Source organism: Aegilops tauschii, chromosome 2, assembly GCF_002575655.3.
Source record: "Aegilops tauschii subsp. strangulata cultivar AL8/78 chromosome 2, Aet v6.0, whole genome shotgun sequence".
Taxonomy (NCBI): domain Eukaryota; kingdom Viridiplantae; phylum Streptophyta; class Magnoliopsida; order Poales; family Poaceae; genus Aegilops; species Aegilops tauschii.
The window spans coordinates 2078661-2150341 of NC_053036.3; the positions used below are offsets into that span (position 1 = coordinate 2078661).

The 71681-nt window shown below is 45.1% G+C and overlaps 4 protein-coding genes, 1 long non-coding RNA gene and 1 pseudogene across 7 annotated transcripts in view; 2 read left to right on the top strand and 4 right to left on the bottom strand.

The window, feature by feature from the left end:
- Positions 1 to 12560: 12560 nt before the first annotated feature.
- LOC120974335 (uncharacterized) lies at positions 12561 to 13242 on the bottom strand. The gene is made up of 2 exons (XR_005769718.2): positions 13125 to 13242; positions 12561 to 12983 (listed from the first exon to the last, which is right to left on the bottom strand). It is a non-coding gene; the product is annotated as an uncharacterized lncRNA (long non-coding RNA).
- Positions 13243 to 13961: 719 nt separating this feature from the next.
- On the bottom strand, positions 13962 to 17945 carry LOC109736041 (uncharacterized; annotated as a pseudogene).
- A 4080-nt stretch (positions 17946 to 22025) lies between these two features.
- On the bottom strand, positions 22026 to 23843 carry LOC109736040 (uncharacterized). Its single transcript, XM_020295256.3, has one exon. The coding sequence runs from the start codon at positions 23761 to 23763 to the stop codon at positions 22546 to 22548; it is 1218 nt and encodes a 405-aa protein (XP_020150845.1). The 5' UTR covers positions 23764 to 23843; the 3' UTR covers positions 22026 to 22545.
- A 3516-nt stretch (positions 23844 to 27359) lies between these two features.
- Positions 27360 to 34088, top strand: LOC109736052 (disease resistance protein RGA2). Of its 2 annotated transcripts, none has more exons than XM_020295270.4 (6): positions 27360 to 27666; positions 27766 to 28216; positions 28310 to 32191; positions 32306 to 32393; positions 33007 to 33235; positions 33325 to 34088. In XM_020295270.4, exons 2-3 carry the CDS (start codon positions 27782 to 27784, stop codon positions 32177 to 32179), a joined length of 4305 nt encoding a protein of 1434 aa, XP_020150859.1. In that variant the 5' UTR covers positions 27360 to 27666; positions 27766 to 27781; the 3' UTR covers positions 32180 to 32191; positions 32306 to 32393; positions 33007 to 33235; positions 33325 to 34088. The 2 variants fall into 2 exon arrangements, with proteins under 2 accessions (XP_020150859.1, XP_020150860.1); XM_020295271.4 differs by having other exon boundaries at positions 32306 to 32349.
- Positions 34089 to 63596: 29508 nt separating this feature from the next.
- On the top strand, positions 63597 to 68737 carry LOC109736051 (disease resistance protein Pik-2). Of its 2 annotated transcripts, XM_073507630.1 has the most exons (4): positions 63597 to 64894; positions 65003 to 65817; positions 66305 to 68410; positions 68514 to 68737. In XM_073507630.1, exons 1-3 carry the CDS (start codon positions 63791 to 63793, stop codon positions 68394 to 68396), a joined length of 4011 nt encoding a protein of 1336 aa, XP_073363731.1. In that variant the 5' UTR covers positions 63597 to 63790; the 3' UTR covers positions 68397 to 68410; positions 68514 to 68737. The 2 variants fall into 2 exon arrangements, with proteins under 2 accessions (XP_073363731.1, XP_020150858.1); XM_020295269.4 differs by having other exon boundaries at positions 63597 to 65817.
- Positions 68738 to 69966: 1229 nt separating this feature from the next.
- The window catches only part of LOC109736050 (disease resistance protein Pik-2), a 3742-nt gene continuing 2027 nt past the window's right edge, over positions 69967 to 71681 (bottom strand). The window contains exon 2 of the mRNA XM_020295268.4: positions 69967 to 71681. This exon is cut by the window's right edge and continues 424 nt beyond it. Coding sequence (XP_020150857.1) covers positions 70119 to 71681 — 1563 coding nt within the window. The 3' untranslated portion in view covers positions 69967 to 70118.

Sequence of the window (71681 nt, forward strand, 5' to 3'; positions counted from 1 at the left end):
CGAAGGCATGAATCCGAAGGTGGTGAACGGTCAAAGAATCAAACATTACATCTCAGGTAATCCTATAAATGTTGAAACTAATATTATTGAAACTGTAACCCCGGAGGAATACATAAGGGACACTTTCCAGAATGTTTCAGACTCCGAAAAGGAATAGGTATGTGGTACAGTAAGTAAACCGACTCCAAAACAATTCTAATGGCAATTTTTCTCCGTTTTGGAATATTTAATAATTTTAGGAAGCAAGAAGTAATCCGGGAAGGACACGAGGGTGGAGGGTGCCCCCCCTACTGGGTGCACCCCCTGGCTCGTGGGCACCTCGTGTGCCTCCCGGACTCCATTTTCTTGCACGTTACTTCTTTTGGTCGGTAAAAATTCATTATATAATCTCCCGAAGGTTTTGACCACCGTATCACGCAAAAATCTTCTATTTTCGTTTCGAGCTGTTTCTTCCGCATATTTAGAGCAAGATGTCTTCTCAAGAGTCGGTCGGGGAGAGTCGGGTGTCTCACCCGAAGCCAGGACCAGGAGCAAACAGCGATGATTATCACTTTGGGCCATCAATGGAGGATGAGATGGATGCTGACTTGAAAAGGATAGAAGCCATGGAGGAGGATCAAGAAGTTACCTCTCGCTTCCAAGCAGGATTCATGATGGGGGAACTACAGAGCTCAGCTATTCCAAACTCGGTCATCCCTTCCAATGTTAAATTCCTTTCTTATGAAAATATGAAAAAGAGTGTCACTTGTTCTCCAGAAGCTATGCAGCATCCTTGGGTAAAAGGAGCTTTAGCCGTCATGGGCAAGCTCCGCAAGGAGAATATGGACCTCAAGCAACAAGTCAATAAGCTCGAGGAGGAGAATCGTATCCTGAGGGGCATCATCGCTAAGAAGATCACAACACCAACTCTGAAGAAGGAGACATAATCACTTGGGTATGGGCACTCCCCTCGGCAACTGCCAAGCTTGGGGGAGGTGCCCCGGTATCGTATCATCATCACACTCCTATCTTTACCGTTTTACTTAGTTCTATCCTTTTAGTAATATCTTGATCTAGTAGAATAAAGTTTTGGTATGAAGTAGTTTTGAGTATTTGCCTTGTGATCTCTTTATGTAATCGAGTCCGTGAGCTATCTATAATAAAGATTAGTGTTGAGTCAAGGGCTTTGCTATCTTGCTATGATCTTGAGAAAATGGAAAGAATAAAAAGAATAAAAGAGTTCATATTGATCTTATGGATAGTAATGACTTCACACATAGAGAGTATGAGGCTTAAAAGTTGTTGAGAGTTGACAAACGTAGTTTTGGTCATCGTTGCAATTAATAGGAAGTAATAAAGAAAGAGAGGTTCTCACATATAAATATACTATCTTGGACATCTTTTATGATTGTGAGCACTCATTAAGTATGACATGCTAAAGAGTTGATGTTGGACAAGGAAGACAACGTAATGGGCTATGTTTTCTCACTTCTCAGTTAAAGTATATTTTCATGGACCTTTCAAACATGTTGAGCTTGCCTTTCCCCCCTCATGCTAGCCAAAATTCCTTGCACCAAGTAGAGATACTACTTGTGCTTCCAGATATCCTTAAACCCAATTTTGCCATGAAAGTCCAGCATACCTACCTATGGATTGAGTAAGATCCTTCAACTAAGTTGTCATGTTACAAGCAATAAAAATTTCTCTCTAAATATGTATGACTTATTAGTGCGGAGAAAATAAGCTTTATACGATCGTGTGATATGGAAGTAATAAAAGCGACGGACTGCACAAGAAAGGTTCATATCACAAGTGGCAATATAAAGTGATGTTCTTTTGCATTAAGATTTTGTGCATCCACCCTAAAAGCACATGACAACCTCTGCTTCCCTCTGCGAAGGGCCTATCTTTTACTTTATGTCTTTACTTTATGCAATAGTCAAGGTGATCTTCACCTTTCCCTTTTTCATTTTATCCTTTGGCAAGCACCTCGTGTTGGGAAGATCCTGATATATATATATATATATATATATATATATATATATATATATATATATATATATATATATCCAATTGATGTAAGTTAGCATGAACTATTTTTTTTTGACACCTGAAACAGTAGGAGAGGCTCCTACTGCAATTGAATTAAAGAATGAATAGTATGTTACATGAGATTAATTACAAGTCATCCCCTTTGGGAATGAGGGGTGGGGGGGAAGAATTTTACAGGGAGTTAAGGAAGGAAAAGAGGAAGGGTTTGTGTTTATCTCCTACTCTATGAGCAAGGAGGGAAAGATCTTCCTTGAGTCTTGCAAGCCAGGAGGCTTGGGAAGGGAGCACATCTCTGAAATGCTTATTCTTTCGTTCCTTCCAGATGCTCCAGGCTGCAAGCATAAAAATTTCCATGAACAGTGGTTTATTCCAAGAGGTTTTAGTTTGCTCCACCCAATCCAAACGTGCATGCGCTGAGTGGCCCATGATATGAAGTTTATCCCAGCAGTCAAGGCTAAAGGTGCATTCCAAGAAGAGGTGCTCCACAGTCTCGTTGTTGCAATTTGTGCAAAGAAGGCATCCAAAGTCATTGCCAATGTTATAATGTCTCCGTTTGAGCATGTCTCTGGTGTTGAGCCTATCCGAAAGAAGCAACCAGCCGAAGACTTTAATCTTCGTTGTTGCTTTAGATTTCCAGATCCATTTGTATGCTCGGTGTGCATGGACATCTTTGAAGTAGAAGGTGTAGAATCTGTTGGTTGAGTAATAGTTGGTCCCCCAAACACATGTCCATTCATCATTGATCGAGGGGTTTAGGAGTTGGACATGCATGGTTTTCTGTTGTAAGTCCCGTGCCTCCTCATGAGCTTGTATGGAGAGTGGCAGATGGAACGATTCACGGAGAGACGTACTGCCCAAGAAATCTCTCATAGATATATCCTCATTTTGCGAGAACGAGAAGGCTCGGGGGTGGGCCTCAGCCAAAACATCACCAATCCAGACGTCCTTCCGGAATAGAGCAGTAGATCCATTGCGAATGGTCGCATTGGTGATTCCTCTATATACTGGCATAAGTTTTGATACGTCACGCCACCAGAAAGAGCTGCACGGGTCCGTTGCATGTGGGATTTTGGTGGTATAGTATGTATTCCAAATTAGTTCCACCCAAGGTAAGTCCCAATGGTTATAGAATTTGTGAAGAAATTTGAGGAGCAACGCGTCGCTCTGCACTTGTAGATTAAGAATGCCAAGCCCTCCACACTCTTTAGGTTTGCAAATCATGTTCCATGACGCCAATGAGTTGCACTTGTCACCCTGGTCAGTTTTCTTTGTCCATAAGCATTTTCTTCGGATTTTGTCGATAAGTTCAATAATGCCAGTCGGAAGTTTGAGTGTGCAAAGGGCGAAAATTATGAGAGATGTTATGACTGAGTTCAGAAGAGTGAGCTTCCCTTCGTAAGAAATCATATTAAGGATGGCAGACAGTCTTCTTTCCACACGGCAAATAAGGGGCATGAGGTCCAAAATGGTAGGTTTAGTTGTGCCCATTGGCAGTCCAAGATAACTAAAAGGTAACTTGCCAACAACACAACCAAAGATATCAGCCAATGCAGTCGTAGTCTCTTGATCACAGTTCAGGGGTATGAGAGTAGATTTGTGGAAATTTATCTTCAAGCCCACTGAAGTAGCATAGTCAGAGAGTATATTTTTGATGGTTGTGGCTTGGGTAGGGCAAGCTGGCATAGCAAGAATAGTGTCCTTCGCGTATTTGATCATTGGGTAGTCTTTCTGGCTATTGCAAGGAAAGGGCAAGCTGATTTCCCCTCGTGAGAATGCATCATTGATTGCCGCTTGTAAAAGGTCAGCAGCAAGTACGAAAATTAGGGGAGACAGAGGGTCACCTTGTCGTACACCACAATTGCAGTGAAACTGCCTGCCAGGTACACCATTGAGCAGAACTGCAGACTTGCCAGAAGAGAAGATGCATTGGATCCAGCCTAGCCATTTGTCATTAAACCCCATATTCTTCATGATAATCAGCATTGCCTCATGATCTATTGTATCAAATGCCTTTGCAAAATCAAGTTTGAGCAGCACAATTTCTTTCTTGGAGCTTTGGCATTGATAAATGTATTCAAAAGCCCACGCGAGGCAGTCTTGAATGGTACGGCCTTTAAGGAAGCCGTACTGGTTACGGTGAATGATTTTGAGAATAACCTTCTGCAATCGGTTGGCCAAAATTTTTGTGATCACTTTTAGACAACAGTTTAATAGAGTAATTGGCCTGAAGTCGTTCATAGTGTTGGGAGCATTAGTTTTGGGATCAGGGTGATAAAACCATCATTAATGCTTTCAAGATTGAGATTGCCCTCAAAGAACTGGTTGCAAAGTTTATAGAAATCCTCTTTTATTATGGGCCAACAAGATTTAAGAAATGCTCCAGTGAATCCATCCGGGCCAGGTGCACGATCAGCGGGCATTGTTTTTATGACATGATCTATCTCAGCTTGAGTGAATGGAACTGATAGCTCATCAAGACCCTCAATCCTTTTAACAATTCTTTGGAGGTCAAATTTCATAGGATTATGGGAGGAAGTGCCAAGTCTCTGTTTAAAGGAGTGGAAAAGAAGAGCTTCTTTACCCGTGTGATCGTCCACAGAAATACCATCGTCAGTGGTCAATGTTGCAATATTATTCCTTCTGTATCTCTCAGAGGCCATTGCCTGAAAAACTTGGAGTTCTCATCTCCGAATTGCACCCATCGAATGGTGCACCTTTTTTTTCCAATACAGTTTTTGGTAGGTAAGCAGTCTGATGAGAAGGGCTTTGAGAATTTTTCTGAAGTTTACCTCAGGTATGGACAGTTGTCTTTTGTTTTCCAGCCCATCAATTTCCAATAAAGCCCTATTCGAATTGTCTATGGCAATGGAGAGCTTTGAAATGCGTTTGCTCCAATATTTGAGATCATGCCTAAGAGTTTTGAACTTTCTGCAGAGCACAGTCGCCATATTTTGAGAATGCACAGGTTTTGACCAAGCATTCTGAACAGTTTGCATGAAACCTGGATGTTGTAGACAGAATGATTCAAACCTCAAGAGCTTGGAGCGAGGGATGGAAGTTTCAATGTTAACTACACATGGGATGTGATCAGATACTGGTCTACCGAGGGGCTTAACCATTGTGTGAGGGTAAGAGCTTGTCCAATTATTGCTTGTGAAAAACCAATGAATTTGTTCAAGTAGCAGATCAAGTTGCATGTTACTCCAGGTGTATTCACGGCCTTTTATGGGAAGTTCAATTAAGGCTTGTGTTCGAATAAAGTCATTGAAAGTAATCATGTCACTATAACTCCCTCCAGGCTTGTTTCTATTATCAGGGTTGCGAATGAAATTAAAGTCTCCGACCAAAAGCCAATCTTCATGAGCGGGGATATTAAGTGCCATGAGCCAATTAATGAAATTAACTCGGTTGACCTTGACACGGGCCATATACATTAACCAGAGTCCAATAATGAGCAGATTGTGTTGATTGAAATCGTGTAACTAAGGCGCACTCTTCCCGGGCTACAGTAGTGGCTGTGAAGATGGCACTATACCAGATCATGGCTAGGCCCCCCGAAGCCCCCCGAGAGGGCACATAATCAAATTGATCAAAACGTTTAGGGCAGCAAGACTTAATGAAAGTGTGATCAAAAGATGGTTTTTTAGTCTCTTGCAAACATATGACAGCACAACCACACGAGTTGATTGCATTTGAAAGTGCTAATTGTTTTGCATCAGAGTTTAAACCCCGGACACTCTAGCATAGAATGTTCCAATTAACATGAAGTACCATAATAAAGATAGGATAATATGAAAGTGCGAATAGATAAGAGCCAAAAGGAAGAGCCCTGAACAGAAGGATTAAGTATGGGCCGAGGGCTGGCCATCCTCAGGATATGCCAGAAGCTGCTCATCAGTAAGTTCTTCTGCTGGGATTCCACACATGACAGTGCCAATGTGCTGAATAATTGGTATTGCAGTTGGCGGTGGTATCTCTGAAGCTGCAGTTGGTTCAGAAGCGACTGTGGCAGAAGCAGCAGAGGGAATTACCCTAGGTTTTACCTTTGAGGCTTTGGTCTTGGTGTCAGAGAGCGGTGGAACTTTGAATCCATCATATTTGTTGGATCAACTGCTACGACGAAGAGGAATGACAGACTCAGGTGCAGGTGCTTTTCCACGTCGACAGACTGAAGCAGTGACAACAGGCGCATTTGGAGCAGATGTGGGAATAGTGACCATGGCCATGTCCACAGCAGAGCCCTCCATGTCCGTAGCAGAGCCCTCCAGATGAGAAACTTCCATAGTAGTCACATCCGCCCCAGAATCAATACTAGTGATATCATGAGCAACAGTGTCAGAGTTCTCTAGAAGAAGAACATCATTAAGTGCTGACGGGTCAGACAGTGGCTCAGGTAGTTCAGTTAAGGCCAAGGTGGGTGTAGCAGACAGAGCATGAGGAGTATCACTATCAAATGCAGTCACAAGCTGAGTGAATTCAGACATTTGCAGGACACCATCTTGCTCAACAATGGTCAGCTTCAAATCAACTCTTTCATATCTGAATCCATAACCAGTGCTCCAAGGTCCATAGGTAGCAATGATAGGCATAATTGCAGCAGAAAGGAAGGTATTGAGGTTTCTGACAGGAATGGTCAGCTTCAAATCAACTCTTTCATATCTGAATCCATTACTAGTGCTCCAAGGTCCATAGGTAGCAATGATAGGCATAATTGCAGCAGAAAGGAAGGTATTGAGGTTTCTGACAGGAATACCTTGGTTGATCAGCATGGAAGACATGATGTCCCCATTAGTTGTCATCTCAAAATGTAACCCAGCAGCAGAAATTGAAATCTGAACATCCAAAGAACTAGTCGGAGTTGCCCTGGCAACTGAACTCTCCCCTTCTTCATAATGAGCTGCAATGTTGTTGAACATGTTGCAAGGCACTAGAACATAAGTATCAGATACTGTGACACTAGAGTATGAAGATCCAAAAGCAAAGATCGATTCATTCCAGGCCATGCCTGGGCTGTCTTGCAGGTTGTTGGCTGGTAAGATGCCATCTTGCACTTCTAAGCCCTCAGCAGCAAGCCAAGCCTGATAATTATAAACAGCAGGAGGTGGTGAAGGCGGCCAAACTCCCCAGTTGTGCTAGAAATGGATATCATTACCTTGCTGGACTTCCTCATTATTCTGGTTAGGGGGCTGCATTCTGAGCTAACCAATTATGCAGCTGCGCTTGATACATCTGTTCTGCTGTCAGACCTTCTCCAAACAGAGGATGTGGAATTCCGTCAGCAGGTGGAGCTTCAATACCCACAGGAGGGACATCCGGGATGTGCGCATTCCAGTCACTACTTATCAAGATCGTGACACATACAGTCCAGCAATGTCGTGCACCGCCAAGTTGGTGCATAACAAAACTTTTAGGCACCCTACTGAGACTGAGCACTCTGGCTTTGATCAACACAACCTTTCTATCCCCTCTAGGGTTATTCCAAGTGATCAGCTCGCCAAACTTATCAACTGATTTGTGAATATAATGCGAAGTTTGATAATCGTGGGGGAAACCAATGTATAATAGCCACACTTCAGGACCATAAGTGGTCAGCCTCATATTAATAGCAGCATCATGAGGAACAAAAGAAACAACAGTATTCAGGTTTTCCTCATCTTCATCAAGCTCAAAGGTAGTGCCAACCACAGCATCTCTAATAACTGAATCCGGAAATCCAAAGATCGCAATGCCTAGCGGGTAATCATCCACTTCGGTGGGAAAGAAATGGGACTCATGCAGCAAACCTTCGATTGGGTGACGCAACGCAGCTTTCTGATGGAACGGGACGAAGCGATTGACTTCCGCCACCGCCAGGAAGTCATGGCGCAGCGGCAGAGTGGGGCTGACGACCATCTCATCCCGCATGACGCGGTCCTCAGGGCCCAGCTCGATGGTCATCCCTTGCGGCAAGTAAGGAACGACATTGACAGGGTAGTTCGCCATGGGCGAGTGCGGGCGAGGAACCAGAGGAGCAGCAGAGGAGGAGGGAAGAGCAGAGGAGGAATGCGTATCGGCGGGGCTGATTCTGTGTTTTGGGACCCAAATGCCCTGTGCTAGCTGCCGAGTAGCCCAGCAGGAGGTCACCACGTGTCCCGGAGCACCACACGATTCACAGCGGACGGTCGCTCTTCCACGGGTATCAGTGCATCGACTAGCGGGAAGTGTGTCATTATTATCTGTCAAAAAGATTTCTTGCCATTGCAGAGGTGCCAAGGTAGGTGCTAGATGAGAAGGAGAATTATTATTGATACTCTGAGGATTTGTAGTAAGATTATCCGTGGTAGTATTTGGCAAAACATCCCTGGAGCCGCGGTCCTTCCCAGTATTAAACAAAGCCACAGTAGTTGGGCCAGCATGATTACCTGGTAAACAGGCGATCATAGGAGCAGTGGGTTTGGGCTTCCAAAACATAGCACGTTTATTGAGTAATCCACATTGGCGTTTACTGTGGCCCAGCCAACCACAACGAGGGCAGAGGATCAGAGCAGGGCAGTCATAAAAATAATGTTTATTGGATCCACAGGTGTGACATGAAAAAGGCCCATTCATCGTAGTTAAAGAAATATTAGCATGATCCGAGGAAACAGTATGGTCATTGTCTATGGAACCAGCAACATGTGTGGTCAAAGTACTTTGGTGTGGCTCGTGAGGATCACATTGGCAAGGTGCATGCGAGCAAGTGGTACAGTCAACACCCGGGCAGGACTCAGCAAGATGGCCCAAAAGTGTACACTTGGAACAGATGTTAAGCCGTGCTTAGATGTAATCCAGTGTCGGTATAGATGACAGTGACCATATCGTGGCAATGTGACTTCGTGAATAACCAAACTTCAATTGATCAAGTATATGGAACACCATAAAATTTGGTATAGTATCCCAATAATGCTTCTGAAAAGACTGACCTTCAAAAATATGTCGCGTATTTTCCGAGTTGGTGGATAATTCAAAATTCAAAGCACCGAGACATAAATCCTGAGGTAATGAATGCTGATTGTCCTGATTGCTATGATTGCTCAGGGGAGTATTGACATGCTGGAAACTCCTGAAATGAAGGCCGATCACCGAATTAATGTCATGAATGCCATTAAGAGAATTAATGCAATGAATCTGATTAAGCGTAGAGGTTTCTCCGGCGACTCTCCCCAGGGAGCACGTCGGCGGTGGAGCCTCAGAAGGAGGGATCATCAAGTTATCACCATCACCATTATCCCTTTGAGGTAAAAAGTTCAAATTTGCTCTGATGGCCATTGGAGAGCAAGTGGAAACTGCCTGAATAACCCCATCTGAATGCCAATGGTGATCCTTCTAAGGAGTAGGGGCCATGGAGGATCTAAAAAGTTGAAAGTGACAAACAAAGTCCGGCCAAATTCTATCCTTGAGACGATATATGAAATGTCCAACCTTGTTGGAGGCCAAAGAGAAACGAAATCTTCTTTCACCAATGGATTTTACATTTTGTCCCAATGGTAAACCTCCAATGCAACATTGCAAAGCAACACCCACATATTCTTCGGATAAAGGGAATGAAGCCGAGGAGAAGTAGACGACCAAGAAAAACTCCTTGGTACCCAAAGAAGGTGAAAAATGGACTGTAGAACCGAATCTTCGACGCACCTGATCAGCAATGGAGAGGCCAGGCTTGAAATCCCAGAGCAGGAGGCCCTCCATGATGGTCCAAAGCTAGAGATCGCCATTGTTAGGGTGGGAGGGTAGGTGGAGACATGGGGAGGGGAGAGGAGCCATCCCGCCGATTATTTATAATATCTGCATATATGTCTCAAGTTTTATGTTGACGATGTATGAACTATTATTGTTGACATTACCCTTGAGGTAAAACGTTGGGAGGCAACACTATAAGCTCCTATCTTTCTCTGTGTCCGATTAAAACTCCATAACCACAAGTATTGCGTGAGGGTTAGAAATTGTAGAAGACTATATGATAGTTGAGTATGTGGACTTGCTAAAAAGCTCTATTCTTGACTCTTTCTGATGTTATGATAAATTGCAATTGCTTCAATGATTGAGATTATAGTTTGTTAGTTCTCAATGAAGTTTCTGAACCATACTCGACATTGTGAATAGATTGTTACTTGAGCATGAGAAATCATATGACAAAATCTATATATGTTGCCGTTATAAGAATGATCATGATGCCCTCATGTCTGTATTTTATTTTTATCGACACCTCTATCTCTAAACATGTGGACATATTTTTTGATTTCGGCTTCCGCTTGAGGACAAGCGAGGTCTAAGCTTGGGGGAGTTGATACGTCCATTTTGCATCATGCTTTTATATCAATATTTATTGCATTATGGGCTGTTATTACACGTTATGTCACGATACTTATGGCTATTCTCTCTTATTTTACAAGGTTTACCATGAAGAGGGAGAATGCCGGCAGCCGGGATTCTGGGCTGGAAAAGGAGCAAATATTGGAAACCTATTCTGCACAGCTCCAAAAGTCCTGAAACTCCACGAAAGTCATTTTTTGAATTAATAAGAATTATTGAGCGAAGAAAATACCAGAGGGGGCCCACACCCTGGCCAGGAGGGTGGGGGGGCGCCCCCCCTACTAGGCGCGCCCCCCTGTCTCCTGGGGCCCCTGTTGGCCCTCCGGTGCCCATCTTCTGCTATATGAAGGCTTTTACCCTGGAAAAAATCATAAGCAAGCTCACGGGACGAAACTCCGCCGCCACGAGGCGGAACCTTGGCAGAACCAATCTAGGGCTCCGGGGGAGCTGTTCTGCCGGGGAAACTTCCCTCCGGGAGGGGGAAATCATCACCATCGTCATCACCAACGATCCTCTCATTGGGAGGGGGTCATTCTCCATCAACATCTTCACCAACACCATCTCCTCTCAAAACCCTAGTTCATCTCTTGTATCCAATCTTGTATCAAAACCACAAATTGGAACCTGTGGGTTGCTAGTAGTGTTGATTACTCCTTGTAGTTGATGCTAATTGGTTTACTTGGTGGAAGATCATATGTTCAGATCCTTAATGCATATTAATACTCCTCTGATCATGAACATGAATATGCTTTGTGAGTAGTTACGTTTGTTCCTGAGGACGTGGGTGAAGTCTTGCTATTAATAGTCATGTGAATTTGGTATTCGTTCGATATTTTGATGAGATGTATGTTGTCTCTCCTCTAGTGGTGTTATGTGAATGTCGACTACATGACACTTCACCATTATTTGGGCCTAGAGGAAGGCATTGGGAAGTAATAAGTAGATGATGGGTTGCTAGAGTGACAGAAGCTTAAACCCTAGTTTGTGCATTGCTTCGTAAGGGGCTGATTTGGATCCACTAGTTTCATGCTATGGTTAGGTTTACCTTAATACTTCTTTTGTAGTTGCGGATGCTTGCACTAGGGGTTAATCATAAGTGGGATGCTTGTTCAAGAAAGGGCAGTACCCAAGCACCGGTCCACCCACATATCAAATTATCAAAGTAACGAACGCGAATCATATGAGCGTGATGAAACTAGCTTGACGATAATTCCCATGTGTCATCGGGAGCGCTTTTCTCATTATAAAAATTTGTCCAGGCTTGTCCTTTGCTACAAAAAGGATTGGGCCACCTTGCTGCACTTTATTTACTTTCATTGCTTGTTACCCGTTACAAACTATGTTATCACAAAACTATCTGTTACCTACAATTTCAATGCTTGCAGAGAATACCTTACGGAAAACCGCTTGTCATTTCCTTTTGCTCCTTGTTGGGTTCGACACTCTTACTTATCGAAAGGACTACGATAGATTCCCTATACTTGTGGGTCATCATCTACTGCCTCACTCGGTGTGGAGATGTCCATGTGCTTTGCCTGTCGGAGCGTCCTCGTGGCCGGGGTGGACCAGACCCGAGCGCACTACAAGCCATGGTTGAGCCCTTGTTGTCCTCTTCCAGCCTTCCATTCTACTTTGCTAGTAGTTTTGCCAGACTATACGACATGGTGTCTGGTTACACTAGTGCCAGTCAGGTACTTGGGTTCAAACTTTTAGGTTGAGGAAGCACGTGCAGTTATACATGCAAGATTCATATACATGATCACAAGAAATGCGGTGTCTCGGCTCCGGCGAAAACCTGAAGATGTTGTTCATGTGTGAGCTCAAAAGGAAGCTTGTGGTGGTTGATTGAGGGGACACTTTAATGGTTGCAGATGGGAAAAATGCTAACGTGTTGCCGATGATCAGTCCCATTTGAATTAGAGCCCGTTCACATACGAGTCTGCTGACATTTTCCTTTGATATATATTGACGCTAATGATGCTACCATCTAATATTGATCCACCGGAGACGTTCTATGTCAGGCGGCGATGATTCTACCCGTCTGATCTAATCTTGATTCACCGGAAACATGTCACGGGATTGATTTAAACACAAAGAAAAATCTTAGAAGCGATAGATTGACCAAAATACAGTACCGATAATCAACATTCTTTATCATGAGCATGCCCACCAAACTGACAGTGTAAAATTAACAAAAATTGACCGGGCATCAATATTTGAGAAACTGAGTTATCGGCAATAATTGGTACAAAACATAAAGATTGATGCAACATGTCAAATCAAATTGCGACAACTAATGTATGAGATACTTCTATTCCAAATTATTTTTTCACACGATATCCATTAAGTCTCGGGCAAAATATAGGTAATTCAAATTGTACCTAATGAAGATGTGGGAAAGGGGGCGGGTAAAGGAGAGCGGGTCATTGTCATGGACACCATGTCAGCAGCAAAGGGTTTCAGACAATCTTTCTTGCACGCATCCATGGACGGATAGCACTCTTGATTGAGGAGACAACACAAGCAGACCCATCCAGCTTTGCACGGTCTATTGTTGACACAAAGCCCATACGGTAAATTGATCTTCTCATCATCCACGTCTTCTTCGCCGATGATCCGACCTATATATGGAACAACAAATGAATTAGGTGTGAAAGAATTAGCCATTGATATGGTAACTGATCATTTTGGACTGATAACCAAACAAGTAATAGGCAATGAAAGGTGAGAAAGAACTGGTAAATCTCTGTGGAACTGCATACATTGCACAGTAGGCGTGCAGCATAGGAGATGGAGAGATAGTAGCAAGCCTAGAGCGTAGATGTGAATCGTGTATTTGTCCATCATCTTCTGATGAAGTTTGAAAATGCTAGGAACAAGATATGCATGCTTGCTCTATCAACACACGGCCTGTATATAGAGAGAAGGGAGATCCGATGCAGAACCGATCAAGCAATAAAATAGTACCTATTAATTGGCCTGAAAAAACATATTGCAGCAATTAATAAGACATCTGAGCAATCAAAACATATTTCAGTTCTAAATAAGGCATGCCAACAATAAAGCAGATTTCAACACGTGATAAGCGATTTCATTATTAAAAACAGATTCCAACGTGACACTTAAGAAGACATTTCCGCAATAAAAAGTTCCAACACTTAATAGGACATTTATAGAAGAGATATTTCAACGATTAAAAACACTAAATGAGATATCAACACTTATTAGGATATTTCAACAATAAAAGCATATTTCAGCACTAAATAAGATATCCCAATTATAAAAATATATGTCAACATCTAATGAGAGGTTTCATCTTTTTAAAAGATTTCATCTTTTTAAAAGATTTCAGCAATTAATAAGACATTTCAACACTAACATAGATTTCAACATTAATGAGACAACACGAATAGATTTCGACACTTGAAAAACACATCCCGATAAATAATAACCATATGTCATCATTAAAATTGCCATCAAACAATTATTTGGTCAGAGGCATGAATACTGGATGGATAGACACCTGGTATTTAAGCTGACATAACACTAGAGTCAGTACTACTCGCTGTAAACAGGGAGCACAAGAAGAGAGCTACAGTTCAGCAAGTCAAAATGAGCTGCTGAATCGTTAATATTAGAGCACCCGCCTCGATCCTCTGTTGGTTGTTAAACATGTAACGATGAGATTTGTGCTTGATCATATGGAGGCCACGCATCATCCCTTTGCCTTTGCCGTGATTCTCGTTGCCAGAGCTGAGAGCTATTGTAGTTGCCATTGTCTTTGCCTTTGTCGTTGCTGCCATTCTCGTCATTGCCTTTGCCGGCGTTGCTGAACGTTACCTCCACACCGGTGAAGATGGCAAATTCCTTGCCGGGAAACATCTTGTTGGAGTCCTTGTCGAATTCCATGACATTCAAGAAGTCCACGACGATGAACCTGCCGGAACCGAGGACGACGACAATGGGCTCGCGCAACATGTTGGGCTGCCACTCCTCTGGCAGGCCATCACGCGCCCAGATCCGCATCTTCTCCGGCGGTGGCTCCTACGCTCCGGCGACGCCGGAGAGGTCAGCAACGCAGGGGAGGTTGTCGGTATTTAATTTCGAAAACAAAATAATTTCGGACATCACTGAAATATGCGAAATTTTGGAAATTTCACATATTTCTGAAATTATTTCATATTTTCATATTTCAAATTTCATTTGATTTTAATGAATTCTAACGTAATTTAAATTTATTTTAAAAGCAGTTTGAGTCGGCCTTGAAATTTCGGGGTTAAAAATATTTTGGGCCCCACTGAAATATACGAAATTTTGGAAATTTCACTGAAATTTTGTTGAAATTTTTAACCCCTGAGAAGAGATGCCAAACCAGAGTCCAAGCTCGGGGACGTAATCGGCCTTCCCATGGCAGGGCATGAGCCAGTCGCCAGCTTTGCTCCACTCACAAGTCGCGATGTGGAAGCAGTAGGTGCCGGCACCCTCAGCGCCTGCAAAGATGGAGAAGCACATGGTGTCTCCGACTAGGGCGTGGCCATGGACAAAGGCACCCTTGTGGTGGGTAATCCACGGCGGTAGTGGGAGGATGTCGCAGTGCCAGAACCTGTGAGATGCGGGGGACGGGCGGAACCCCTCCACACCAGGGCCTCAAACTGCGGCTGCTCCTCCGCCATGCATGTGCGGGTAGAGGAGGCCATCGATGATGTAAATGTCGCCGTTGTCTTCGCCGTCATGGAGGTGCAAGTCGGTGGGAGGGACGAAGATGGACATCGACTTCTTCTTGAGTCCATGGAGGCCTGGCAGGGTGTCGATGCAGCGGGTGCCATTGACGACGTCGAAGCACAGCATGCGGTTCCCACGGTCAGCCAAGACGACCTTGGTCTTCGAGGCGGTGGGCAGGAAATGAAGGGTCTGATGGTTCCCCATGTAGTAGTCCAGTTGCGGTGGCCTTATGGCCAGCTCGGTTTTTGGCGGGAAGATTTTTGGGTGCCGCCGCCTCCGCCGTCGCCAGATCTTGGGTGTTGCAGATCCTTCTTCTTCTCGTGTTGGGGGCACGGGCCTTGGCAGGCGTGAGCGTTGGCAGCACCTTGCCATGCCCATGCGCGGCCGCCTCTTGTGCCGTCGGGTGAAAAAAATTCATCTTGGAGAGGTCACTCCAATCGGCGTAGCAAATACATGCGTTTGTGGCCGTCATATATACAACCCGAGGTTCAGGATCCTCCGGAGTAGGAGAGATAGACAGCACTTGGAAGAAAACAAATGTACACATGAGATAAAAAGTTTGAGCTGAAAGTTTAATGCTTACCAAAGGCTTGCTTAACCTATTTATTTATTTATTAATATCATAAATACAATTTTATTTAAGTACAGATGATTGTGCTATCCATTGTTGCATTTTCTCAAGATTGTTGCATTTTATGCCTCCATCCAGATAAGATAAAATCGAACAAACAACTTGAAGAGTGCTTCCATGCTTACTCTCACTAGATAGAAAGAAAACTGACCGAGCCTAACATTTTCTTGAGGGCGAAACGAATGAAGCTTCAAAAAATAAACCACAATGAATGTGAACTTCCTAACATAACAGGTTCTATTTGACTAACATAACAGGTTGTGTGTGCTATGAAGGAAGAAAATCCAATGAGCAATTGGATCGATATTGTTGCTTCACTTTATTACTTCATAAGTGAATTAGGAGTAGATTTTATCTGTCCTGAACAAATGGACTGCTGATTTCTATAGGTAGCAGTAGGAAGCAAAGTTTTAAATAGCGCGCTAAGCCCTCTTAGCGGCGGACATCTTCTAAATGTATAGCGTGCTATTTAAAATATTTGTTCATGTGTTTGGACGAAAAACCCTTAGTACACGACCTCTTCTAAACGCTATAGCGGGTTATTTAAAACCATAAGTAGGATTAAGAAAAAAAATAGCACACTACAGCAAAATAGCGCCGAGCTCAAAATACGCTATTAGCGTACTATATCGCGCTACAGCGTGCTATTAGCAAGACATTTTACACTGATACATTTAGCGAGGCAATTCTCCATACGCTATAGCGTGCTATTAGCAATTTGTTCACTGAGTAGGATCGATGTTAACCAAAGCAGATAGATAAACCCAATAGCTACTAGCACAAGACAAGATCATGTACGTACGTATTGTATAGGAAGATGTGAATTACGCACATCCAAACGAAGCAGAGGACACACGTGCAAATCCAATGAGCAACACCAAAATCACGTACGCATCCGAAGCAGAGGATGAGGAAGGAAATTGAGATGGAGAAAGCACCTTAATGAAACGGGGAACGAACTGCGATCGGAGGAACGGTGATGACGGCGGTGGCTGGAACGGTCACGACGGCGGCTCTGGAAAGAGCTCGGTGAGTCTGATTTGGGGCTTTCGTTTTGCACACCTCCATCCACCTTGGGATCGGCCTATTTGATCTTTTTTTCCGCATCCCCTACGTAGGCCAAGCACACGGGTTCTTCTTTTCTATTTTATTTTTTCAATCTTTTTCAAATTCAAATTCTTTTTTTTAAATCATGCACTTTTCTTAGAACAACTTTTTAAATTTTTTCAAACACGTGAACATTTTCTCAAATCCATGAACGATTCTCAAACCAACAAATGTTATTCAATCCATTAAATTTTTTTAAAATCCACAAACTTTTTTTAGATTCGTGAACATTTTTATTTTTATAAAATTAGTGAATATTTTCAAATCTATCAACTTTTCCTAAGTTCATGAATCGTTTTCAAGTCCGCCAATTTTTTTCGAAATTTTCAGAACTTTATCCATATCCTATATTTTTAAAATTCATGCACTGTTTCCAAATTCATGACCTTTTTCGAACTCATGAACTTTTCCCAAGTTTGTGAACCTTTTTCAAATTTATGAACTTTTTCAAATCCACAAACATTTTACAAAAGATTGTGTACTTTTTTTCCAAATTTGTGATTGTTGAAATTTCGGGAACTTTTTCTCAGATTCACAAACTTTTCTCAAACTTGTGAACAATTTTCAAATTCATGACTTTTTATTTCAAATTCATGACCTTTTTCAAACATGTGTTCTGGTTTATCAAAGTGAAGGTTCAAAGATCAGCAGTCAAGCCCATTATCCGGCTAGTTACAAGATTGAGTACAAATGATAGAGATAGATAGTAGCAAAGTAGTACAACAAATAAAAGGAGAAATTGTGTAGAAGAACTCAGTAATAGAGAATAGACCCAATGGTCCATAGGTTCACTATTGGTATCTCACTCGAAAACAGACAAATGACATAGTAAATAAATTACAGTTGAGCAATTGACCGAATTCCAATATTTGTAACTATGCTCGTTCATGGCATAATATCATATAAGCATTACATCTGTGATAAGTAGACCGTTAATCTAACTGCATCTACTGCTAATACTCCACCCCCAAAATCGCTATCCAACATGCATCTCGAGGTATTAAGTTTGCAAGAAATAGAGTACCACAATAAGTAAGACGACATAATGTAGATAGGAAGGAGTCAATCAATAAGTTTGTTTTGTGTGTTGCATGCACGTACCGATTACCATGACCTTCACCATCTTCTTACTTGGTCACTAGCATTCACCTCAACTTCATTTGCTTCGCTAGTTGGTGGTTGGCTAGAAGCATTGGGGGATACACTAGGATTTGGGGAAAACCATGAACTAAGGTTCCACCTTGATGTTAAAATTGCCACAAAACAACAACGTTTTTACCAAAAAAGTTACGTATTACGGAGGAGATTACCTCAAGCAAAGAAGGGTGGGGAAGATCCACCGAAAAGACTTGCTGGTGTGATCAAAAGGGTCAAAAAGTCTAATCAAAGTCAAACCGTATTAATCTTTCTATTAAGGATTATAATATCTTCGGTCAAATGAATATTTCAGAAGAAGTCATGCCAGTATCAGGACTTCGTTCTGCATGGCCGTGGGGGCAAATGCCCCCCCCCCCCCCCCCGCCGCCAGCCGCCGATATTGCATGCCAGAAATTTTCTTCAAGATTAAGAGCAACATAGCTTTAGCTTTGTTAGAAAAATGGCATCCAAAAACTAATACATTCTCACCCTCATGTTGTGAGCGTACTATTACGCTCCTTGATATGTGTCAAATGGCTGGGCTCCCTTTGGAATTTGGATGGAGATTTGTACGAGGAATTTATTCCACTAGAACAACCATTAGACCCCTCCCTTTGCCTATTCCCTGACTTCCTGTCAGATCTATTATCCGCTCATGACCAGCTTGCCAAGAATAATGGTGGTCATGTGACTTTCCACACCCGGTGTGATCATTTTCACAACCAGGGAAACCACTTCGTTCATTTAAAGTCTTTTCAAGAGGTTCACGGTTATCTTCCTGCATTTACTTTGCTCTGATTGGCGGAGGACCTTACAGTCGCTCCAGTTTCCTTATAATGGCGTCCTATATCACTCTAGGGCATTGAATTTCATTATCTCTGCCATCCCTTTGTTCTATATATTTTCCCTTTGTCGAATCAGCACACATGCTATAGGATTAGGGGATGGCACATCCATTTTATCATTGGCTGGATGTGGATTTATTTAAGTAAAATGTTTGGCAAAAATGCAAGAGTGAATAAGTTTTCAATTGCTAAACTTTCCCGAGGGAAATTATCTATGGTGGGAATTATGTTCAAGATTCCACATGATTTTAGCCCTGAAAAGGCACATGCTTTCTTCAAGGACTATAATAATATTGCATGGTACCCACCAAAATTGTCCAATAATTAGCGCAGGGTGGCTACAAAAAGCATTCACTATTTCCATCCGATGTGGGATGTTGCCATGGAGAAGGTATAATTATGACGATGACTTGTGCATTGTTGAGCCGTATCATCCTGATTGGGTTGCTTGACAATTCAAATTAGATCAGCATGTACCATATACCCCATTGCACAATTTATACACAATAGATGATACAAGTATTGCTTATGCATATTGGTGGCGTTTCTTGCGCTTGAACCCAAAGCAGCGCCACTATATTCCCAACAAAACTTGGGTGGGAAAATCCTCGGTGGCATGGAAAAACTGGTGGAACGCTTTCATCCACCCATTCAATAGTGTCTTTGGCCAGCTTCGTCAAGGCAATACGATGGGCGAGACTCTTATGAGAAGAGTTTACCAAATATGTATAGAATGGGGAGAAACATATTTTTCCTCGTAAAATTTTAGATGAAGATCTTGTTATAGTAAAGAAGGTGTGTGTTGAATGGCAAGAGAGCTATTGAGGCAAGAGAATTACCTGGATGGATATCTTAGGAAGTTACCTTGATGTAAAAAATGCCACCAAACAACGACGTTTTACCAAAAACAAAGTTAGGTGTTTTGGAGGAGATTACCTCAAGCAATGAAGGGTGGGGAAGATCCAACAAAAAGAGTTGCCGGTGTGACATAAAGGGCTAGATTCAAAAACAATCTAATCAAGGTCAAATCATATTAATCTTTTGGTTAAGGAATATAATATCTTCGGTCAAATAAAGATTTCAGAAGAGGTCATGCACGTATCAGGACTTCGTTCTGCATCTCCGTGGGAGCAGATGCCCCCCCCCCCCCCCCCCCCAATATTGCATGCCAGAAATTTTCCCGAATATTAAGAGCAACATACTTTGTTAGAAAAATGGGATCCAAAAACCAATACGTTCTCACTCTCATGCGGTGAGATTACTATTACGCTCCTTGATATGTGTCAAATGGCTGGGATCCCTTTGGATGGAGATTTGTACAAGGAAATTTATTCCACTTGAACAACCATTAGGCCCCTCCCTTCGCCTATTCCCTGACTTCCTGTCAGATCTATTATCCGCTCATGACCAGCTTGCCAAGAATAATGGTGGTCAGGTGACTTTCCAGACCTGGTGTGATCATTTTCACAACCAGGGAAACCACTTCGTTCCTTTAAAGTATCTTCGTGAGGTAAGCTTGTATATTCCTGCATTTAATTTGCTCTCATTGGCGGAGGACCTTACATTCACGCTAGTTTCCTTGTAATGGCGTCCTAGATCACTCCAAGGCACCGAATTTCATTAGCTCTGCCAGCCCTTTGTTTTATATATTTTTCTTTGTCGAATCAACACCCATCCTATAGGACCCTGCTATAGGATTAGGGGATGGCACGTCCATTTTATTATTGGTTGGATGGGGGTTTATTTAAGTAAAATGTTTGGCAAAAGAGCAAGATTGGATAAGCTTTCAATTTCTATACTTTACCTAGGGAAATTATCTATGGTGGGAATTATTTTCAAGATTCCACATGATTTTATCCCTGAAAAGGCACATGCTTTCTTCAAGGACTATAATAATATTGCATGGTACCCACCAAATTTGTCCAATAACTAGCGCAGGTCGGCTACAAAAAGCATTCACTATTTCCATCCGACGTGGGATGCTGCCATGGAGAAGGTCTAATTATGACGATGACTTGTGCATTGTTGAGCCGTATCATCCCGATCGGGTTGCTTGACAATTCAGATTAGATCAGCATGTACCATATACCCCATTGCACAGTTTATACACAATAGATGACACAAGTATTACTTATGCATATTGGTGGCCTTTCTTGCGCTCGACCCAAAGCAACCCCACTATATTCCCAACAGAACTTGGGTGGGAAACTCTTCGGTGGCATGGACAAACTGGTGGAACACTTTCATCCAACCATTCACTCGTGTTTTTGGCCAGCTTCGTCAAGGCAATACGATGGGCGAGACTCCTATGAGGAGAGTTTACCAAATATGTATAGAATGGGGAGAATCATATTTTTCCTCATAAAATTTTAGACGAGGATCTTGTTATAGTAAATAAGGTGGGTGCTGAACGGCAAGAGGAGTATCTTGCAACTATTGATGCAAGAGAAATACTTGGAAGGATATCTTAGGAAGTTACCTCTCGGACAACAATGCTTCGCCAAATTTGTTGCAACGAGTAAGCGATTGGACGAGACCGAAATGCACCACTCACCGTGCTCGATCCCTTCCTGTCCTCAGCCAACCTTCCGTTCGATCCCGCCACTAGCTTTGTCCGGTCGTATGACATTGTGTCGGGCCATAGTAGCGCGAAGAACTTGGTCTTCTACCAGGGCAACCTATACCAAATATGGAGGAACCCGGGTTACACGGTCACTCTGCTGCTGCCAGAAGGCGGTCGCTATCGTGTAAGGGATGATGAAATATTCGTTGTCAAATATTATCCATAGCGGGGGGCTACACGGTGTTTTTCTTGAGGAATTATGTGGTATTGATGTACACCGAAGGCGTCCCAAAACTCAAGGGTGACTACCTATACTGGATCGACGGGAGGGGTACGTAGGGACCGACGCATGGTCTTCGACATGGCAACTAGGAAGTCTACACCTTGCCTTCCTACCATGGCTAGTGATGTCGTTCCAGGGCAAGCACGGTCTGCTGGTACTTTCTGAGCAACAAGCAGGTAGCAAATAACAATTACAGAAATGCATGAAGAAAGAGTTTAATCAAAACCAAAGTCAGGGTCATCGTTGAACGCGCATAAGACAATGCATGAGAAAGAACAATGGCGAGTTGGACACATTGATGGAAGCGATGTTTGTCATGCATGAGAAAGAACCTGGTGTGAAGGCCCTCAAGATCTGGTGGAGTGCAATTGCTTTTCGTGGCCAATAGTCCGTTCTATTTTTTTCCCTTTTTGTGCCCAATAGTTCCTTCTATTTTTTGTGGCTTGGTAAAATAATTTGCATGTGTAAGTTGTTGGTTTGTAGTCCATATCATTTTTTCCGTTTGGCCACTAGTTAATCATATATCCTTTTTGTGGCCAATAGTTCCTTCTATTTTTTTGCTATTTGTGGCCAATAGTTCGTTCTATTTTTTTGCTTTTTGTGGCCAATAGTTCGTTCAGCTGGGTTTGGGTCGTTTGGTTTCGGCGTACGTTTGATTTTGACTCCAAAAAAAGAAACGCTCTCCGATCTGTTAATCACGGTCTCAAGGCTGGTGTGCATTGCGCTCCATCTTCTTCCATCGCCAGCTTTTACAATATACAGTACGTTTCATACGACAACATGGATTATTTAAGCTAAATTAACACTATATATAGTTAGTCAGTACTAGCTGTAAACGGGGAGCAGAAACAGAGAGCAGCCACGATAGCAAATTAAGTCCCAGAGTGAATGCCATTCAGAGCACCGCCTCGATCCTCTGTTGGTTGCTAAACATGTAACGGCGGGATTTGTGCTTGATCATGCGGAGGCCACGCATCGTCCCTTTGCTTTCGCCGTTGCTGTACGCTACCTCCATACCGGTGAAGAGGGCGAATTCCTTGACGGATTCCATCTCGTTCCATTCCTTGTTGAATTTCATGGCATCCAAGAAGTCGACGACGATGAACCTGCCGGAACCGAGGCTGACGGCAATGGGCTGGCGCAAGCTCTTCGGCTGCCACTCCTCTGGCAGGTCATCACGGTTCCAGATCCGCATCTTGTCCGGCGACAGCTCCTCCCCTCCGACGATGCCCGAGAGGTCGGCAGCGCAGGGGAGGTTGTTTGAGACGCCAAACCAGAGTCCAAGCTCAGGGACGTAATCCGCCTTGCCATTGAAGGGCATGAGCCAGTTGCCAGCTTTGCTCCACTCGCGAGTCGCGATGTGGAAGCAGTAGGTGCCGGCACCCTCGGCGCCACAAATGGAGAAGCAGATGCTGCCGCCGACGAGGACGTGACCAAAGACCATGGCGTGCTCGTGGTGGCTGATCCACGGCGGCAGAGGGAGGATGTCGCAGTGCCAGAACCTGCTAGATATGGCCGACCGTTTGAACCCCCTCCACACCAGGGCCTCGAACTGCGGCCGCACCTCCGCCTTGTCCGGATGGAGGAGGCCATCGATGATGTAGAGGTCGCCCGTGTCATCCCCGTCAGGGAGGTGTGAGTCTGTCGGAGGGACGGAGATGGCCATCGGCATCTTCTTGACCCCGTGGAGGCATGGCAGGGTATCGATGTAGCTGCAGCTATTGGCGACGTTGAAGCGTAGCATGCGGTTCCCGCGGTCGCCCAAGACGACCTTGCTCTCGGAGGCGGTGGGGAAGAAATGGACGAAGCGATGGGAGTCGAGGCAGGGGGAGAGTTGCGGTGGCCCCATGAGCAGCTCGGGTTTTGGCGGAACGATCTTGGGCGCCGCCGCGTCCGCCGTCGCCAGATCTTGGGTGTTGCAGATCCTTCGCCTGTTGGTGGCACGGGCCTTGGCGGGCGTCAGTGTTGGCAGCACCTTGCCATGCACGGCCGCCTCTTCTGCTGTCCGGTGAAAAAAGTCCATCTTGGGGAGGTCCAAGCGCCGAAGCAAATACAGGCGTCTGTGCCCGTCATACAGCCCCAGGTTCAAGAACCGTCGCATGCCGCCGCTCATAATCGCCGACTCTCTGACGATCTAGTTAGTATGATCCTTCTTGATCTCCTGGGAGGGTGATAAGGAAAAAAAAACATCAAGCTGAAGCAAGTTGATTGATGCAGGCAGGGTGATCTACCGGCGGCGAACCTGCCATAGGTTAGAAGGTACAGCTATATATACATCCATGCACGAGCTGCCATTGTAACAAATTCTGTGTTGAAAATGGTATCGATCCAATGGCATTGTGCTACCGCAAACCTATTGGTTGATGTACAGTATATTTTAAGATGGTATTTATTTATGCCTCTAGAGGAAATTGAAGAAAGAACCTACTCCCTCCGTTCTGATTTACTCGCCGTGGTTTTAGTTCAGTAAATCAGAATGGAGGGAGTACTATGGTTGCTTCACTGGAAGAAAACTGACAGACCCTACCAGTTTCTTCAGGACGAAACGAATGAAGCTTCAAAAAATAAACCATGACTAACAAATCCAATGAACAAATCGATCACTGTACGTACTTCCTAAGTGAATTAGGAGTGGATTATTTGTGTAATGATTTCTAGCAGTAGGATCGGAAAAATAAACCCAAAAGCTATTGTATTGTATACTATATATATAGTAGTGGAGGAAGGGGGCACAAGGAATCACGTACCTACAGAAATCGGAAAAAAAATGAGATGCCGCCGTGCACCTTGATGAAACGTACGGGGAACGGACGGCACGGCGGTCGGCAGCGGTGGCTGGAACGGTGACGACGGCGGCTGGGACGGCGGTTCAGTTCGGTGGTCGACGACCCCAGGCGGTTAGAGCTAGGTTTTTCGCGGTAGATTTCTTTTACTTTTTTTTTAGGTAAGGGGATTTCTTTTACTGTATGTATATGTAGGCTTGACCACATGGGCCGAAAAATTGCTAAGCCGCTGGACATTTTGGTGCGCAAGCCCAAGCCAGTGGAGCTAATCTGCCCAGCCAATGCGCTCGCACCAGGGTTCCTCAGCCCACCTGTACTGTGTTAAAAAAAGTCAATGCGCTCACACCATTAAAAAAAGGTATATTTTTTCTTTTTCATAAAACCCGACAGACATATTTATGCTATTAATTTGCAGATTATTAATTTACTGATAATAAAGTATATTAATGTAATGATAATTTACAGAAAAAATATTTGTGCATACTTCTATTTCAAAATGTCATGTAATCAAAATATAGTTAACTTTTTTTGTAAAATGATCATAAAATTCAAAATAATGTTGACATATTTAAAAAATGTTCTTATAATTTACAAAGTTGTTCGCGTATCGTTTCAAATGTTCATGTCATTTTAAAATCTTCACTTATATAATTTAAAAATGTTGAGGTATTTTCAAAGTGCTAATTAGTTTCCTACAAGTATACTATGTTTTAAAAAAAACACATATTTTTAAGGTTTATGTTACTGAGAAATCATGAAAAGTGGTTACATTTTAAAACAATATTCACATAATTCTAAAAACATGCAAATATTATAATGAGATATTCATTTTAACTTATAATTTTTTTGTATATTTTATCAAAACCATGTATTTATAAAAAAATTAAAAAAGCTAAAAAGGAAGAGTGAAAAAGGACATAATAAATAGCTAAAAGCGAAAAATAGAAGAAGAAAAACCCAGTGAAAACATTGAAATGGTTATGAATGGATGTATATAGAGAGACAATGTGTCGGAAATACGTTGGTGCTCCCAGGAGCGCGCGCTCCTGCACGCGAAAAAACTATTTCAAAGTGTAAAAAAGTTCCAAACAAAAATTTGGCGCATACATCTCGATATTATATGTGTGCACGTCAAGTTTCGAAGAAAACCGACATTTTTTCTGGCTTGTCTAAAAAAGACAAAAGGATGTCTTGTGAAAAGCATTTTTTAACACCGGATTTTTGTCTTTTTCACCCGCGACACATAAGTTGTCGTTTTTCGCGAAACAACTTTGTGAGTATGTACAATATCGAGATGTACGTCCCAAATTTTTGTTTGAAATTTTTTGACATTTCAAAACATGTTTAAAACACATTTCGAAAATCAGGAGCACGCGCTCCGGGGAGCACCAACGCCGTTCTCGACAATGTGTACTCTTTCTAGGGTTTACAAAACCAAACTGGGTAATCTATTTTTTCTTCAGAAATACTAAGATTAGCCATATTTTCATTTCAATTTAATTCCATTCCATTCATGTGGTTAGTAAATTTTGCTGCCTTAGCAGCATTCTCGTTTTAATTCAATGTCATTTCGTTCCGTGTGAGCCTGGAACCAAACTATTGGCTAGTAAATATTTGTTCGAGTAGGCATATTTTTTTTTTAACATTTAACGTCTTAACCTGAACCGACAGGACACACGCCTTGTTGGAGCACTATTGGATGGTAAATGATTGCCGGATTAGCCAAATTTTGTTTTAATTTATACCATTTTCTTTCTCATGCCAATCCTGAACCGAACCGACATGACATATGCCTTGCCATAGGACTATTGGCTGGTAAATGTTTGCCGGATTAGCTACATTTTATTAGTTTATAAATTTTCTATTCTCGCCGTACCAACAAGAGAAGCACCCTTCCCTCTTGGAATGACGGGAGGGGGATTGTCCGAAGCGAAAACTCCATAACCTTTGCCATGGCCTCCATTCCTACAGAAACCCTAGGCCTAATAACCACCACTACTCCACCCACTGCCACACCATTGTTGTCGTGCCGGCCTTGGGCAGACATGCCAGTGGACCTCCTCCTCCGCGTCGGCGATTTCCTTGATGAACTCAAGTGCTACTCCAGTGCTTGGGGCGCCTGCGCAGGTTGGCGTCACGTGCTTGTGCCGCCGACCCTGCCGTTGCCCGTCGTCCCTAACAGTGACGCCAGTCATCGCCCCGCCCCTGCATCGCCTCCTCTGTTGATTCGCTCCCAACACGTTGCTCCTTCAACCTTAGGCCAGTTCCTTTGGGTGGGTGTTGTTGGGTCGGCTCCGACAATGGGTGGCTCGCCCATCTCTCCCAGGACTACCACCTAGATACTCCCATCAGCTTGCTCAGCCTCCTCAACCCCATCATTGGCGCCAATATCTGCTTGACGAAGCTCACATGCGTGAGCAAGATGGTCTCGAAGGTTCTGTTTGCGCCCAACCCCTTGAGGCATGACTTCATGGCCATCACCATGTTGGACGGCGGAAAAAAATTGCGTGTATTTGTATATGTATAGGCATCGGGCGGCCTCTTTTTCAAAATATGCCTATCATGCACTTTGTTATGAGGTATCGGACAATTCCGGGCGTCCTTGTGTTAGAGGAGGTGTACCGAAGCAAAAATGCCTCAAATATTCTTAGATGAACAATGCTAATTTAAACTATGTAATATGTATATGCTGGAATAGGGGGCGGGAGGTTGATTCCCTTTGTATACGGGTAGAGAGCACTGTAGAGTTGGCTTCTTCGTATGCTGAATAGAAGAAAACATATACGTACTACTAGAGTTGGCTTCTTGGTATTGAAATATGTGCCTCCCCTGCCCTGCCTCGTGTCACCGACTTGCGGCCCCCAGGGCCGTTTAATGGAAAAAAAACGAAAAAAAGTATTTTAGGGGAAGGAATTTTACGGAAACTGAGAACACCATGGAATTACCACGGCAAGATTTTTACAGGGACTATTAATATTGGAGTTGCTAGCCCTTGACTGGGTCGCGGGCCCACTCGTCAGGAAGACTAGTCAAGTTTCACTGAACGTCTGAAACCAACTTCAGATCTCTTCTTCTTCTTCTTCTTGAGACGTTCAGATCTGAGAACCCGTTGCTGCTGCTCAGATCTGAGCTACGCCGCACCGCACGGCCGTCTCCGCTCTCTCGCTCTGCGGTCGGCCCTCCTCGCCGGTGGCAGGCAGAGCTGCGCCTCCCCTCCTCGCGTGTTCGCCTAGGTACGTACCAATCTCCTCTCCTCTTGTCGCGGCAAGCTAGCAGTTGACTTTCTTTGTATGAATTACCACCAACGAAATCATCTTGGTTCGTGGATGCAGGTCTTGGCCACTGAGGATGGACGCGGATGCGCTCCTCAGCGCGGCGCAATGGGAGGTGTCCAAGGCGCTAGCCCCCGTCGCGAATGGCGTTCTGGAGGCTTGGGCGGCCACCAGGGGCCTTGATCACAACATCGACGCCATAAGGACGGAACTGCTGCTCGTGAAGGCCACGCTCGAAAATGCTGCACGCAAGGACCTTGGCGGCTCGGCCATGGAGATGATGCTGGAGAGGCTGCGGGTCTCGGCACACACTGCCCAAGACTTGCTGGACGAGCTGGACTACTTCCGCATCCAAGGCACGTACTATGCTGCCGACCTTTCCGCCTTCGTATCAGCCCGCCACACCGCCAAAGGTGTCAGCAAACTCTTCAACTGTTGCCGTTGGCACAGTACTAAGCGTCGGCAGATGCCACGCAGCGATTCCTCCTCGGCTCCAGACGTCAATCAGGAGGTCAGTGGATGCATGTCCAACCTCTGTAAACTTCTCCCTTGTTCGTCTTCCCCTGATCCACATGTTCCTGATGAAGATTTTGGCGATGTGCAGGAAACACCACAACTTATGTTTGATAGGGTTCATTTCTCTCGTATGATGAAGGAAGTTGTAGAGAAACTGAATCTGATGCGTAAGGATATTAACGGCGTTCTACAGAGTCGTGACACTAGAAGTCTCCCCAACATTGCCCAAAATCGTCCTATCAGCAAAGGTCAAGTTGATGAGCCAAACCTGTATGGGAGGGACCGTATCATGGATAGCATCATACGTGACATCTTCTATGGTCAATACTGTGATAAGGCGGGTCTAACTGTGCTTCTGGTTCTTGGTCCGGGGGGGATTGGGAAGACAACTCTGATACAACATATATATTGCGACGAAAGGATGCAGCAGAATTTTGAAGTCATGATTTGGATATGTGTGTCGGTCAATTTCAATCTGGATAAGGTGCTAGAACACATTAGAACATGTACCCCTGAAGTTCGATATGAAAGAAGGGGCAGTACAACTGAAGAGCTGATTGAAGAAAGATTGAGATCTAAAAGGTTCTTACTTGTATTGGATGATATGTGGCAGTTTACTGATGTGGATGACTGGAAAAAACTATTGTTGATACTTGGCAAGTCACAACCGGAGGGTTCCGTGATTCTAGTCACAACTCGGTTTCAAGCAATAGCACAGAAGGTTAAAACAACTGGCCACTCAATAAAGTTGAACGGCTTAGAAACTGAAGCTTTTAGACGGTTATTCTTTGCATTTGTCTTTGGCGATGAGGGATGTCCAAGGGATAAAAATTTTCTGCTTGAGACTGGAGATAAGATAATTGAAAAACTAAAGGGCTCCCCTCTTGCAGCAAAAACGGCTGGTAGATTACTCTATAAAGGCCTTAATTTGCATCATTGGAAAAGGGTCTTAGAAAGCAAAGGATGGGAGAAGGAGAATGCTGACAATGATATTATGCCTACCTTGAAGCTTAGCTATGACTTTCTCCCTTTTCATCTGCAACAATGTTTTGCCTGTTCTGCATTGTTTCCTGAAGATTATCATTTCAGAAGTGATGAGCTGATCAATCTATGGATCGGACTAGATATTTTGATACCTAGCGGACAAAACCAAACATTTGAAGACATAGGTCTGAGCAATTTAAATGAGTTAGTCATGCATGGATTTTTCAAACAAGAGGAAATTGATGATGGTTCGTATTATTTTATGCACCTAATGCATGATTTGGCATTGAAGGTTGCGTCTCATGATTATCTTAGTTTACGTCTTCATAGTGTTGGATCAGTAGAGATTCAGTCAACCACCCGTCACTTGTCTATAAGCACAGATGATTTAGGTAAATATGATGCAGTGTCTGGTAGAAGATTAAAGAGTGAACTAGAAGAACTGAAGACAAAATTTAAGGTTGAAGATTTGCAAACATTGATGTTATTTGGAGAAATGGATGAAGGTTTTGTCAAGATATTTGGTGACTTTTTTCGGGAAGCAAACGCTCTTCGTATTCTTCGTTTGCCCAACATGCTTTGTCCGGTGGAGTCCATGATATATAACTTCTCAAGACTTCTCCACCTACGATACCTATCTCTTGGAACAGAGGAGACGCAGATGCATATACCACTTAGCATCTCTAAATTTTATCATTTAAAGATTCTAGATCTTGAGTTGTGGGATGGCCGTCGTGATTTGCCCGAAGACATTAGCAACCTTGCAAAATTGTGCCATTTTTATGTCCCAAGTGATGACCAGCTTCATTTTGATATTTATAATGTGGGAAAACTTAAACTCTTGGAAGAGTTAAAGGTATTTCAAGTCAACAAAAAAAGTGAAGGGTTTGAACCAAAGCAACTAGAGCACTTGACCATGCTAAGGGAGCTTGGCATGTACAACCTTGAGAAGATATATACAGTAGAAGAAGCAGCTCAAGCAAAATTGATGGAGAAAACATACTTGAGGAGGTTAACATTGGACTGGGATAGTAAGCGATCTAGTGTTGAGCCTGGTGTGGAAGCAGCGGTTCTTGATAGCCTTAAACCACATGGAGATCTTCAAGTGTTGTGCATTAGAGGGCATGGAGGCCCTTCTTGTCCAACATGGCTGGGTGATGAGTTTGCTGTTGAAGCTCTACATTATCTTTGTCTCGTTGGTGTTTCTTGGGAGGTTCTTCCTTCTGTAGGGAAGACGCGGAATCTTCGTAAACTGGTATTGAAGCATATTGCCACAGTGAAAGAGTTTGTTATAGAGCAAAGCTTTCGCTGGCTAATCTGGTTTGAACTTGTTGGCTTGGAAAGTTTGGAAAAATGGGTACCATCATCAGACGCTCATCATATATTTCCCCTTTTGCAAGTACTGATTATTAGAGACTGCCCTAAGCTCTTGGAGTTCCCATTTTCAAACCACATTGTTTACCGGCCAGATCAAGACTGGGACATAGATTGGTTTCCCAGACTGCAAGAGCTTGAGATACAGAACTGTCCAGAATTATCTTTAGTGCCTCCTATCCCCTGGACGGAAACTCTATGTTCTGTGAGTATAAGGGGTGCAATGCTACTTGATAAGTTAGTATACTCAAATTCATCGGATGGAGTAAGATTGGATATTGTTGGAAAGGATGATCTGGGCAGTTTAGATCAGGTGCTAGCATTCAAGAACTTAACACAGCTTGAGGAGCTGTCACTCCTGCAATGTCCACCTCTAGAGTTAAAGCACCTTGTGCTGCTAACCTCACTGAAGAGATTAATTGCAGAGAGTTCAGATGCTCTGATTGAGTCATTAAGAGGTCAGGGTGATGTCGAATGGCAGCTTCCTATTGAGCATATTGAGATCCAGGAGTTATGTGATAATAGTGGGAAGGAGTTGACAGAGCTCCTCACCCACCTCCCATGGCTCTCTGAATTGAAAATAATAGAGTGTGGAAAGATTACACATCTGGCTGTGGGAGTGGATCAGCAAGAAATGACATCAGCAGCATCAGAGGCGGAGAAAAATGAAAAACCAGAAGCAACAGAGTGGGAGAAAGAAGATGGGGTGCTGCAGTTCCCTGCCCATCTCTCCTACAGATTAAGGGAGTTGGTCATCTCCCACTGCCCAGAGTTGGTCCTGGTGGCTCCGCCAACTCTTCTTCCTGATGGAGGGGGAGGACTCCAAGCCCTGCAATACCTAGAGAGATTGAAACTAAAGGAAACCCCCAAGTTTGTATCCGCCTACTTATTTGCCTCACCTTCCTGTCACCTTTTCCCATCCTCCCTGCAATTCCTCGAGCTTAATGGGGTGGAAGGCATGGGAACAGTAGAGCCCCTCTCAAACCTCACTTCCCTCACGCTACTGGAATTGAGGAACTGTGGAGAGGATCTAAGATGCAAGGGCCTGGGGCCTCTCCTTACCGCAAGGGGACAGCTCAGTGCACTAATCGTCTATGGCAGCCCAAGATTCTTTGCTGGCTGGGATCCCAATCCCAGGCGGTTGCTGCAGGATGAAGAAGGAGATCAGCAGCTGGAACTACTTTCCTACCCAAGTTCATCTAATCTGCAGAAGCTCTGGACAGATGGCGTCGTGGGACTCCTTGCCATGCCCATCTGCAGTTTCCTGTCTTCCTCCCTCACCCAGCTGCAACTTTCTGGGTCCAAAGATATGGAGCGCTTCAGCAACAAGCACGAGGATGCCCTTCACCTCCTTGCTTCCCTCCAGGAACTCGAATTTTTCGGTTTCGACAAGCTTCAGCACCTCCCTGCAGGGCTGCACAAGCTTACCAACCTCAATGAGTTACAGGTCAGCAAGTGCCCGTCCGTCCGGTCACTGCCTGAGGATGGCCTCCCCAGCTCACTGCAAAAGCTAGATGTCTGGGACTGTGGCAACGAGAAGCTAATACAACAGTGCAGGGGGTTAGTGGGAACTATCCCAAAAGCCAGACTGGAATTTTAGGACTGACCGAAGGTAATGCCAACTACGATCTCCTTTGCTCCCATTACATGACCAGATCTCACTGTTACCTTGTTTTTTTTTCCCTGCATATAATCTGAGCAGTGTTTGTTTCCCTTTTCTTTGCAGGAGTGAACTAAGATCCTATGGTTGCTTCATATCTGTGGCCTATGGTACAACTTTGGATATCAGCAGTGCACCAGTAGCAGGCCTGAAGGTACATCACTTGTTTGTGCCGAAATAGTGAAGTGTGTAATATATTATAGTTGAGGTAATGTATCGCAGGGCATGTGTGGTTTCTGGAAGTGCAAAATCCCTATGAGTTGCATGATTGAAAACCTACTTATAATTAGCACTAGCTTAGTATGTTTTTCCATCTCAGTATAAAGATTACTTGCCCCTTTCACTTCTAATTTTCATTGTCAGCTCTATCCATGAAGGGGATTCCTAGTTGTCAGGGATCCTCCTTGAGAAAATTATCTGTGTTTATGACAACTGACCTGCTTCGTGCATGAATGAACTGCAAAGGGCATGCTTGATTTTTTAAAGATGCACGGGAGAGAAGAAAGCTGTTATTTTATCAAATGTTGGTTCATATAGTTAGAGCATTCATAACTATGCCTTGAAAACACACTGTCTCAATTAGTTTGTCCTAACACACTGTTTGTGCTGCTGTTCTTCTTGTGATATGTATTTATAGAAACCATGAGATTCTTATAGGAGTCACAGTTCATGTTGTAAGTACATGAGGTGATTCTTGGTTACAAATCAGTGATGAATATTTTCAATACTGATGTTCTTATGAGAGCCTCAATTGCATTCTGTGTCAGACGCTTGGTGAAGAAAACACACAAGGGAGAATTTCAAGTTGAGGTGGAAGAAACTGACAATGTTATTCCGGTACAAGCTGGGCCTGGGGGCGATTCACTTTCTAATGTTCCATCAGAACCTATTATTGCAGTTCAAACCAAATCTGATGATAAAACAAGTGAACAGTGCATTTGTGTCAGTTGAATTACAACATGTGCAGTTGCCACTCATAGAATGCTGTGCTGCTCTGTAAGTTGCTGAACTGACTAGAAATCCTACATAGTATGACATTTCACAAATTCAGTTTTCTCATATTGTTTCTCATTTATCATTTGCAGAACTTGTGGAATATTGTTATCTTGGTGAAAAAAAATCGCCGGATGAGGCACCTTTTGGAACACTGGAACCAACTTCCACGGGGATTGAACCCTGGCAAACGGGGCTGAAACCTTTTTCAGTTGATCCACAATATTGGCTATAGTAGGCCTTTTCAGTCGGCCGGCTTCCACACGTCTTGGTGCTAATCGTCCTGTGATGTTTGTGTTGACATTGTGGCCTTTTTCTGAGTTTTCGTGTACCATGATGAAGGTAAAGATGAAGCTGAAGGAAATCAATCTGGTTTGTAAGACCAATTCCACGCAGGGTGGATTGCAGGTTTTCCTTTCCCTGCACGCTTCGACCTGCTGTGAACTCACGGGTTTCGTTTCAATGAAACCAGGTGCAACGCCCCTGTTTCTATAGAATACGGAAACCAAGCCTTATTAATTGAGCAAAGCAAGGGTCAACTGCCAGCTTCTGGATCTCAACCCCTCTTAATAGTATTGTTTTGTCATATACTTAACTAGCAGGGTCACCCGCGCATTGGTGCGGCTAGATTTACTGTGCATTTTACTACTCTAGTTTTTAGGTATTATTGTATGATTTGCAGTTATTGGCTTGGTATTAGACAAACAGTCGAAAGAATAGAAAATAGGATACCAACATTGCATCACACCGAAGTTATTTCGCCAATGGGTGAAATGTCATTCACCTTAATTTACTTCTACACAATTGTATTTTGAAAAAAAAAATTGTATTTTACTCCTTACAATCTGTTCCTTTATTTCCAGTTTTTCCATTAACTTGCATCTTTTTACACATTCTAAATGACTTGTTGCTCCAGACCTTATTTTTGAAGTCCCAACATTATTTTCCTTTTGTTCATAAAATGTGTTAACCACTTATATATCACTATTCTTCTTCAACATTGTGAATGTCTTGTATGGGATTATGATACATTCATACACTATTTAGTTCTTCTGAATCTAATACTTATCTATCGTTTGTAGTTCCTGAGTGATACTTTTTTTTGCGTGCCGTGATACTCTTTAGGGTCAGTCTCGGATGTTACTCTCATAGATTCATACACTATTTGATTCTTCTGAATTTAATACTTATCCACTGTTGGCAATCAACACCAGACTTCCATCACTATGTACTTCAAAATTACCATTTTAGTTCTTATTCTACACTTCAGTATAGGTTGACTGGTATATGTAAATCAAATAGCTTTGCTTACAAAAGTTATTTTTATATATGACAGGGTAAAATTCAGTTTGCTATATTTTATTTATTAAAATAGATTCATATTTTTCATCTAAAATATTTTATTTAGGTATATTGCATGTGAGAATATTGGAAAATTCTTTTGGATCCCGGGTCCATGGAGCCTAGGTTTTTGAAAAATACAGATATCATATCTTTTTAAGTTTCAAAAGAATATGAAAAGACTTACACATGAACCTAGGAATGTATACTACTCTTCCCAAATTTTAATGATAAAATGCGTTGTGGTTCAAGGTACACACAAAAAATAAACTGAAAATCTTGTCTTTCTAGCACATGCACTATTCACTATTAAAAATTTGATTTTTTATACAGTTCACACCAAATAGTATTTTATCGATGTAATATACATGTCAATGTTCATATGTATTGCTGCAATCTGGAAAAAATATATGATTTTTGTATTTTTCAAAACAGGGCTCCATGGAGCTCGAGTGATAAATTCACTCCAAAATTGATACGTACTCCCTCCGTCCCATAATATAAAAGCGTTTTTTACACTACATTAGTGTCAAAAACGCTTTTATATTGTGAGACGGAGGGAGTACAATATAATTTTCCCTATTTCCATAAGCTATATATATATATGAAGCTGATGCTCAAGAAATTGTCATATACAAAGGATGAATCAGAAGCACGTTTAGTAATTGCTGGCGTAATTTTGTAAATTGATGCATGCATGCATGCATGCCATTCAAGCATGGTGCTTAACATATCATGCATGAATTTGGCTGGCGTGAGAGAATACGTATTCCTCCTGGATTCTTCCGTCGAGTCGTCCGTGTAGAACGAAAAGAGTATGTATCCTTGCGTGACGTGTCTGCCTAGGTCTTCTTTCTAACCGTTAAGTAACTGAGAAGACTCTTTCGCGACCACGCGTTCCAACGCGCGATCCACTTTGTGCCACCCCAAACAAGTTTTGACTGTGTTGAATCCCTTTCCAAATCAATCTCGAGTAGTTTCCATGTATTCACATGGCGGACCCACCTACTGATTTCAGGATCGATGCATGCACCTAATATTCCATCAGTCCATGCATCTAATATTCTACGATCCCCTGACTTTCCATCTCACAATTAATGCCCCCTTGATTTTAACTTGGGTGGGGGCCTCATTTTCTTGATCATGAATTAATGCGCCCTGATGAACTTTCTTAATCAGGAACAGCCACCCCCGGTCAGAATTCGAGCGCTGCAACGCTACCCAGCCGTGTCCTAAGCTAATATTTGAAAATCTCAACCGTTCAAAATCTGAAATTTATAATGGTTAATCTTAGCCGTTCGTTTTCTATCATTTTAATAATGTAATAGATAGATAGATAGATAGATAGATAGATAGATAGATAGATGTGATTTATTGAACAACCAAAGCAGCTAAGTTTTTTTAACACAGTACATACACAGACGCTCAAACATATACACATACTCTCACCCCTATGAATGTGCGCATGCACATCATTACCCCTATGAGCACCTTCGATAGGTTGAGCCGACACATCTCATGTTGAGATTGACGAAGTTGCCAAAGACGCCTTTGTAGTTGACTTTGACACCAAGGATCCAAAGATGACAGCTTATCGCAACGTTGTTATAAACATCTCGACTCGGTTCGAGGGCCTATAGGTCCACCATATTCCACGCGACAACAATCAAGTTGCCGATACGCTAGCCAGGCTGGGCTCACGGTGTGAGCCGACACCTAGAAATTCCATTCTCATTCCTTTCTGGGAAATCGTGTCCCATTACTTCGTCAGTGAAGCAAAGGGGGTGTGTGGCGCCTCTGTATCGGGCCAAGTCGTGACGTAGTTCGGATGGAGTTCGTCTGCGGTATTCGGCCCGGACGTGATTATGTTTGTCACGTTCAGCCGGATGGCCATCGTCGCGCATCGGGGCACGCCCCCGTGATCCATAGATTGATCTTGTCTGACCTGCTCTGTTTTCCAAGTCGCGCTGCAGGTCATGTGTATATCCCCGAGCTGTTGTATTTCTGTTTGTTCGGCGAGGCAGTGCGGGCTGGTGTTCGGCTCGAGGTGCCGCTTTGTCCCGGCCATGTGGTGGTCGGTCAGTCGCATTGTACCTTGGTAGGACGGGCTCCAGCGCCTCGTCATCGAACTGTGGTAACAGTTTGCGCTTCGGGTAGGTTTTGGTTGGGCGCTCGAGGCCATATTCCTCGGCTACCAGTCCATCTTTCATTGAGCAGATCTTGATCAGCTTGAAGCTGCTGCTGCTTCTTTTTTAGGCTTCTTGCAGTGGCAATTAGCTAACGCTTAAAGCGTTCCTGTTCGGCGGGCTCCTCGGGCACGATGAAATCTTTGTCACCGAGGCTCACCTCATCCTCGGAGAGCGAAAGGTAGTTGCTATCCTCCGAGTCTTCGTTCATGGCCTGTTCGCCAGGGCTGACTCGCCCATCCTCCCGTTCCTCCTGCTCGGAGGTTGGCTCAACGGGGTCTTCATTGTCTTCGGCATCGTCCGGAGTGTTATTTTCTCCTGTGACGATATTGCTGTTTTTACTACGGCGTGGCTTAGAGCGGCGTCGCTGACGTCGGCGCTTTGGCTGTATCTCAAGAGGTTTATCCTCGACTGGATTTTCATTGTCACCATTGTTTTCTTTGGGTGTATCCACCATGTATATGTCGTATGAGGAGGTGGCCGTCCAACGCCCTGTATGCGGTGGTTCCTGCTCCTCTCCGGCATCGTCGTCCATACCGTCGATGTCTTCGGAGCCGTAATCAAGCATGTCGGTTAAGTCGTGGGTGGTGGGTGGGGAACAAAGTTCTTCGTCATCCGCTTCCCACATGAGCCGGACATAGTTCGGCCGAGAGTCCCCCGACAAGGAGAGGGATTTTAATGAGCTTAACACATCGCCAAAAGGCGAGTGCTGGAAGATGTCCGCGGACCTGAACTCCAAGATCGGCGCCCAATCAAGTTCGATGGACGCGGATGCACGCGGTCCGGAACCCATGGCCGGAGACGAGTCCGAGGTTCCGGTGTAACAAGCCTAGCTCGATGTTGGGTCTGTGTGCGGCTCGAGCTGTTGGAAATATGCCCTAGAGGCAATAATAAAATGGTTATTATTATATTTCCTTGTTCATGATAATTGTCTATTGTTCATGCTATAATTGTGTTAACCATAAATCGTAATGCATATGTGAATACATAGACCACAACATGTCCCTAGTGAGCCTCTAGTTGACTAGCTCGTTGATCAACAGATAGTCATGGTTTCCTGACTATGGACATTGGATGTCATTGATAACGGGATCACATCATTAGGAGAATGATGTGATGGACAAGACCCAATCCTAAGCATAGCATAAGATCGTGTAGTTCGTTTGCTAGAGCTTTTCCAATGTCAAGTATCATTTCCTTAGACCATGAGATCGTGTAACTCCCGGATGCCGTAGGAGTGCTTTGGGTGTACCAAACGTCACAACGTAACTGGGTGACTATAAAGGTACACTACAGGTATCTCTGAAAGTGTCTGTTGGGTTGACACGGATCGAGACTGGGATTTGTCACTCCGTATGACGGAGAGGTATCTCTGGGCCCACTCGGTAATGCATCATCATAATGAGCTCAAAGTGACCAAGTGGTTGGTCACGGGATCATGCATTATGGTACGAGTAAAGTGACTTGCCGATAACGAGATTGAACGAGGTATTGGGATACCGACGATCGAATCTCGGGCAAGTAACGTACCGATTGGCAAAGGGAATTGTATACGGGATTGATTGAATCCTCGACATCGTGGTTCATCCGATGAGATCATCGAGGAATATGTGGGAGCTGTAGGAGATATGCCCTAGAGGCAATAATAAATGATATTATTTATCTCCGAGTTCATAATTATGTTTATGTTCCATGCTATAACTGCTATGGTTCTCGAGTCTGCAATAACCACGAGGCTCGGAGGAAGACTCATATGCACGTGTGGAATAATAAACGGTAAAATGTATTCCTAGTCTGGCCTCTAAGACTAGCTCAAGTGTTGCATGCTGGTTATGTTTTCCTGATCATGGGCATGTCTATGTCAGCAACCTTGAGGGCACAATGTTAAGAGAACATTTGTGTTGAATCGACCCGGATTGATGTTATGCTATGAGATTCATTCGTCACAAGTTTATTGGTACATAACACAGAGATGGTTAACGTTTGCATGATTCCTTAGACCATGAGAGTATCGAGTTTCTTCATGCTTGCTTCATGAACTTTGGGGTTTGTTAAACGTCATCCGTAAATGGGTGGCTATTACGGCGGCTTACGGGTTCATGGAAAAGTGTGTCAAGTAACTTGATAGCTCAAGATTGGGATTTGCTCCTCCGACGATGGAGAGATATCTCTGGGCCCTCTCGGTGTTACGGTATCCATCATCGTCTGGCCAGACACTTTGTGATTTGATCACGGGGATGCCGGAACACGATAACGAGAAAAGAGAACAATACCGGTAACGAGGTAACTAGCATAGTGGACAAGTTGTTGATCCACGGGAATGCCAACATGTCTCACCTCGGGTATTTGTAACATATCGCGAAGCAACAGGAATAGCACACGGCAACTGGAGGTTCACTCGAATATTTATTCGTGTGGGTATAGGGGTCAATATGGGTGTCCACGGCTCCGATGTTGATCATTGATCGGAAGGGGTTCCGGGTCATGTCTATACTTCACCGAACCTATAGGGTCACACACTTAAGGGTCATCTATCTGCTGAATACTAGACAGGGAGTCTGAGAGAAAATCACCGAAAAAGTTTCGGACACCGAAAAGTTTCGGACAGCGGAATCGTACCGCAGAGAGAGGTCATCGGATAAGTTTCGATGATACCGAAAAGTTGTTTCGGGATACACCATTAAGTCAAATTGGTTTCGGCACATGCCTGATAATTCTTGGAGGATGCCAGAATCATTATGGAAGCTTTTTGGAATTTTCTGAGATAAAAACCGGAAATGTTCCGGAGCTGCCGGAGCCACTTCAGATGCGTTTCGCAGATGAAAATCACTAAAACCGGAATTGTTTCGGAACGCGTTGAAAATCATTTTAGTGGGTACTGGAAATGTTCTTAGCCCACATAAATATTTTCAGTTCGATCAGACGCTGAAAAATGTCGTCGTGAATAGTGAAAATCAGCTTTATGGTTACTTTATGGAAAGCCACCTTTTGGGGCTTTGCTCCAAAAGATCTTGGGGATGACATGGATGGATAGGAGCCATTTTTTGGGCCCCTCATGGGGGTGTGGCCGGCCACATGGGGTATCCCCCCTTGGGGACCCTCTTGTTCCTTGGTTTCACTCCTAGGTCCTTGTGGAAGGACTTCATTCATGTGCATTTTGGGTTTTTTGTGAAACTACCCTACCCCCTTGGGATTTCCTATAAATAGAGGTGGAGGGGCAGCCCTCCACAATCATCCCTTGCTCTCATACACATGCCATGCATTATCTGGCTTCTTCTCTCCCTCCCACGAAAAGAGTTTCGTAGAGCCGTAAGGCTGTCTGGGTTCCGGCAGGAACTAGTTCTGGACGGCGAAGCCCTGCCGGATAGATGACACCGTATGTGTGCAACTCTGTAGAGAGATCGTAGTTTCGGTCTTAGTTCGTGAGTGCCTCCCGAAGGGCTGTCCGTGTGACCGTCCGAGTTTCGAAGGTCCTCCCGAAGGGCTGTCCGAGTGACCGTTCGAGTTTCGAAGGTCCTCCCGAAGGGCTGTCCGCGACACCGTCCGGGGGGGCTGTTCGACCGCCTCCCGGAGGGCTGTCTGAGGAGCAGATGAGGGTATACATCCTCGCGGTTGGGAGGTTGTAAATCCTAGCTGCGGGGATCTGCACCGCCGATCGTCATCGACTCTACTTCCCGCTGCGCTACGAGTCGGTAACGAAAAAGATCAAACCATGTATGCAGTCTCCATAGTGGTCCTGGGCTGGTGCGTAGGTCGGAAATTTTTTGTTTTCTGTCGCGTTCCCCAACAGTGGCATCAAGAGCCGTGCTATGCGTAGATGCAGGTTTCGATCTAGAATACATGGAGATGTATGGGTATTGCATAATATAATTAGGTAGTAGATGAGATCTATTGCTGAAAAATTATTTATGCGGGTGACAGATGAAATCTGTTACCCGAGGTTCTTGTTGCTTCCCTAGAATTTGCGTTTGCTCAATCTCGAGACAGCATGGTGGAATTTGACAAAGTTCTGGCAATCCGTGATCCTGATTGATCATGGAAGTGCTATCAGTTCTTTGGGTTCTGCCGTAGTCAAAAGAAAGATGAAATTCGCAGATGAAAGGGCATTGCAGATATGATCTGCACGGGGGTCATGCGTATGACGAAGTTTAATATGGGGCTCGAGATTTAATTATCCCGTGTTTCATACACCCCGAGATGTTAATCTAGCAACCTGAAAAATCATACTTGATGATAAAACGTTGGTAGCTGCGGTTTAAGTCAAAACCTTAGAAGCCACGTAAAATAAAATTTTGCATAAACCTATTAGAGGCGTCTAACTTGGTTTTGCAGGATGTGCATGTGATGTGGTATAGCAGTTCTCATACTAATTCGATTATGTATGAGATGACTATATGATGTAATTTGATTAACATGACCTGCGTGTCATGATTCGGCATGATGGCTGGAGCCATATGATTGCATTTTAATGACCTGCGTGTCAACCTTGTTGTAATGCATTATTTTGTTAGCTATAGAGATAGCAATATTATCTGGTGCATCGACAAGGTGGTGGCAATCTTCGTGAAGGTGACCACCGACGCGAATGCCGAAGACGAAGAAATGAAATAGTTCTCCGTCAGAAAGGGCTATACCATATCATGCTATTATGAATTGCCTGAGATGTTTATCCCTTATGATGCACCCTTCTTGATTGCGCGGTAGTCGCTTTTATTAGGGTGATCTCTCCCTTAAAATATCAAGTAGTTAGTGTTCTCCCAAGTGTAGCACCGTCACGGCACCTATCTTTTCGGGGTGCGCCATGGATGCATGGGTACGAACGATTAGAGAAGTGTGAGGCGGGTGAGGTCAGACCTCGCAGCAAGATCACTTGGTTGTCTTGACGTTCATGGCAGGATCGTCCTGAGCTCGGAACACACGCATCGAAAGATGAGCAAGAGTCACATAGAGATGTGATCGGCAAGTTGGCCTACCGATTAAAATTCCCGTTATGAGATGATGATTCTATGGCGATGAATTGAAGTCTGGATCTTGTATCACTCAAAATTAATTGTGAGAGATATTGATTTGAGTGGGAGCGCACTGTTGAATTAACATGTTTAATTCTTAGTGCAATTAATTATGAACACTGTCTAAGTGTTTCTTGCAAAATAGTTGTAGAATAATGGTTCGCGTTTCCACCTTCCCTATTAAAATTGAATAACTGTTAAATATCTGGTTAAAACTTTACGATTGGTAACGTAATATGAGGATTGTCCTCAAAAGTGCCGAGAAGGACTTTGTCCTATCGCATGCTTTCCGTATCCTCCCGCTAAAGCTATGGATCATGTGACTCTCGTCCTTCGATCCAAAAGCTATAATTCCGTTTCAGTCAAGTGCAATATGTTTGCTTCCATGAAACCCAAACTTCGAAAGTTGGGATAGTTATATGATATTCATGGAACTGAAAATTATTTTCAGATACAAACAAAGCAATGTTTGTTTGCAAGTATTAGTAAAAGTGTTTACTATGCATTTGACTGTTGGGAAAGGGATCCAGAAGAACGCCTGTCATATAATGAAAGGTGAATAAAACAACAACTTAAAGAGAAAGGAAGTGTCCAAAGGGTGTTAGTATGACTTACACGCCTAGGAAGTCCGGGGCTAACGCCACTCTTAAGTTGGGTGCTTCTTTTGCGAGTAGGAGAAATACTAAAAGTTAAACTGTTAGAAGTAAAAAGGCAGAAAGAAAGATGACTGGAATATCCAGCTCATGTATGAATGTCATACAAGTTTTTGTTGTATAGTAGGCTGGTCAAAGATATAGTTCTTGGGAATTATGGTTAAACATGTTAATCACTAATTCTTGGGTATTGTGAGTTAATCACAAAGATACCCGCTCGATTGCATTCAATTGCGAATCACTGTAAGAGCTACTGTGGCCTAAAAGGACTAGCCAGAAATGAGGTTAAGGTATACACAGGGAACATAGTAAATGTTACTATACCTTCCATCGGTGTATTGCCGTCTGTATTTATTTTCATAATTCATTTAGAGTTTTACAAACTCTAGCCCATTGCATAAGGTATCTTGCAAGAAGGTTGTTCATAAGAGAACCTTTTATGTTCGATGTTATGAATAACACAAGGGCCATACTTTCATTATGAATGAGATGTATGTTATGAATATTGATAATAATACAATACCTCTGGGTTTACTTTCATAATTCATTTTAGAGTTTCATACACTCTAGCCCATTGCACAATGTTTGTTGCAAAAGAGTTGTTCATAAAAACAACAATTGTTGTTAAGTATTATGAATAACATGAAGGGCCATGCTTCCATCCAAGATGGGACGTATGTTATGAATATTGAGGGTAATATGATACATCCATAACACTGACGCTAGATGTCGCAAGACTAAAAGAATACCACACAAGTGTGGCACTACATTTGGTCACATTGGAGAAACCCGCATGGAAAATTCCATTATGATGGATTTTGAAGTCTTTTTGATTTTGAATCATCTGACACTTGCAACTTTCCTCCGAAAAGTGAAGTGACAAAAATACCGTTCACAGGCCATAAGGAATGAACAACAAACTTATTAGTGATCATACATTTGATGTGTGTAGTCCGATAAGTGTTGTTCGTGGTGGATTTATTTATCTTCAGAAATGACTCAAGTAGATATATGGATATTTACTTGATGAGACGTAAGTATGGATCTTTTGAAATCATTCGAAAGGTTTTCAAAAATGAAGTAGAAGTTATTGTAACAAGAAAATTATGTTTCTGCAAATTGATTGCACAAAGGAATATTTGAGTTACATGTTTAGCGAATGTCTGATGAGTTGTGAAAGGGGTTTCATAACTTGCACCTCCCGGAACACCACTGCAAGTGAAAAGTCCGTCGAGATGTAATCTAACCATTTATGACATGGTAAGGTCAAAGATGACATAAATAAATTTGCCATTATCCTTTTTAAAGTGATGCTTTAGAGACTGCGGCTTTTACACTGAAAAGAGCTACATCGGGTCTGTTGAAATGAAGCCATGGTATGGTACGCCCAACCATGTTATATCTTTTCTTAACATTTGGAATATGGGGCTTGTGTAAAAGGTTACAAACCTATTCCAAATCAGACAAGTGCTACTTTGTAGGTTATCCCAAGTCATTGGGTATTCCTCCCTCACTATACCGAGGCAAATAGGTTTGCCACAAAGAACGGTATGCTTTTAAAGAGAATGGTTCTTTCTAAAAGGTGAGTGGGAGAATAGTGCAACTCGACGAGATAAACAGTATCTTCATCAGATCAAAGGAAAGAGACCTTGGAAGTAATTCCAGAGTTTCCTACTGCGACTGATACGGAAGTCTCTACAATAAAATGTATGAACTTCGGTCGAACTTGCAGCTGAACCACGTAGGCAAGGCTCGTGCAAACCTCTCAGGTGCGCAAACGAGATATTGTTGTTAGACAACATTATACCTACGATACACAAGGAAGCGTTGATGGGCCCTGACTCCGGAATTGGCTAAATGCCAATACAACCCAAGTTAGTTTCCATATAAGTGATTCAAGATTAAAACCTTGATACACCTTTCGGAAGACTTAGAGTCTAACGAATATTTATGGAACTTAAAACTGATATGGATAAAAAGTTTTATCCATAAAGCTCGACTTGTTGAAATAACAAGTTCAAGAGTTGACTACGATGAGGTTGTTTTCATCGTAGCGATGCTTAAAGTCGGTTCGGGTTGAACTAGCAATTAATACATATTTCAATCATGAGATATGAAACATGGATGATAAAAGGATTTCCATCTGATGGAAATGAAAGCTAGGACTTGTATATGATACAGTCCAAAGTAATTTGTCGATCTAGAGGATGCTAGTAGGTATGCAAACTTCAGAGTTCCAGCAATGGACAGAAGAGAGCAAAATGGAGTTGGAATCTTCGTGTTTTGATGAAATGGTCAAAGGGGTTTTGACTTCATCAATGGGTAACGAAGATGCTTGTAATTCAAGAAAGTAAGTGGGAGCGTAATAATATTTCTAAAAACCTTATGTGCTTGGCACATTGGTAATTGGAAATAAATTTCTTGACACGAATTAGGACTTCATTTGAAAATAGTTTTTCGATGAAGTGCTTAGGCTAAATAGCCTCAATATTAGGCATGATGATCTATGGAGATAGATTTACCTAATGGTGCTAAGCAATGAATACATATTGACAAGATGCTAAAACCTTTTAGCATTTAAAACGCCAAGGAGTGATTCTTGCCAAAGTCACATGGAAGGAGTTTTTGCAAGACTCGGTGTCCCAAAACACTGATGAGTAAAATACATGATGCAGATTCCACACACTTTTGTGTTTGGATTAATCACGTATTCCATGGTATGTAAAACAACCAGATATGTCCGATACTCCCAAGGTGTTGCGAGTATGGATACTAAAGTGATCAAAGTACTGATCGTGGGACAACAGTGAAAGATGTCATTGAGTACTAGAGTAAGTACTGATGATATGTTTTCTTGCAAGCGGAGATCATGAAGAGTTCGTTGTAAAATGTTACATCGATAGTCTTCATCTTTTCACCGTGCGATTTTCGATTTAAGTTAAGGGTTTTGTGTAACACACAATGTGGTGGCACAGTTAGTTGGAATTTGTTCAAACTAGTTACTGTGGCGAATTCTATAACAAGGGCTAAGTATGTTGACGCTTTAGAAGCGACAAAGAAGATGTTGAATCATATAGTTCATTCATGAACTTAGTATAGTTCCAAGATGGCTTTTGACAATGGGACACTACTGCAGGTAGTTGCTCCAAAACTCAGTCTGAGGAACCAGGTTCGACCTGTGATTCACATACATACAAAGCCAAGTCCACACAAAATATGAATTTTGTGAAAACGTGAAAACGCGAGGACATGCAAAGATACACATGGAACTGAAGTCGTCAGATCCGTTGGACATCAGGCTATACCACAAGCGAAGCATATTTACACCGGTGTGCCACAGGTGTAAAGTGCATTAGCATTAACTAGATTATTGACTCTAGTGCAAGTGGGAGTCTGTAGGAGATATGCCCTAGAGGCAATAATAAATGATATTATTTATCTCCGAGTTCATAATTATGTTTATGTTCCATGCTATAACTGCTATGGTTCTCGAGTCTGCAATAACCACGAGGCTCGGAGGAAGACTCATATGCACGTGTGGAATAATAAACGGTAAAATGTATTCCTAGTCTGGCCTCTAAGACTAGCTCAAGTGTTGCATGCTGGTTATGTTTTCCTGATCATGGGCATGTCTATGTCAGCAACCTTGAGGGCACAATGTTAAGAGAACATTTGTGTTGAATCGACCCGGATTGATGTTATGCTATGAGATTCATTCGTCACAAGTTTATTGGTACATAACACAGAGATGGTTAACGTTTGCATGATTCCTTAGACCATGAGAGTATCGAGTTTCTTCATGCTTGCTTCATGAACTTTGGGGTTTGTTAAACGTCATCCGTAAATGGGTGGCTATTACGGCGGCTTACGGGTTCATGGAAAAGTGTGTCAAGTAACTTGATAGCTCAAGATTGGGATTTGCTCCTCCGACGATGGAGAGATATCTCTGGGCCCTCTCGGTGTTACGGTATCCATCATCGTCTGGCCAGACACTTTGTGATTTGATCACGGGGATGCCGGAACACGATAACGAGAAAAGAGAACAATACCGGTAACGAGGTAACTAGCATAGTGGACAAGTTGTTGATCCACGGGAATGCCAACATGTCTCACCTCGGGTATTTGTAACATATCGCGAAGCAACAGGAATAGCACACGGCAACTGGAGGTTCACTCGAATATTTATTCGTGTGGGTATAGGGGTCAATATGGGTGTCCACGGCTCCGATGTTGATCATTGATCGGAAGGGGTTCCGGGTCATGTCTATACTTCACCGAACCTATAGGGTCACACACTTAAGGGTCATCTATCTGCTGAATACTAGACAGGGAGTCTGAGAGAAAATCACCGAAAAAGTTTCGGACACCGAAAAGTTTCGGACAGCGGAATCGTACCGCAGAGAGAGGTCATCGGATAAGTTTCGATGATACCGAAAAGTTGTTTCGGGATACACCATTAAGTCAAATTGGTTTCGGCACATGCCTGATAATTCTTGGAGGATGCCAGAATCATTATGGAAGCTTTTTGGAATTTTCTGAGATAAAAACCGGAAATGTTCCGGAGCTGCCGGAGCCACTTCAGATGCGTTTCGCAGATGAAAATCACTAAAACCGGAATTGTTTCGGAACGCGTTGAAAATCATTTTAGTGGGTACTGGAAATGTTCTTAGCCCACATAAATATTTTCAGTTCGATCAGACGCTGAAAAATGTCGTCGTGAATAGTGAAAATCAGCTTTATGGTTACTTTATGGAAAGCCACCTTTTGGGGCTTTGCTCCAAAAGATCTTGGGGATGACATGGATGGATAGGAGCCATTTTTTGGGCCCCTCATGGGGGTGTGGCCGGCCACATGGGGTATCCCCCCTTGGGGACCCTCTTGTTCCTTGGTTTCACTCTTAGGTCCTTGTGGAAGGACTTCATTCATGTGCATTTTGGGTTTTTTGTGAAACTACCCTACCCCCTTGGGATTTCCTATAAATAGAGGTGGAGGGGCAGCCCTCCACAATCATCCCTTGCTCTCATACACATGCCATGCATTATCTGGCTTCTTCTCTCCCTCCCACGAAAAGAGTTTCGTAGAGCCGTAAGGCTGTCTGGGTTCCGGCAGGAACTAGTTCTGGACGGCGAAGCCCTGCCGGATAGATGACACCGTATGTGTGCAACTCTGTAGAGAGATCGTAGTTTCGGTCTTAGTTCGTGAGTGCCTCCCGAAGGGCTGTCCGTGTGACCGTCCGAGTTTCGAAGGTCCTCCCGAAGGGCTGTCCGAGTGACCGTTCGAGTTTCGAAGGTCCTCCCGAAGGGCTGTCCGCGACACCGTCCGGGGGGGCTGTTCGACCGCCTCCCGGAGGGCTGTCTGAGGAGCAGATGAGGGTATACATCCTCGCGGTTGGGAGGTTGTAAATCCTAGCTGCGGGGATCTGCACCGCCGATCGTCATCGACTCTACTTCCCGCTGCGCTACGAGTCGGTAACGAAAAAGATCAAACCATGTATGCAGTCTCCATAGTGGTCCTGGGCTGGTGCGTAGGTCGGAAATTTTTTGTTTTCTGTCGCGTTCCCCTACAGGAGCCAACATGGGTATCCATATCCCGCTGTTGGTTATTGACCGGAGAGTCGTCTCGGTCATGTCTGCATGTCTCCCGAACCCGTAGGGTCTACACACTTAAGGTTCGGTGACGCTAGGGTTGTAGAGATATTAGTATGCGGTAACCCGAAAGTTGTTTGGAGTCCCGGATGAGATCCCGGACGTCACGAGGAGTTCCAGAATGGTCCGGAAGTGAAGAATTGTATATAGGAAGTCCAGTTTCGGCCACCGGGAAAGTTTCGGGGGTCACCGGTATTGTACCGGGACCACCGAAAGGGTCCCGGGGGTCCACCGGGTGGGGCCACCTATCCCAGAGGGCCCCATGGGCTGAAGTGGGAGGGGAACCAGCCCCTGGTGGGCTGGTGCGCCCCCCCTTGGGCCTCCCCCTGCGCCTAGGGTTGGAAACCCTAGGGGTGGGGGGCGCCCCACTTGGCTTGGGGGGGAAGCCACCCCCTTTGGCCGCCGCCCCCCTTGGAGATTGGATCTCCCAGGGGCCGGCGCCCCCCCAGGGCCCCTATATATAGTGGGGGGAGGGAGGGTAGCCGCACCACAGCCCCTGGCGTCTCCCTCTCCCTCCCGTGACACATCTCCCTCCTCCCGTAGCGCTTGGCGAAGCCCTGTCGGAGTCCCGCTACTTCCACCACCACGTCGTCGTGCTGCTGGATCTCCATCAACCTCTCCTTCCCCCTTGCTGGATCAAGAAGGAGGAGACGTCGCTGCTCCATACGTGTGTTGAACGCGGAGGTGCCGTCCGTTCGGCGCTCGGTCATCGGTGAATTGGATCACGACGAGTACGACTCCATCAACCCCGTTCACTTGAACGCATCCGCTCGCGATCTACAAGGGTATTGTGACGCCCGGATAATTAAGCTACAGTAAACCTCTGTTAACGATGCCACGTCACCATGATTACTGTTATTAATCTGGTGTTAGTTCAAAACCGATTATCATTCAAAATTCAAAATCAAGCAAACAATAAAAGTTTTCAAATATTAAAATCAAATTGTTCGGAGTGAACCAAATATTGCATAGATAATTATGGTGGAGAAACCACACCTTTATAAAATGTTTAAATAATATGAGATGAATAAAACAGCAGCAAAATAATTATTTAAAAAACCTTTTGTAATTAATAAAATGTCAAACTAATTTATTGAGGACTGGACTTTTGAGTATGGACTAATTTGAAATACTAATTTATAAACAAAGTATATATTTTACTAAAACTAAAATAATAGGATGCAAAACTATACCAAAAAAGGAAAATAAATAAAAGGGTAAAAGATAAAAAAAAAGAAAAGGAAAAAGCAAAGAGAGAGAGAGAGAGCAACCCCCCTCCCTGGACCGAACCCACCTGGGCCGGCCCACCTAACCCACCCGAGCCAGCCCAGTGCCCCCTCGCAGTGGTCTCTCCCCCCCGCCCTGTTCCTCGGTCTCAGACCGCAACAGGGGCGTCGCTGCCGAACCACCTCGCCGGCCACGCTGCTACAGGCGCCGCGGGGAGGATAAGGTCGCCAGCGACAGCCCCCCTGCCTCCTCCGAGAGATCTTTTCCCCCTTCCCCACGAGCTGCTGCTTGCCCTCTCCGCCTCTCTCATTCCCCACCTCACCTGAAGCGCTCGCCGCCGCCTCCGCTCGATCCCGCGGCCACCATGCCCCAATCGCCACTTCGCCGTGTCGTACACCGTCGCCGCCCTCGACTACATCACCTCCGCCTCTCCGTTGAAGCTTGGAGCCACTGCAACAACCTCCCCGAGCTCGTCTTCCCCGCACGGCCGCCATCGATCGCCGCCCCGTTTCGCCGCCTCGAGCCTCCCCCGAGCTCACTCTCGCACACCTGTAGGCTCAATGTGAGCCTCTTATCCCTCCTAGCCCTCTCCCGTCGCCGTTTACTCCCTTTAGCCGCCGTCCTCGACTTGCCCGAGCTCGCCACCGCCTAGCACGTCGCCGGCGTCGTTCCGGCGACCATTTGGACGCGCGCTGCTGCTCATTGGCCTCGTCGCACTGCGTAGACCACGCCTAGCTGTTTATTTCACCCGCGCGCGCACCGTAGCACCGTCCCCGACGAGGCCCGTAGCTCACCGCCGCCACGGCTTGTCGCCGGTGCCACTCCGGCCATTCCCGCCCCTGCTGCTTGCTCCATCGGACGCGCCGCATTGCCAGCTAGCTGTAGCCGCAAACCGCGCACGTTTTGGTGCCCCGTAGCGCCAAACCAGAAAGCGGCCGAACTCCGGCGACCGCCTCGGCTCTCGCCGTCGTCGTTCTAGCCTATTACGGGCCGCGCCGCCACCGTAGGTGGATGCGGCGTCGAACGCCCGATCGAACGCGCCCAGCCACAACCCCGCAGACCCCCTGTGCGCGAAACTCGCGCCCCTCCCGAGCCGCGCCGCCGCGTTTGGCTCGTCGGAGTCAACTCCGGCGCGTCTCCGGCCAGTGGTCGACGTGGCGCCGCGTGGCCCCCCTGTGAGGCTGACGTGTGGGCCCATGGGGCCCTGTTGACTATGTTGACCCAGTCAACTCGCTGACTGGGCAGCCCAGAGCCACTGACAGGCAGGCCCCACTCCTTTAATCAATGTTTTAATAATTAAAACTTATTTAGTAAACTAATTAGACACTGACAGGTGGGGCCTACTAGCTAATTAACTTAGTTTAGTTAAATTAACCACTGTTAATTAGTCCAGTCACTGACCAGTGGGACCCACTGGACTCACAGGTCAGTTTTGACCTGGTCAGCGTGTCTGTTGACTGCTGACATCATCCCCACGCAATGCTGGTGTCATATTTCCTTTTCTGTTAATTCTGTTAATTTAATTAATTTCAGAAAATGTTTAAATCTTTAGAAATTCATAGAAAATAAACCGTAACTCCGATGAAAATGTTTTCTACATGAAAGTTGCTCAGAAAAATCCAACGAATCCGAATACGCAGTCCGTTCATCTGTCACAGGCCCCTAGCATGCTGAACATGGAACATTCCCCCCTCCGGTCATCTGTTTGATACAGGTCCGGAACCGGGAATACATTCCCGGTTGAATTCCCCCCTTCACCTTTATTGTGTAGCCATACGTTAGGACACACCCGGCACAACATATTGCCATGTTATGCTTTGTGATGTTATGCTTGCTTTATGTTTATTGTTTCTTCCCCCTCTTCTCTCCGGTAGACCCCGAGACCGATGCCGCCCCTGTGATCGACAACGTCGAAGACGACCCCTCCTTGCCAGAGCAACCAGGCAAGCCCCCCCCTTGATCACCAGATATCGCCTATTCTTCTCTATACTGCTTGCATTAGAGTAGTGTAGCATGTTACTGCTTTCCGATATCCTATCCTGATGCATAGCCTGTCATAGTTGCTACAGTTGTTACCCTTACCTGCTATCCTACTGCTTAGTATAGGATGCTAGTGTTCCATCAGTGGCCCTACACTCTTGTCCGTCTGCCATGCTATACTACTGGGCCGTGATCACTTCGGGAGGTGATCAGGGGTATATACTATATACATTATATACATGACACATGTGGTGACTAAAGTCGGGTCGGCTCGAGGAGTACCCGCAAGTGGTTCTGATGAGGGGGCTGAAAGGACAGGTGGCTCCACCCCGGTAGAGGTGGGCCTGGGTTCCTGACGGCCCCCGACTGTTACTTTGTGGCGGAGCGACAGGGCAGGTTGAGAACCGCCTAGGTGAGAGGTGGGCCTGGCCCTGGTCGACGTTCGCGGTTACTTAACACGCTTAACGAGATCTTGGTATTTGATCTGAGTCTGGCCATTTGGTCTATACGCACTAACCATCTACGTGGGAGTAGTTATGGGTATCCCGACGTCGTGGTATCAGCCGAAGCTCTATAGACGTCAGCGACTGAGTGGCGCGCGCCGCATTTGACCGTAAGCTCGCGCTTGTATTAAGGGGGCTAGGTCTGCTTCCGGCCGCGTACGCAACGTGCAGGTGTGCATAGGAAGATGGGCCCAGACCCCTGCGCGCATAGGGTTAGACCGGCGTGCTGACCTCTCTGTTGAGCCTAGGTGGGGCTGCGACGTGTTGATCTTACGAGGCCGGGCATGACCCAGAAAAGTGTGTCCGGCCAAATGGGATCGAGCGTGTTGGGTTATGTGGTGCACCCCTGCAGGGAAGTTTATCTATTCGAATAGCTGTGTCCCTCGGTAAAAGGACGACCCGGAGTTGTACCTTGACCTTATGACAACTAGAACTGGATACTGAATAAAATACACCCTTCTAAGTGCCAGATACAACCCGGTGATCGCTCTCTAACAGGGCGACGAGGAGGGGATCGCCGGGTAGGATTATGCTATGCGATGCTACTTGGAGGACTTCAATCTACTCTCTTTTACATGCTGCAAGATGGAGATGACCAGAAGCGTAGTCTTCGACAGGACTAGCTATCCCCCTTTTAATTCTGGCATTCTGCAGTTCAGTCCACTGATATGCCCCTTTACACATATACCCATGCATATGTAGTGTAGCTCCTTGCTTGCGAGTACTTTGGATGAGTACTCACGGTTGCTTCTCTCCCTCTTTTTCCCCCTTTTCCTTTCTATCTGGTTGTCGCAATCAGATGTTGGGGTCCAGGAGCCAGACGCCACCGTCGACGACGACACCTACGACACTGGAGGTGCCTACTACTACGTGCAGGCCGCTGACGACGATCAGGAGTAGTTAGGAGGATCCCAGGCAGGAGGCCTTGCCTTTTCGATCTGTATCCCATTGTTTGTGCTAGCCTTCTTAAGGCAAACTTGTTTAACTTATGTCTGTACTCAGATATTGTTGCTTCCGCTGACTCGTCTGTGATCGAGCACTTGTATTCGAGCCCTCGAGGCCCCTGGCTTGTATTATGATGCTTGTATGACTTATTTATGTTGTAGAGTTGTGTTGTGATATCTTCCCGTGAGTCCTTGATCTTGATCATACACATTTGCGTGCATGATTAGTGTACGGTCAAATCGGGGGCGTCACAAGTTGGTATCAGAGCCGACTGCCTGTAGGAATCCCCCTTTCCAACTCCTTGGCCGAAGTCGAGTCTAGACATTGCAAAAACTTTTACTAACATGGCTGTGTGTCTTACGGGCCCACGTCACCATTGGGTGGTATTAGGATCTTTTACTCCTTGTCTATACTCTGGGACTCTGATCTCTCTTCTATTCGGGTTAAGTGAATTTTACTAAATCTAACATTAGGATCTCGTTATCACTTTCACCCGGAGAGCCCCTTATTACTGATGATCGTCTATTGCACGTGAAGACCCTGAAGATACTCTCCGCTGATAACCCGAGAACTTGTGTTCATCGCTTTTGCAATTCCCTTTCATCGATAAACTCCTATGGATAACCGCGTATACTCGCCATTCATACAATGTTTCCCATTTGATCTTGTTATTACAAGATACCCCGAAATTATCTCTGTTGTTCCGAGAATCATTGAGCTTACTGCCTTGCTGTTCTTTGACACCTGAATACCCCTGCGGATAATTCTCGCACTTACCGAGTATCCACTCATCCCCAGTTGATTCAAGTATTTCACAATAGTCTTCAAAATACTATTCGATCTTCCGAAAATCCTCAGGAGCCTATTGCTCTTGAAATTCTTGCTTGCTAGCATTATGGTTAATCCCAAAATTCTCGTAATCTTATTGGCATCTCTTGTCATTATCATTTTGAGTCCATTGATTCAATTTGTTGCGAATGCTCGCAATCCTCAATCATATCCTAGAATTCATTCTTCCGGCTCAGACGTCATTTTAAACGTGAGCTGGATCTCGACCTATCAAATTGCCATCGATTGTACCCCTAAGCCTACTCAACTTATCCATCCTTGATCAGAGCGTTGCTTCTGACCCCCCTGAGTTGGAAATCATAATTCTTTTGCATTTGAACTTTGAGTTAGTCAGTTGTTTCTATAATCAGATCTTCTGACATTCTTCTTCCTCTGGTTGAGTATCGATGCTCACATCAGATCCCTTGTGGACCATCGGTTCCTTTGTTGGATTTTATCCGACAGTGTCCTTCCTATTGAATAACCTTGTGAGCCTTTCCATGGGTATATAATGCCTTTGGTAAATTGTATCATCTGATTTTGAACAATGCCCTTCTTTCGAGCTTGTAATATTTACTCCGAAGTTTGTGGTATATGTTCCTAAGATGCCTTGATGGGTTGAACCTATGCCTTTCATAATACGTGTGAACTCGAAAGTTTTCATGAGTCATACTCTTCTGGTATTTTGCCAGATAAATTTTGTCCACACTGCAGCTTCATCAAACGCGAGAAGTGAATGAAAGGTTATGCATTGAAGAAGTGGGAGTCGACCTTGAACTTTGTGTTCATGCCCATGGACACGATGTATACCTTATCATGGAAGCTTCTCTTAAAATGATTGTCCCCTTGTAATAAGTTCATCTGGTATCCGTGGACGTTGTTCCGACCATGTTCTCCTTTAAATACCATTTCTCGTACAAGTTTAAGCACTTGTCTTCTGTAAGAGCAATACCCCAGTCCAACCTCTACTTTGGTTTGTCGTCGAGTATTACCCCCTGGCATCTCGAGATTATCACGGAACTGCATAACTTCTTATGAGTTCTCCATCAAGTATGACATTCTCATGGATTCCAATTTTTCACGGGCTCCGAGTTATTAAACACTCAAGGACATCGATAACTGAATCGAGTCCGCATCATGATTAAACAACTCTTAATAATCTCCTTTGTTTACGAGTTCGTACTCGATCACGTCATCCCTAGCCCGCTCGGCTATGTTATTATCGTGCCGATTTTAACTGTGCTACCTGGTCTTTATTCCCGGAGCACCACCTTCGACGCTGAGCTAAGCTTACGTCGATTTTCCTCGTCATATCATTTCGCCTTGAACAGCAAGCTTGATTTCGAGTTTGTGTCGTACCCCTGGTTCCAATAACTTTTCGCTTCATCATTCCTTTGACTTGATGTCATCGCCGATCGATTACCTCTTCATAAATTCTCGCTACAAATGTGTCGTGAACATCATCAACATTCTGAGCTCTTCCAAGATATCTATCGAATTCTGGATGAGGAATACCATCCTTGCCCTCGATGATTTGTTTTATTATCGACCATTTTGTCGCCTTCCATTCAACACAAACTTGTTCGTGTTTTGTGTTGTACCTTGATTTTCTTGCTATCTAGCTTATGATATGTTCTACCTTGGAGTATTACCATCTTTTATGTCAAGTATGTCATAAGAATTTCACCACCTCGTATGACATCTTGGTACAGTGATACTTCTCCCCATCACCATTCTTTCTTGGTCCCCGTGTTGTTTCTAAAAGGAATACCGACCAATGGTCTGTGATGTGTAAATTCTAAACTTCTAGCAACCCTATTGCTTTGAAGTTATTGGTCTATAGTTTCATTCTACGTCTATGGCTTAATGAATCATCATTCGGACATTGATTGTGCTACCTAGCCCATATTTCGGGTGCACATTTCAACCAATGTTTAACTGTGTATGTTTTCCTCGAGCATACATCATTAAGTCATTCGAACTAGCTAATGTTATCTCCTTGTTCACATAGTGGTGGAAATCCATCTTTTGGAAATCTCAATGGATTGTCGCTGAGACAATCAGTCACCTCCTCACCTCTCCTTGTTGTAATGATGAACCCTTATTCGGAACTCGCTTCCATAGTTCATCTCCCGAGAATCTTCGATGTCGTTTCGACAATTTGTGTTGCACCTTTCTTCTCAGGCATCCTGAGTCTGAGTTATCCTGACACCAATCAGATCTGAATCTCGGTCAGATATGATGGTTGGAACATATTTCCAAGAGTAATAACATTGGCCTATTTATGACCCGGTAAGGTGATGATACCCAGCACACCTGGCCGGAGGCCCTATTGTTATAGATTCCTCTTCAGCAAGGTTAGCTATTCTTCCAGGAGGAAATCGTAAGACTTATTCTATAAGTTGTTCCTGATGGATCCTTTTTGTTTCCAGAGTCTGATCTTCACCTGTTGACCATGTCAATGCTATCTCGAAGCATGTCTATGGTACTCCGATTTTCAACGAGAACATTTGAAGCCCAATGCTAAATGTTTCCTGCTCAATTATCCAAACACCATTGTATGGGTAATGTCATGAAATTTCTCTCCCCTACCTAAAGAGTTTTCTACATAATATCCTGTCATGGATATCATGCTCAGCTTGTCCTTGGGAAGGATATACCCTTGAAATATGTGTTTAAACACATTTTCCTTTCCATTCTTCTGTTTAATCTGATAATCATATTTTTCTTTCCATTGTTTGGTTTAACCTTTCTGGTGATCTATATGATCTAAGCAGTAATATTCTCCTGCTTATGTAAACAGCTCGGTGTACAACTCTGTCAGTAAGACCCTGTTACTATTGTTGGTGACATTTCGGTAACCACCGATGGACGAGAACTTTGCCTAATGGTCCGCCTCGTTTCAACGAGCAGGAAAATGGTTCTCTTCGTCCCTCGCCCTTGGTACCGACGATGTTGCTGACATATAACTGACAGGCTACCCTCTGACATGCCTTGCTATCATGATCGTGCAAGACGTCACCGCCCTTCCTACTTTTAACCCACATGGTGGGCCCATAACCCACAGATCCACAGGATCGAAACCTGACTCTTCTGTACACCCTGTTGTTAAAGTTATTCCTCGAGCTTGACTTCTTGTGTAATTCATGGGCCACATGCCTAGTAATCTATTCTGGTATCAGACGCAATACTTACTCTCGCCGCTCTGAACCCCTTTCTCACTCTGGTTCAGACTTCGAGCAACTATCTATCCGCTGGGTACCTCTTATTGTACCTTCGTACCTTACTCTCGATGTATTTTATATGTTCAACTCGAGAGATAATCTTATGCTCATTCATGGGTTAACCCCAGATTGTTTCCCCTCATAAGCATTCTGTCGTAGCCGAGCTGCCCCTTACCTATTCGTAAGTACGTTGGAGATCCCGAAGAAAGGGTGACGACTTGATCATGGTGACTTGAAGCAGAGAATTGAAGACATCAACGAAAGGGATCAACCTCTTCGAAAGGGCAACCAAGACCGAGAAGACTCGTTAGGTTTTCGCTACCAACACTCCCCCCCCTTACTCCACCGCTTAAATCTCGGGACGAGATTTCTTGTAGTGGAGGAGAATTGTGACGCCCGGATAATTAAGCTACAGTAAACCTTTGTTAACGATGCCACGTCACCATGATTACTGTTATTAATCTGGTGTTAGTTCAAAACCGATTATAATTCAAAATTCAAAATCAAGCAAACAATAAAAGTTTTCAAATATTAAAATCAAATTGTTCGGAGTGAACCAAATATTGCATAGATAATTATGGTGGAGAAACCACACCTTTATAAAATGTTTAAATAATATGAGATGAATAAAACAACAGCAAAATAATTATTTAAAAAACCTTTTGTAATTAATAAAATGTCAAACTAATTTATTGAGGACTGGACTTTTGAGTATGGACTAATTTGAAATACTAATTTATAAACAAAGTATATATTTTACTAAAACTAAAATAATAGGATGCAAAACTATACCAGAAAAGGAAAATAAATAAAAGGGTAAAAGATAAAAAAAAGAAAAGGAAAAAGCAAAGAGAGAGAGAGAGAGCAACCCCCCCTCCCTGGACCGAACCCACCTGGGCCGGCCCACCTAACCCACCCGAGCCAGCCCAGTGCCCCCTCGCAGCGGTCTCTCCCCCCCGCCCTGTTCCTCGGTCTCAGACCGCAACAGGGGCGTCGCTGCCGAACCACCTCGCCGGCCACGCTGCTACAGGCGCCGCGGGGAGGATAAGGTCGCCAGCGACAGCCCCCCTGCCTCCTCCGAGAGATCTTTTCCCCCTTCCCCACGAGCTGCTGCTTGCCCTCTCCGCCTCTCTCATTCCCCACCTCACCTGAAGCGCTCGCCGCCGCCTCCGCTCGATCCCGCGGCCACCGTGCCCCAATCGCCACTTCGCCGTGTCGTACACCGTCGCCGCCCTCGACTACATCACCTCCGCCTCTCCGTTGAAGCTTGGAGCCACTGCAACGACCTCCCCGAGCTCGTCTTCCCCGCACGGCCGCCGTCGATCGCCGCCCCGTTTCGCCGCCTCGAGCCTCCCCCGAGCTCACTCTCGCACACCTGCAGGCTCAATGTGAGCCTCTTATCCCTCCTAGCCCTCTCCCGTCGCCGTTTACTCCCTTTAGCCGCCGTCCTCGACTTGCCCGAGCTCGCCACTGCCTAGCACGTCGTCGGCGTCGTTCCGGCGACCATTTGGACGCGCGCTGCTGCTCATTGGCCTCGTCGCACTGCGTAGACCACGCCTAGCTGTTTATTTCACCCGTGCGCGCACCGTAGCACCGTCCCCGACGAGGCCCGTAGCTCACCGCCTCCACGGCTTGTCGCCGGTGCCACTCCGGCCATCCCGCCCCTGCTGCTTGCTCCATCGGACGCGCCGCATTGCCAGCTAGCTGTAGCCGCAAACCGCGCACGTTTTGGTGCCCCGTAGCGCCAAACCAGAAAGCGGCCGAACTCCGGCGACCGCCTCGGCTCTCGCCGTCGTCGTTCTAGCCTATTACGGGCCGCGCCGCCACCGTAGGTGGATGCGGCGTCGAACGCCCGATCGAACGCGCCCAGCCACAACCCCGCAGACCCCCTGTGCGCGAAACTCGCGCCCCTCCCGAGCCGCGCCGCCGCGTTTGGCTCGTCAGAGTCAACTCCGGCGCGTCTCCGGCCAGTGGTCGACGTGGCGCCGCGTGGCCCCCCTGTGAGGCTGACGTGTGGGCCCATGGGGCCCTGTTGACTATGTTGACCCAGTCAACTCGCTGACTGGGCAGCCCAGAGCCACTGACAGGCAGGCCCCACTCCTTTAATCAATGTTTTAATAATTAAAAATTATTTAGTAAACTAATTAGACACTGACAGGTGGGGCCTACTAGCTAATTAACTTAGTTTAGTTAAATTAACCACTGTTAATTAGTCCAGTCACTGACCAGTGGGACCCACTGGACTCACAGGTCAGTTTTGACCTGGTCAGCGTGTCTGTTGACTGCTGACATCATCCCCACGCAATGCTGGTGTCATATTTCCTTTTCTGTTAATTCTGTTAATTTAATTAATTTCAGAAAATGTTTAAATCTTTAGAAATTCATAGAAAATAAACCGTAACTCCGATGAAAATGTTTTCTACATGAAAGTTGCTCAGAAAAATCCAACGAATCCGAATACGCAGTCCGTTCATCTGTCACAGGCCCCTAGCATGCTGAACATGGAACATTCCCCCCTCCGGTCATCTGTTTGATACAGGTCCGGAACCGGGAATACATTCCCGGTTGAATTCCTCCCTTCACCTTTATTGTGTAGCCATACGTTAGGACAATCCCGGCACAACATATTGCCATGTTATGCTTTGTGATGTTATGCTTGCTTTATGTTTATTGTTTCTTCCCCCTCTTCTCTCCGGTAGACCCCGAGACCGATGCCGCCCTTGTGATCGACAACGTCGAAGACGACCCCTCCTTGCCAGAGCAACCAGGCAAGCCCCCCCTTGATCACCAGATATCGCCTATTCTTCTCTATACTGCTTGCATTAGAGTAGTGTAGCATGTTACTGCTTTCCGATATCCTATCCTGATGCATAGCCTGTCATAGTTGCTACAGTTGTTACCCTTACCTGCTATCCTACTGCTTAGTATAGGATGCTAGTGTTCCATCAGTGGCCCTACACTCTTGTCCGTCTGCCATGCTATACTACTGGGTCGTGATCACTTCGGGAGGTGATCAGGGGTATATACTATATACATTATATACATGACACATGTGGTGACTAAAGTCGGGTCGGCTCGAGGAGTACCCGCAAGTGGTTCTGATGAGGGGGCTGAAAGGACAGGTGGCTCCACCCCGGTAGAGGTGGGCCTGGGTTCCTGACGGCCCCCGACTGTTACTTTGTGGCGGAGCGACAGGGCAGGTTGAGAACCGCCTAGGTGAGAGGTGGGCCTGGCCCTGGTCGACGTTCGTGGTTACTTAACACGCTTAACGAGATCTTGGTATTTGATCTGAGTCTGGCCATTTGGTCTATACGCACTAACCATCTACGTGGGAGTAGTTATGGGTATCCCGACGTCGTGGTATCAGCCGAAGCTCTATAGACGTCAGCGACTGAGTGGCGCGCGCCGCATTTGACCGTAAGCTCGCGCTTGTATTAAGGGGGCTAGGTCTGCTTCCGGCCGCGTACGCAACGTGCAGGTGTGCATAGGGCGATGGGCCCAGACCCCTGCGCGCATAGGGTTAGACCGGCGTGCTGACCTCTCTGTTGAGCCTAGGTGGGGCTGCGACGTGTTGATCTTACGAGGCCGGGCATGACCCAGAAAAGTGTGTCCGGCCAAATGGGATCGAGCATGTTGGGTTATGTGGTGCACCCCTGCAGGGAAGTTTATCTATTCGAATAGCCGTGTCCCTCGGTAAAAGGACGACCCGGAGTTGTACCTTGACCTTATGACAACTAGAACTGGATACTGAATAAAATACACCCTTCTAAGTGCCAGATACAACCCGGTGATCGCTCTCTAACAGGGCGACGAGGAGGGGATCGCCGGGTAGGATTATGCTATGCGATGCTACTTGGAGGACTTCAATCTACTCTCTTTTACATGCTGCAAGATGGAGATGACCAGAAGCGTAGTCTTCGACAGGACTAGCTATCCCCCTTTTAATTCTGGCATTCTGCAGTTCAGTCCATTGATATGCCCCTTTACACATATACCCATGCATATGTAGTGTAGCTCCTTGCTTGCGAGTACTTTGGATGAGTACTCACGGTTGCTTCTCTCCCTCTTTTTCCCCCTTTTCCTTTCTCTCTGGTTGTCGCAATCAGATGTTGGGGTCCAGGAGCCAGACGCCACCGTCGACGACGACACCTACGACACTGGAGGTGCCTACTACTACGTGCTGGCCGCTGACGACGATCAAGAGTAGTTAGGAGGATCCCAGGCAGGAGGCCTGCGCCTCGTTCGATCTGTATCCCATTGTTTGTGCTAGCCTTCTTAAGGCAAACTTGTTTAACTTATGTCTGTACTCAGATATTGTTGCTTCCGCTGACTCGTCTGTGATCGAGCACTTGTATTCGAGCCCTCGAGGCCCCTGGCTTGTATTATGATGCTTGTATGACTTATTTATGTTGTAGAGTTGTGTTGTGATATCTTCCCGTGAGTCCCTGATCTTGATCATACACATTTGCGTGCATGATTAGTGTACGGTCAAATCGGGGGCGTCACAGGTATGTAGATGCACTCCTGTCCCTCGTTGCTAGATGACTCCATAGATTGATCTTGGTGATGCGTAGAAAATTTTAAATTTCTGCTACGATCCCCAACACGAGCGCCGCTGAGTCTGTGGCCTCCGCGACGGGGTTAAGCTTCCAGTCTTCGGACGACGTAGTCCGCTCCAGCTCTAGGGCCAGGGCGGTCACATGCGCTATCTCCTGCGCGCAGCCAGATGACATATCTAGGTCATGTTCATCGTGGTGGCCGGGGACAACCGTCATGGGTTCGAACCCGTCGAAGATCAAGTCTCCACGGATATTGGCCGCAAAATTCAGGCTCCCAAATCTGACCTGATGGCCAGGGGCGTAGCTATCGATTTGCTCTAGATGGCCAAGCGAGTTGGCCCACAGTACGAAGCCGCCGAATATGAAGATCTGTCCGGGGAGGAAGATCCCCCCTAGACTGCGTTGTTGTAGATGACCGGTGGAGCCATCAAGCCTTTTGGTGACGACGCAGCAGAACTCTCAATGAAAGCACCAATGTCGGTGTCAAAACCGGTGGATCTCGGGTAGGGGGTCCCGAACTGTGTGTCTAAGGCTAATGGTAACAGGAGGCGGGGGACACAATGTTTACCCAGGTTCGGGCCGTCTCTATGGAGGTAATACCCTACTTCCTGCTTGATTGATCTTGATGAATATGAATATTACAAGAGTTGATCTACCACGAGATCGTAATGGCTATACCCTAGAAGTCTAGCCTATGAGGTTATAATTGTTGTGGCTAAACCCTAGAAGTCTAAACCCTCCGGTTTATATAGACACCGGGGGGCTAGGGTTGTACAAAGTCGGTTACAGAGAAAGGAATCTTCATATCCGAATTGGCAAGCTTGCCTTCCATGCAAAGGAGAGTCCCATCCGGACACGAGACGAAGTCTTCTATCTTGTATCTTCATAGTCCAACAGTCCGGACCAAGTATACAGTCCGGCTGTCCGAGGACCCCTTAATCCGGGACTCCCTCAGGGGGAGGGGAATAGGACTATGGACCCAAGTAGGATTCCTCCTACTTGGGCGCCCCCTTGGCTGCTCCCTCTCCCTCCGACCTATATATATATGAAGGGGGAGGCACCTAGAAGACACACCAACAATTGTTAGCCGTGTGCGGCGCCCCCTCCACAGTTTATGCCTCCGGCAATATTCTCGTAGTTCTTAGGCAAAGCCCTGCGCGGATAACTTTACCATCACCGTCATCACGCCGTCGTGCTGACGGAACTCATCTACTTCCTCGACGCTCTACTTGATCAAGAGTTCGAGTGACGTCATCAAGCTGAACGTGTGCAGAACTCGGAGGTGCCGTATGTTCGGTGCTTGATCGGTCGAAACGAGAAGAAGTTCGACTACATCAACCGCGTTGGCAAATGCTTCCGCTTTCGGTCCACGAGGGTACGTAGACACACTCTCCCCTCTCGTTGCTATGCATCTCCTAGATAGATCTTACGTGAGCGTAGGGATTTTTTTTGGAAATTGCATGCTACGTTCCCCAACATGGCGGTGGGACCACTTAGCAGTAGCGCTGGCCGACCACCCATCACTACTGCTACTTCACAACCTGTAGCGCTCTTTTCTTACCCGCGCTACCACTAAGTATCAGTAGCGCTGGCCAATAATACAACGCTACTGCTAAAATCCTATCTATAAGCTTTCTCCTAGTAGTGGAGAGTACAGAGTAGAGATGCATATGTATTGAAGTTTTTATTTTTCAACTTGTTGATGAGGCCCACTAGTAGTAGTTTGCATTGAAGAGAAAAAAAAATGAATGTAGTGCCTTGAACTATTTTTTTCTTATAGGGCATATCCGCATGTGTATTCATATGCCACCATTGTTCATGCCCTCACTGACTCGTTGCTTGCTGGATAGAGTTGTTGTTAGGCTACCCCGTCCACCACATATAGTATAGTTGGCCAAATGGGCCGGGCCTGGCATGCCGGCCTGCAAGCACGCTGGCACGACACGTGATGGGCTAGGCTCGACACGCTCTAATCGGGTTGTGCCAGACACGCGGCACGCCTTGTGCCATGCCTGGGCCTGAAGGCTGGGCACGCGGGCCGGCACGACACGGCATGTTTATCACATAAAAAACAACGCAACAGACGAAAATCAGCCCAAGAAACAGCCTAGCAGGCCATCAGGCTAGCGTGCCGTCGGGCCGGGCCGGGCCGTTTGGCTCCTGTGCCGTGCTTGGGCCGGAGGGCCGGGCCAGGCACGACTAGGGTGGGCCGGGCCGGCCCGTTTGGCCAGCTATAACATACAGCCCAACCCACCCACTCACGCGTACAGCCCAACCCCATCCCACTCCACCCGTACCATACCGTTGACCGCACACGTCGCCGCCGCCGCCGCCGCCGCCGCCGCCGCCGCCACCCGCTCGCGGCGCCGTGCACGAGCGGAGGGCCGACGGCAGCCAGTGCAGTGCAGGCATCCACTGTTACCTGCACAAACCAGATCTACCAGCAGAGAGCAAATCGATGATGGATGTCGGGACGGGACGCCTGTTCCCCAAGCTATTGGAGCTCCTCCTCATGGATGAGCACAAGCTGCAGAAGTGCGACAAGGGAGACCTCGAGCGTCTGTCAAGGGAGCTGAAGAGCACGCAGCTTGTCCTCCGCAAGTTGGCGGAGGTGCTCGACAACCAGGTCAGTCTCTGGGCAGACAATGCCAGGGAGCTGTCCCATGGCATCGAGAAAGATGTCGACGACATTCTGGTCCTTATTGAAGAAGGCAAAGATTTCACCAAGAAGATGGCCAATCTGTTCAAGGGCAAGACTCGGTATCAGATCTCTCGCACAATCGGAGACATCGAGCAACGACTCCTCAAAATGCCCAAGAGGCGTAACAGATTCAAGGTCGACGGCGTTCTAGCCTATCAGCGTTCATCACATACAGCTCAGCCCACGTCGCCGCCTCCTCAGGCCCTGCGTTTGCTCTCCTCGCCGCGCATGAGGGGAGGGGAGGGGACTGAGACAGGCATCCACCGGCTGTCACCTCCACAAGCTAGATCTACCACTAGACAGCAGAGACGGAGCGACCAATCGAGCTCCCTCTTCCCCAAGCTATTCGAGCTCCTCTTCATGGATGAGTACAAGCTGCTCAAATGCGACAAGGGAGACCTCGAGCGTCTGTCAAGAGAGCTGAAGAGCGCACAGCTTGTTCTCTGCATGTTGGCGGATGTGCCACGGGGACAGCTCGACAATCTGATTAGGCTCTGGGCAGGCAACGCCAGGGAGCTGTCCTATGTCATCGACAAAGACGTCGACGATCTTCTGGTCCTTGAAGAAGGCAATGAGTTCACCGAGAAGCTGGCCAACCTGTTCAAGGGCAGTACTCGCTATCAGATCGCTCACACAATCAGAGGCATCGAGCAACGTCTCCTGGAAATGCCCAAGACGCGTAACAGGTTCAAGGTCAATGGTGTTGCAGCTAATCTAGGCTATCATCGTCCGTCGACGATCTTCTTGTTGCAGGCATCTAACATCACCTGCACAAACGAGATTCAGCACCAGACAGACAGCAGATCGAGCATCGATGTCAGAGCCGTGCAGGAGGGGGAGGGTTGCGGGGAGCCAACACAGGCATCTACTGTCACCTGCACAGATGAGATTCAGCAGCAGACAGACAGCAGATCGAACATGGATGTCGGTGCCGTGCAGGAGGGGGAGGGTTGCGGGGAGCCAACACAGGCATCTACTGTCACCTGCACAGATGAGATTCAGCAGCAGACAGACAGCAGATTGAGCATCGATGTCAGGAAGGGACACCTCTTCCCCAAGCTATCCGAGCTGCTCTTCATGGATGAGCACAAACTGCTCAAGTGCGACAAGAGAGAGCTCGAGCGTCTCTCAAGAGAGCTCAAGAGCATGCAGCTTGTCCTCCGCAAGCTGGCGGAACAGCCGTGGGAACAGCTCAACAATCAGATTAGGCTCTGGACAGACAACGCCAGGGAGCTATCTTATGTCATTGAGAAAGACATCGACGATATTCTGGCCCTCGAAGAAGGCAAGGAGTTCACCAAGAAGATGGCCAACCTGTTCAAGGGCAAAACTCGCTATCAGATCGCTCACACAATTAGAGACATCGAGCAACGACTCCTGAAAATGCCCAAGAGGTGTAACAGGTTCAGGGTTGACGATGTTGCAGCTAAACTATATGCCCCGCCCGTTGGAGATCCCTACACATACGAGGGAGAGATCATTGGCATTGAGCATGCAAGGGATGAGCTGGTGCAGGTTCTGTGCAATGGGGACAATCAACTCAACATACTCTCAGTTGTCGGATCCGGAGGATTGGGTAAGACAACCCTTGCCAAAGCAGTGTATCATAAGCTTAAGACGCAATTCGATTGCAAAACTTTCGTTCCTGTATCTCAGAATCCTGACATGCAGAAAGTTCTGATGCACATTCTCTATGATCTTCACAAGCAAAGTTATTCAGACAACAGAGCAAAGGGTGAAATGCAGCTCATTCATGAAATCAGTAAATTCCTTCAGACCAAGAGGTATGCATCAACAAGACATGGACATGTTTCTTTAATTGCAAAAGGTGTTTATTTTTGTAGGCTTTAAAGTGATACGGTTTATGTTTATGTTCATCATCCAAAGTACCTTAGCATGCTCTGTCAACTCTTTCCTATAGAAAAAAGTTTTCTAATATTGATTGTTACTATTGTTGTGCCTTCCTCTATTGTTGCTTTTTATCAGCAAACTTCAGTAGACACTTGATGATTTATAGAATGCAGTAGGTTGTGATACTATCTTGTTCAGCTTTCTCATCACAATCTCATTGCAGGGCTACTTCACTAACACATGCGCTGTGTTACTCACTTTTGGTGATTTTGCTTTTTTTTTATCACTTTTGTGATGGTTCTTACTGATAATAGGAAATATTATCCATAATACCTTGCTTATGTTAGTTCTTACTGATACTTTTTATTTTTATATATTTTTGCCTCACTGTGTTCTTGATTTTGTTCGGAATTTTTGTAGGTATCTCATTGTAATTGATGATCTATGGGACGAAAATAGTTGGAATACCATCTCTTTGAGTTTGCCAAGTAATGATTGTGGCAGCCGAGTAATTACTACAACTCGTGTTAATAAGATAGCTGAAAAATGTTGTTTGAAGAACAAAGACTTGATATATGAAATTATGCCTCTTGGGTACCAATACTCCAAAAGATTGTTTCTAAAGAGATGTTTTGGATCAGAGGACAGTTGCCCTGATGCACTTACAGAAGTTGATGAAATCTTGAAAATCTGTGGTGGTATGCCTTTAGCAATAATAAGTGTTGCTTCAGCAGATTTTCCATTTTCTGCTGGCAAAATAAAGGAGCGATGCCAAGAGATCATGAAGTCTTTACATTCTGCGGTTGGTGGTTTATGTTATGTGGAAGGGTTGACAAGGATTCTGTTATGTAGCTACTTCGACCTTCCCGACACTCTGAGGGCCTGCTTGCTGTACTTAGCTGCATCTGCTAGGAACCAAAGCATTCAGAGGGATAGTTTGGTTAGGAAATGGATTGCTGAAGGACTTGTCCCTAAAGATAAGAGCTGTAGTCCTGAGGAAGTGGCAAGGCGATACTTTGATGAGCTCATCAACAGGAATGTGATTCAGCCGGTGAAATATCTTAACTGTCTAGGGAAAGAGACCTATGAAGTTACCTATATGATGCTCTATGTTCTTAGACTGATATCACGAGAACAAGACTTTGCTACCTTTTTCTCTGAGTCTGAGCCACATGTGGAAGTGATGCCCAACCGTTTGTTTATGCGATGTTCTGATACAGAACTTTTGATTAGCACGGAAAGGATGAACCTAACCAACGTGTGTTCCGTGACTATGCTTGGTCCTGCTAATCCAGTTTCACTCAAGCAGTTGAAGAATGTACAGGTGTTGGATCTAGATGGTTGCGAGGATTTAGACAACTCTGGTATGGATGATATATGCCGAATGATCAAGCTGAAGTACCTGAGTCTCAAGCAGACGCAAGTCACTGAGATCCCTCCAGAAATCTCGAATCTGCAAAATCTGGAGACTCTGGATGTGAGCTGGACACAAATCAGCAATCTTCCTCCAGAAATCAGGAAACTGCAAAATCTGGTGACTCTGGATGTAAGGCAGACACAAGTGAAAGACCTTCCCAAGGAAGTTCTTCAGCTTCGTAGACTAAAACATCTGCCTTTTGTTTGTCAAGGTTGCTTCGGAGTAAAGTTGTCTGGAGGAATCGACCAGTTGAAGCCAGTTCAGGTGATGGGCACTGTTGATTCCAGAGAGTGCTCGGAAAGTGCTATGAAGGAGATTAGCGAGCTGATAGAAGTAACGGAGCTTGAATTAGTCCTGTATGATGGACTTGCTGACATGGAAAAGAATGATAAGCTACTGTCTTCCGTAGGCAAGTGCAGCTATCTTAAATCTCTGACAATTTATGGTGATTCCAATCCGAGCGACAAACTTTCTCCTGAATCCCCCAACTTTCCCCAACTTGAGAAGCTAAAGGTGGCAGGACGATTTGTGAAAGTTCCAGGGTGGATTGCACAGCTCAGCACTCTTACTCTTCTTGATATCAGGGTCTGGAAACTAGAGGCGAATGATCTGATGATAATCGGAGGCCTGCCCTGCCTGAGTGTTCTTGCACTAGCACTGGTTGCCCTCCCAAGAAAGCAAGTAAGCATCACCAGCAGTGCAGGCTTCGTGAGGCTTGAGGTGTTCTGTTTTGACTGTTGCGTGCCGTGGGTAAGCTTTGAGGACAAAGCGATGCCAAATCTGAAACAGCTCCAGCTGAACCTCTATCATGGGCCAGCAGATAAAGTCCCATCAGGTATCATGCTCCTTGAGCGCCTCAACATGGTGATCCTCCTGTACTCTTCACAGCATGCAGCCAGTGACGGTGTCTTTGAGACAATTGCCGTTGTGAGGGAAGACGCTGCCAGCCATGCTAATCTGATCAAGCTTTCCATCAATGGCGACCGAGAGATTTTCCTGCCCAATAAAACTGCTGACAGAGGGTTTGAAAGAGAATTTGACACAAGTGTTAGCAGAGTGATAACCGAAGTCGAAGAAGTGCTAGCTTCTGAGTGACTACATTCTCATGGGTACGGTACATGACAGAATTTCCATGTAGTCATTATTATGTTAAGTATTATCCAACGATGCTTTCTGATAATACTTTTCGCCTCCCATTTCTTATGCTGGCAGGTATGTCATGTCAATGGATGTTTGCTTGCAATGGATGTGAGCTTTGGTCTTCTTAGCAAATTCAGCATTTAGTTGGAACTAGGGTCATCATATTTGTGTATCAGCTCAAATGTGACATGTCACCTTCCTCTCTTTCCATTTTAGACATGATAATAATCCGGTTGGTTTATGGGATGCCTGCCTGGCAATCTTTACCATCAATCCTAATGATGCTTTTTATCCGCTTATGTTTATGAACTTTTGAATATTTTTATGTTGCATTTCTGGATTTTTCCAAATGCACATGAAATATTTTAGAATTATTTGAACTTATATTCTATAAATTATGAATATAACTCCAAATTCAGTTACAATAGTGTTTTAAATTCGAAGTCCAAATAACCCCTTAAAAATGTTCATAAAGTTTGGTTTGGCTAATAACTGTTGCTAAAATTCTCAGAACTATTTGAAGGCATATTTGGAATCATTGAATGAGATTTTAGGGGTTTTGCACTTTATTTAAATTTTTTTGAGGCTTTGAAAATTCCCTCACTTCAAAGTTTCTTGAATTAAATATGATGCATGGATGCTCACTGAATGCAACTATTTACACCCAAATATCCTAGGGTTGTGACAATATATGACAAACACATAAGCAGGATTATGGTGTTACACCGCATCGGTGGCCTGAACCTGGGCCGGGTAAATTCCCTTGTATGTTGTGTGGAGTGATTGAAGTCGGGTAAATTCCCTTGTATGTTGTGTGGAGTGATCGAAGTGTTTTAACCCCTGGCTGAACAATCTAGGAGTTACTTTGTAGCTTCAATATTGACGATCACCTGTTGACAATACGGAGTGCACTTGTGTCAATCATATTCTGAATAATATACTCAGAGTACATTTTAAAGCATCATCTAGCAGACCATTTTATATTTTATCCAACATCGTCTGCGATAGTTTGACATATACAACACAACCTCTAGAAGTGCCGGTGCTAATAATGCCTAAGAGACGTCAGTGTAGACCAAATTTGTGCTCCAACTCTAGGCTACCCCAAATTTGTTTGGAACTGAAAGACTCTGTTGTTGTTGTTGTTGTTGTTGTTGTAGGCAACAGAATATTTGTGTCCATGCAAAATTTCTGGGAATTTTTGGCAAAGCCGTCCTGTCAGCACACCAAATGTCCACTCTAAAATGAATCTTTTATCTCCATCTCCCACAAGAAACTTCGTGCCCACCAAAAGGGCAATATTGTTATCTACTCCCTCCGTCCCAAAATTCTTGTTTTAGATTTATGTAAATACGGATGCATCAAGTCACGTTTTAGTATTAGATACATCCGTATCTAGGCAAATCTAAGACAAGAACTTTGGAACGGAGGGAGTACTTCTGACGCAGGGCAAGAAAAAGATGTCTTTAAGTTTCAATTTCTTGCCACAACAAGCAAGATAACGGAGCACCGTCACTCACTGAACTCAAATGAAGCAGAACTAGAATTACAAACACATATTATCAACGAAACAGTGTTTTGATCTTGCACACGAACTAGAATCACACAACAGAATAATATTTCGTACAAGAAATAAACATAAATGAATATAACCACATAGGTTGGCATCTGGGTCACTCACTCTCGCCCGTGATACTGATCGACGATAATTCTATGGCACTTGTTACCTTCCCTGGCTGCAGTTGCCATACCTTCTACGAACGACTTTGTAGTCTCGTCTGCTTTGTCATGCACTCTGAGATGCACCTCTTCGAGCTCTGCAAGGTTTTCTAAGCCATACAGTCCCTCAAACATGCTGAACCGCAGCTCAAGCCTTTCGAGCTTTGGCAACGAATTTTTTGGAAAGCTTAGCAGCGGCACGAAAGGAGCCAAGAAGCGAAGAAGCTTGAGATTCTCAAATCCACCAGTTGGAACCATTATCTGCCCATCAGAGCGCCGTTTGTTCTCCTCGATGATGAAGATTGTTTCTGGGTCCTGCTTTGCTGCAGTGAGCGAAAATGTGAGCGAGAACAATGTATTGAGCTTGCTCAATACGTGCAAAGCATCAGCAGTGAGCACCGTCACCGAGAGGGTCAGCTTCGTGAGGGCATCCAGCTCTGTGATCCATTTTGGGAGCTCAACCAGCTTGCCGGACAGCTCTAGAGCATTGAGAAACTTTGGAGGGGAAGAGAGAGCACCTAGTGATATCAGAAACTCAGACGACTCATCGTCGATCACCAGGGTGTGGAGAGAATAGCCACCAAGGTACTCGATCGAGGAGCTTAGTTCTCCAAAAAGCTCACTACCCTTTTCGAGGTTGAGCCTGTAAATGGTAAGCTTTCTCAGATCTGTCAGATGATGAAAGTCTGCCACTGTACCTGGTCCCTCGACGATCTCAATACCTGACAGTATACGCAGGCTTTTCATTGTTTCCTTCTTCAGATCTTCGGGAAGTTTCAGTGCCTTCCTTGTTCTTTTGTTCCCACCAAGTATGTTCTCCACTCGTTCAAGCAGGCAGATGGTGTTCGGTAGCTCTGTGACATTGGTCTCTCTTATGTCAAGAGTCTCCAAATACTGGAGCTTTCCAATTTTTTTAGGAATCTTGTCAATGTCTGTCCTTCGGAGGCTTAGATGCTTGAGTAGAAGCATCTTGCATATCTCCTCAGCATGATGTTGTCTGAAATCCTTGCAACCTTCAAGGTCCAGTACTTGCACAATTCCAAATTTCAATGAATTAGAAGGCAGTTGGGTCAAGCTCCCAAACATGGTCAGAGATCGGACATGAGTTAAATTCATGCTCTCCATTGATTTCTTGTGTTTCGTGTCGCTAACTTGGAGGGACAGACGGCGGACTTTGTTGCTAGGTGGCGCCATGAGCCAATGGCCACCGACCACGGTGACGAAGTTTTCTTCACTTGCCTTGGATACGATGTACTCGAGAACCATGTCGTGGACTTGGTAGCTCTTCACCTTGCCATTGCTGCTGTGCTCCACAGCCCGTATAATCTTCCTCCTTACGAGATGATTGAAGTATGCCTCTGCGACATCTTCAGCACTCAACCCATCTTTCTCACTGACAAATCTCTCTGCTAGCCATCGCCTCGTGAGCCGCTTCCTGCTGACCTTGCGGCCCTTTGGGAATATGCACAGATACAAGGAGCAAGTCTTGATCTCACCAGGCATATCATTGTAGCAGTGACT

Bases quoted from the DNA above. Each gene is read 5' to 3' on its own strand.
- LOC109736040 (XM_020295256.3), bottom strand. From the start codon at position 23,763: ATGAGCGGCGGCATGCGACGGTTCTTGAACCTGGGGCTGTATGACGGG.
- LOC109736052 (XM_020295270.4), top strand. From the start codon at position 27,782: ATGGACGCGGATGCGCTCCTCAGCGCGGCGCAATGGGAGGTGTCCAAG. The intron at 28,217-28,309 runs GTCAGTGGATGC...GGCGATGTGCAG, and splicing joins CTCCAGACGTCAATCAGGAG to GAAACACCACAACTTATGTT.
- LOC109736051 (XM_020295269.4), top strand. From the start codon at position 63,791: ATGATGGATGTCGGGACGGGACGCCTGTTCCCCAAGCTATTGGAGCTC. The intron at 65,818-66,304 runs GTATGCATCAAC...GAATTTTTGTAG, and splicing joins AAATTCCTTCAGACCAAGAG to GTATCTCATTGTAATTGATG.